The 66,519-nt window shown below is 40.1% G+C and overlaps 2 protein-coding genes across 3 annotated transcripts; one reads left to right on the top strand and one right to left on the bottom strand.

The window, feature by feature from the left end:
* Nucleotides 1-18,850: 18,850 nt before the first annotated feature.
* On the bottom strand, nt 18,851-26,011 carry tmem81 (transmembrane protein 81). Of its 2 annotated transcripts, none has more exons than XM_077514067.1 (6): nt 25,839-26,011; nt 25,085-25,334; nt 24,866-25,014; nt 23,396-23,511; nt 22,087-22,200; nt 18,851-20,131 (listed from the first exon to the last, which is right to left on the bottom strand). In XM_077514067.1, exons 2-6 carry the CDS (start codon nt 25,316-25,318, stop codon nt 20,052-20,054), a joined length of 693 nt encoding a protein of 230 aa, XP_077370193.1. In that variant the 5' UTR covers nt 25,319-25,334; nt 25,839-26,011; the 3' UTR covers nt 18,851-20,051. The 2 variants fall into 2 exon arrangements, with proteins under 2 accessions (XP_077370193.1, XP_077370192.1); XM_077514066.1 differs by having other exon boundaries at nt 22,007-22,200; nt 25,839-26,006.
* Nucleotides 26,012-32,831: 6,820 nt separating this feature from the next.
* Nucleotides 32,832-59,038, top strand: LOC144014319 (cryptochrome-1-like). Its single transcript, XM_077514068.1, has 14 exons — nt 32,832-33,009; nt 34,695-34,858; nt 42,367-42,475; nt 42,569-42,711; nt 44,065-44,249; nt 46,911-46,999; nt 48,000-48,140; nt 48,811-49,122; nt 50,264-50,415; nt 51,536-51,738; nt 52,474-52,590; nt 54,333-54,413; nt 54,662-54,783; nt 56,240-59,038. Exons 2-14 carry the CDS (start codon nt 34,701-34,703, stop codon nt 56,246-56,248), a joined length of 1,821 nt encoding a protein of 606 aa, XP_077370194.1. The 5' UTR covers nt 32,832-33,009; nt 34,695-34,700; the 3' UTR covers nt 56,249-59,038.
* The last annotated feature ends 7,481 nt before the right edge of the window (nt 59,039-66,519 follow it).

Raw genomic sequence — 66,519 nt, forward strand, 5'->3', positions numbered from 1 at the left:
AGAGGGTGTGGGTGAGGAAATGTGGCTTATACCCGATGGGCTTTATATGACTTATTTATGTGATCTTTTCGATTCAGCCATGAGTAAAATTTGGAAATGGCCTGGCTTTGCTGACCTCGCGGGCTCATGTAAGTTGGAAGGTTTGGTTCAAAGTCCAATAAAAGATATACGTTACCATGTTAACAAGGAAAGTGTATTCATCGGGAGCACTGTCCCTTTGATGCGCATGGTATGGCGCCTGCCTGACGGTGCTCGACGCTTGACTTTCAATACCCCGTCTGGCTTTTGTGTAGCCGCCACTCCTAGGAAGACGGCCAGACCTGGTGAGAGTGCCAGGTATGGTGGTGTTCGAGTTGGAAAGGAGCGACCCTGCGCGCCTGAGACGGCCCCCTCGCCCCCCCTGGACCGGGTTGACGAGCCTGGGGAATCCAGTGCCGCCCGACAGGAGGCTCCAGTTGGTAAGATCATGCCACTGTTGAGACCAGTCTCCCCCGCGGTTTCATCACTAGTTGATGACCCGGTGGTTGAGCATAGCGAGGATGAGGGCTCGTTGGCTGCGTTGTCGCCCTCCCTACTGATAAATGGCTTCAGCCTGTGGTCTCCGCTCCCTGATCCTTCGCCCGTCTCCATGCCTTCTGACTCCCCGGCGTCTCCGTTGGGTGATGACGGTGGGGTAGATGAGGTGTGGATGATGGGGTTGGATGGTGAGTTGGATATGCGGCTGATTTGCTTGAGGGACACCTGTGATCTCTAGGAGGGGGTGTCGAATTGAGTGGAGTCGAGTGGGTCAGATGGAGCACCATATCATGTACTTTTAGATGACAAATTATGGACTGAACTCAATTCTAAAATTAGAGATCAAGTGGTGTCCATAAGATCAAGGAATTGGTGTCTATAGGGCAGATATGATCATGTTTTGGCCTCTGGGTGTAGTACCCCAAGGTAACCACCAGATGCCGCCAAACCTAAGCAACCGGAGCCGCCTGCTTAGCAAGTATAGGTCATCCCTAGCGAGGCCCAGGTTGGCCTTAAGCCCCACGTTAGCTTTAAGTAAGCCCCACGTTTTGATAAGATCCTCATCCTAGCCCCACATTTTGAACCTTATCAAGCCACAAGTTAAAGAGAGTAGGTGGCCCTACGTTGTAGTGATAAAGCCCCACGGTTAATAAATAAACAAAGGTATCCTGAATTGAGTAATAGCACACACAACATACAATCTTCATTCGACAATTGTTAACCTGAATTATGGATCAATGCTTACAGCACATTGAAGCCACTGTGAAACTTTGCTGTCTTTTATTTCCTTTTAATTACATGCGATACTGTTTATTATCGCTGATAAGATAGCTGTAACTGCATTGAGTGTCATGATTGCCTGTATGAAAAGATGTTTTCTCTCAGCATTGCCATACAAGATGTGTAACAAATGAAAAAGAATCAACCTGTTGAGATTCCCTGAGAGGTTTGGGATTTAACATGCTATGTATATACATATTATTCATGCTTGCATAGTTTGGTTAAGAATATTATCACATATTGTCATTGATTTGATGATTGTAAATATCGAATAAGAGCCAGGACCGTTAGAATTGTAATAGGGACTTTTTTGGCTCCATATTGAATTGCAGCCGAGACTTTGGCAGCGTAAGATGGCATATGGCCACGCAAGATGGCGTCTTGCCCCACGTATAGCATGTTGCCCCCAGTAAGATGGCATATGGCAACGTAAGATGGCGTAGTGCCCCGCGTAGGATGAGTGTATTGCCCCACGTGTAAATGAGTGCATATAGCCCCACGTAAGCTGAAATGTGTTTTTGTTTAAACAGGAACTGACTAAGCTCTGTGGTGTGTGTAGCTAAGTAACCAGTTTCCTGTGTGCGCTTGTGTAAAGAATGAGCTCCAATGTTATGTGCTTGTCTCTCACTCAACTGTATGTGACTGTGGATATGCCCTAACACGTCCCAACATGCCCTAACTCGTCTCAGCGCATTGATATGCAAAGGGACTACAAGTGACTGGAACGACTGGAGGAAGACCACCGTTACCAAGGAGATGCTGTGACGCAACCAAGGTTATAAAAGATTGCCCCTGGCAACGATCGGGGCTCCGAGCTTTCAGCTCTTTGTCGTGAAGCGATCAACCCGTGAGGAGTGTGTTGTCAGAGAACTGTTCAGCAGAGTGATAGGACTTAGGTTTTTCTCGGAGGACCTTTGGCTGTTAGCTGCGAGCGGGGACTTTTCTCACCAAATTGGGTAATGTACAACGCTTTATTAAATAAGATGTTTAAAAGGAAGTTATGAACGGTTAATCGCGTGTAGGGACGGAGCCATTTTAACACACTTCCATATCTTCAATTTATTTTTAGCCAAAAACGTCTTATCTTAAAATTAGGTCTTGAGCTCTTTGAAGAAGTGATCAATCTTAGAAGGCTTTATTTAAAGGTTTAAATAATTATGTTTGATTTCCCTTTTTCTATTTCATTTTATATTTTATTAATTTTAATTTTTATTGTATTCTTGATTTTTGAAATTTATAATTGCGCCTTGTGTTTGGCGAACGCGCATTAAAGAATTTAAAAATTGTTTTATATTCCTGTTATCATTGTAATAAAATATTGAAAGACAATTTTTGCTTTAATTATTTTATTTGTTTCTTTCGGTTTTGTTTTATTATTTTTGGGACTTTTTACTAAGTCCAGGTCATTTTATAAGACCTCATTATTTTCCTTCGAGACGGACAACAGCAACGGACGTTTGGAAAAGAGGTAATTGTATTTTAATAACATTTGATGAATGTTTTCCATTTGTATTAATAAAGTCAAATACTCCTGCTTTAAGTGAAACAAGTCCGTATGATCCTAACAAGGATTATTAAATGACTAGGTCAATAACAAATGCAAACAACTAAGAGAAGTGGAGCTGCCAAGTAAGTGAGGTGTTCAGATTATTATTCCTGGGTTCGTGTGGTTGCTCATTCAGGAGTAGTAGGTGGATGAAAACGGATTGGCCTCATGATAAGAAGACAGTGAACAAACCTAGGTGAATCCACCTCGATATATCGGCTTAACTAATTCTCGTCCCCTCACATTGACGCCTTAGAGCCGGTGAGGGAAAAGGGGGAATTACTGACCCATTGATTGGAGAGTCGATCAGGACATATTTCCCGATTTAAGTCCTGCGGGTAAGCGGAAGTTGACAATATATATATATATATATATATATATTTGTTTATAAGTATGCGGAAATATGTAGAGGAATCAAATAGCTAATGAGCAAGAGGTGCGTAACTATCACACTTTTCCTTGCGACAAACGTTTTCTTATATTCATAAATAACTATTGAGGCTATTTTCTTCTTCTCAGTCGTCTTCATTTTTTCTTTTTATTGAGCAACTACAAACGTGTATACTATTTATACAATTTGTCTTTGAGTTATCTTGAAACTATATGACCATAAACGAGTATTCTGTTTGTCTGTTTGTGCCAATTGTTTACTATTTTATTCTTAGATTGTATATTTGATGACTGTTTTCTTGTGCTATTTGGAAATAAGCACATTTTAATTTTCTCTCTCTATATATATATATATATATATATATATATATATATATATATATATATATATATATATATATATATATATATTGATATATATTGTTTCTGTTTGTCTGTAAATTGCCACAGTGATTAGACGAAGCGTTGTAACTGAACAGAGGGAGTATATTTTGATTTTTGGTTTTGTTTTTGTCCTCAGTTTGAGTTTCTGCCATATGAGAAATATGTATAACTAAATAGTGAAAAATAAGGAGTAGAATCATTATAGGTTCTCTGAATTTCCTCCTGCTCCTTTTCAGTACCAACTTTGTCCAACTTTTGTTGTAATTGTTTTGTTTCTTTTAATTTAATGTTACTCACATAAATGGAAAAAAAATATTGAATTGAGTGGGAAATGAAAAAAACGAAAAAGAAGCTGATTGTTTGAATGAAATTGATGTTTTTTTTTGTTCTTTTAATTTGTTGTCATCTAAGTGGAAAAAAAAAAAAGCTAGAATATTTCAAATTGCATTAGTTATTTTGAACATAAGATCTTTTGTTCAGTCCTTTTGTATGGGGGCAAGGGGGCAACATAAATGTAGATATTTTCAGTTGTTTTAATCCCGAATCTTGTTACACTGGTCAAAAACAATTCATAGCGGGGAAAAAAAGAACATGTTATCATGCTCGAAAGAGGTCAGTGTTTATTGGCTTTCCCGCCACATCAATTTCAGAGGCCCCTTGATGGTTTCCCTTTCTTGTCACCCTGCTATTTCACAACAAAGGAGGGACAGATTACAGCAGCAATAAGGGAAGGTGTGTGTGCCACCATTACTGACAACACTATCCGGTTGGTTTTCATGTCATGTTTGCAGCGAGTTTACTGGCAAGCTTTTCATCTCTCGGTATGCATATCTTTGCAGCTATTTGTGTAGCCCTCCGCGTTCAAGGAAACTGACTTTAAACACATTTTTATTGTGATTGCTTATAAATGATGGGAAACATATCAATTGTTTTTTTTTCCCCCGATGTATTTGGATCCCTGTTAGCGTCCACCATTGCAATGTCTGTTTCTGGGGTCCAAAATATCACATTTTCCAGTTTTATATTTGTACAAAACCTCAGTAACTTCTGTAATATTCTGCAACGTGTTACTGAAATTCAATAGTGTTCTGGCGTTTATATAGAACAATGGAGTTTAGAAGTTCCATGTCTCAATCACCAAAGTTCAAAGAAGTCCTGAATTTGAATCTTACTACTAACGATGAACAGATTTAACATTTTTTAGGCTTACTATTAATGTGTTACTAAAGAAACCATCATTAAAAAGAAGGGATCAGTAGTTTTATCATCACATCCGTGTCTATGAGCTCAAGGACTGACAGACGGACAATCTTTCCAAAGCAAATTAGCATCTAAAGATTTTATGTCAATCAAAACTTAGAACCATCTGTCCAAGGTGGAAGATCACATTAACACCTAAAGCGGACACGTTGTTATCCTTTGATCAATTTCGACGTTCCCCCCATGGGTGATCTGGCTCACCACCTCTGGAACGTGATAGCATGAATATTAAAAAGAATGCTCTCCATGCATCTCCACCCCCTCTCAGCTTTCAGTGCTGCTGTCTGACGTGTTTTAGGTAAGCTCTGTCTCCAATGTCACACTTGGGCCAAACAATCCAGTGCTGAGCGAAGGATTAATTAGAACTGTCATCAGTGATTCTGTTTCAATGGTAGTTAGCAATGCCCCAACTGGATGATAAGACTCACAGGAGGAGCTGTGCAGCTTTTATTAATTTGAGCCTGCGCTTCACTTGAACACAATAATGAGCGTAAAAAGTGCAAGAGTACATTAATCTGGGTTCGTTTTTGACAAATGAAATATTTTACGAATTTTACCAAATAATAATACTATCCCGATTTAAGTAGATGATTGTTGTTAATGAAATTTTAATGGATGGATGGTCAACAACAATCGCAGTGTTTACATGCCCTAGAATCTACTGCACTAAATCAACTGAAATCAAACTTTGAAAGTAAACAAACACTTTAATCTCACCATGTGTTGTGTTTCAGTTTCGTTTGGGTTGGGTTTTGTTTCATTTTGGTATGTTGTATTTGTCTGGTGTTCTTGTGTGTTTCCCCTGTCTCATTATGTCTGATTAGGTCCACCTGTGTGTCATTCCCCTTCCCAGTGTGTGTTGACCAATCAGGGTCCTCTGCCTATTGTGTTCCCCAGATGTTTCTCATTAGTGTTGGTGTATTTAGGCTGTTGGTTTTGTCTTGTCTGTGTGGGATCATTGTCTATGTCAGAGGACCATGCGGAAGTTGTTTGAGAGGCGTCTTGTGGTTTCATCTGTGCCAAGTTGTGTTATCCCTCAGCATAGTCTAGTTACCCCAGTCTCATTTAGTTGTTTTAGTTCCTTTCAAATCCCCCTAGTCACCGTCAAGTCTGCCTTGTCTCAGTCTGCTCACCCTCGTCTTTGTCACGTCTTTCTGGTAGCCAAGTCTGTCCTGATCAAGCCAAGTGTGTCCTCGTCCAGCCAAGTGTGTCCTCGTCTAGCCTAGTTTCCTGTCTTCGTCCTCTCATCCTATCCGGTCACGCCATGTCCTGTCTTTGTCCTCTCGCCCAATCCAGTCACACCATGTCCTGTCCTCGTCCTCTCATCCAGTCCAGTCACACCATGTCCTGTCCTCGTCCTCTCGTCTAGTCCAGTCACGCCAGGTCATGTCCTCGTCCCCTAATCTATCCCTACTCGTTTGGTTCTTAAATCCTGTTTCCCGTCTGTGTCCACTTACCCTTGAGTCCACCCTCATCCACTCACCCCGGCAAAACATGACACCATGTTCAAGTTGACAATTTGATTCACTTTGGTTGAGGTTAATCTTGGTCTCAAGAAATGTAAAAATGGCCAAGATATGGAGAAAGAAAGGATCTTCTTATGACCTAAAACACACAAGCCAATCTGGGAAGCTTGGCGGCGTTAGCGTCATGGCTTGCATGGCTGCTCCTGGAACGGGCTCAATAGTTTTTGTCAATGATGTAACTCGTGATGGTAGACGCCAAATGAATTCTGAAATCTGCAAAAAAACATCTTGTCTGGCAATGTACACAAAAACTCATTCAAACTAATCGGGAGAAGTGTCATCATGCAACGAGACAAAGACTCAAGAAACACTGCCAACATAACTCCATAAGGACTTCATCAGGGGGAAAAGTGGAAGATCTTGGATTGGCCAAGTCGATCATCATTTTACCTCCTGAAGAGAGATACCCCAGAAATAAAAAAAATAAAAATAAAAAAAGAACTGAAAGAGGCTACAGTAATGACCAGCCCAGTGACCTAGTGGTAATATCAGCCCTGAGACTGGCAGGCTGCATAATGCCACTCATAATCAAGAGTTTACACTTTTTGCTGTCATTGTGTGTTACAGCCACTGAGAGAAGCACTCAAGAGTGAGAAGCTCTACAGTGCAAACACTCATCAGAGATGAGGGGAGTCACTTAAGTGACCCCTACAGGCATTTCAAATACACACACTTGATCTTGAAGCGACACACAACAGCGGGGATGGGCAACTTCGGCCCTTAAGGGCCGCTAAATTGGAATTTTGCCTCAACATCAAAAATAGTTTTGATGATTTCAAAAACCCACACAGTACACTACATTTAATTTTTACTGAATTGTCATTTTGTATTTGGTAGGACTTTGCCTCAAAGAACAAGAAGTTGTCATGGGTTTCAGGGTGGCAGATGGTAGATAATATTAAATTTGCCATTACGAACGCCAACAGCATCCGGTATTTTTGTTAAACAAAATATCTGTGATGTATTATTTTGGTTTGTTAGGATTTGTGCTAACTAATTGAACAACTTAACATTACAACATGTTTATTAATAATTGACCTTACCGTGTCACGCCCCTCCCTGCCCACATTGTGCGACAAGCAGTTCCCTCCGACATTGTTCGGGCAAGATGCGCGAAATACCATGCGCTGTGTTAGGATTATTATGTATATATTATTCCATATTTTCTCTTTTATTGCATAGTTAATTTTAAAGCATATACTCAGTACTTCACTATCAGTTTGGGTTGCTGTATGTGTATTCAACCTAAGGACGTCTGGAATGCGGGAATGAAGAACTTCACACCAGGACAGGAGACAGCATTCAAGGATTAGTGATCAAAGGATGTCTTCTGTGTTAATGACTATTGTATTTGTGATGCCACAACGCTGCTATTTCTCCGCCTCTTTTTGTGACCATTTGTTAGCGAACTCCATGAAAAGACAAGAAATGTGAATGTGTGTCAGAGTGGGCCAGAGGATTGTGACCAGCACACATCTCTTGCTCATCTCTCCTTGTACAAGTAAAGGCCTTGTTTTTTTCTCATTTTAATGTCTGTCTCCTCATTTGTGCAGTTTAAAAATGTCATAGATGGTGTTTAAACCTGACACGCTGTAATTGCAAAGTTGTCAGGTCTTCCTTGTGATTTCGCTGTCAGGTATTTTCAGAACGCCGATATTTCTCTTCGAAGCAAGCAAAAGAGGCTTAACATTTTTTTTAGTGAAGGGTATCTTCACTCTCTCGCCATGCAATTTTGCCCAAAAACAAAAGGAAATACGCATCGCTGTTTGCTGCTACAGAAGTCAGGAAAAGGCAGTCGCCTCACTCACTTCGACCGATTGTCAGCAAAACCGAAGTTTTTGGACATTATTCTACGGAGCCCCTAAGGTGACATGGTAGAAAAAAACAAAAAAAGCTTTGGGGACGCAAAGCTTGCGTGTCCTCGCAAAGATTGCGAACGCAAAGTTGTTTTGTGAGGGAACGCAAAGTTGTTTTTTTCGCCTACCATGTCACCTTAGCTGCGCCGTAAACACTTCCGGGTCATCTTCCATGTGAACAAAAGCGACATGTAAACAAAGCAGTGGAAAAATACATGCTCCATCCTAGTCGCTTTGGGAAAGCTTTCCCACCGTTTTGTTTCATGTTTACAAACGTTCCAGCCTCGTCGCTATTGTTCACATGGAAGATGACCCGGAAGTGTTTACGGCGCAGCTAAGGTGACATGGTAGGCGAAAAAAACAACTTTGCGTTCCCTCGCAAAACAACTTTGCGTTTTCTATAGTGCTGTCAAAGTTAAAGCGTTAACTAATTAATTAATTAATCACAAAAAATTATCGCATTAATCATTGTATTACCACAGATTAATCGCACTATTAATTTTGACCACAGATTATTCTTTTTAGCCGACAGTGGATGGTTAAATTAAAGGTAGCTGTTAACTACATGCATTAAAGTAAATCATTTAATAAATGTTTACATATGCCGTAGGTCATTTTTTCCCCATTTTAAATTGTGTAAATAATTAATTGATTAGAAAAAGCAGGATGAGCTTGCGCAGCGGGCAAAAATGTTGGGGGAATAAAAGCTTTTTAAGTCAGTGATTAATCATGATTAATCAAAATTCTACAATGTGATTAATCTGATTAAAAAATGTAATCGTTTGACAGCTCTAGTTCTCTCGCAAAGATTGCAAACGCAAAGTTGTTTTGCGAGGGAAGGCAATCTTTGCGAGGGAACCGAGAGAACGCAGTTTTATGCGAGGGCACGCAATCTTTGCGTTCCCTCACAATTTTTGCAAGGGAACGCAAAGATGTTTGCAAGGGAACGCAAAGTTTTTTTTTCTATCATGTCACCTTAGGGGCTTCGTATTATTCCTATCAAGCAGGGTAAGAATAAATTTATAGTACCTCGTAGTTTCAATATTTTGTTAGCATTTATTGTAAATAGTAAACAAACGTGTGGACGGTTAGCTACCCGGAGCTATTGTTAGTCTTTGGCTTAAAACATTGGAGACCATTACCATACTGCAGACAGTACTGTAGTTTCTAGTCATTTTGGAGGGATTCGACTGGTCATGTGTGCTCTTCCACAGTTTGATCAAGCGCAGACATTTTTCGTTGTTGTTTGAGTGTTTAGGGAATGGAATAAATCGGACAGTGTCTCTCTTGTGTCTCTCTTACACAAGCCGTGACCACAGCAGGATGCCACTTACTCGATCGGAATAATGCCTATCACTCTTACACAAGCCGTGACTACAGTGTAAACCATTATATATGATTATTTTCTTGGCTTTGCCGCAGCAAAACGCACGTGCCATCGCAGACATGACGTCTTGCGTCTTGATTGGTTTACTAGGTCATGTGGGCGAGGTTTACGGTAAGGTAAATTGGTACTTAATTTTACAAACTTACTAATGTGGTCTCAGTCCACAGAGGTTTCTTGTTAAGTTATAATACAAGTTTTGATTACATTGTTTACGTTTACATGCAGTCAATATTTGGGTTAAGGTCAGAATTCCGGTTTCTGAAACAATCGAGGTAACACGTTTACATGTGTGGCGGAATTAGCTACTCCCGTTTACATGCTCATTTGTGCTCGATTGGAATATCCTGTTCAGACCGCTATGCAGGGACTACGTAAATAACGTCATTTCCACTTTTAACTCCGTTCAATAAAATACATATTTATGTCACTCGAACCACTCGTATCCTCCTTGCTCCATAAGTGTGGTTCTTTGCTGCGAGCGTCATGTTTGTTTACACCGGCATGATTATTTCCGGTGGGTTACACGCCAGAAACACAGACTTATAAATAGGCACACACTGTGGCGTGTTTGCACATAATGTGAAAACGCCGCGGAGAAATCAATGTATTCTAGCGAGTGGTACGGAGCTGCGCATACAAGTCATTACTACAAAGACCAAGATTCTTTGCAAATTAAAATAAGTGAAGAAGAAGAAAAGAAGACGAAGAAGAAAATAGATAGCATCCGCACAGCGAAAGACAATGCGCCGTTCAATCGAGGTATTCTTCCAAATGCGTTTATATGCACGTGGGGTTTTGATAAGGGTAACCCAGGGGTCTTTCTTCTTCTTATTATTATTTATTTATTTATTTTAAACCCAAATAAGAGCATATTCGGTTTATTGCACGGGTTTACATGGCCTTACAAAACCCGAATATTGCCAATATTTGACTTTGGGCATGTAAACGTAGACATAGTTGTGTTACAAGTCACGTCTGAATTTCGCCCGTTGTTTTCGTTAATGGCTATTATTATGCAGATGTGCCTCATTCCGGGAAAACAAGACCCTCTTCTGATGGACCACTCCACTCTGTCATCTCACATTGTGTAGAGGAGGTTAAAATCATACTCCAAAAATCTCCACTCTGTTCAAGCAACAATGCAGATTTGCCTCAAAAGAACATCTTCCGAATCACGTGGATGCTGCTTTAGCTTGTTTTCAAGAGAATCCCATCGATATTGCCATGGTGATGCATCAACAAACGGAGCAGTCTGTAATATAGCTGGAGCAGCCAGGACACATGTTGCCCAGATGCAAATATGGGTGCCGAAGCTCCTGTTCAGCATTGTGTCCAGTGCTCATATGAACATTGATTACAAGGCAAGACGAGGTTTTATAACTTAACCGTATTCTAAAATTCTTACTTTTTTTGCAGTTTTCCCACTTTAAATGATCCAAGGAATGACACAAACATTAGCTCTTATTTTATAGTATTGTACCTGTACTTAAAAGTAAAAATAACCCTGCAAAATGACATCGTAGGGATTTTAGACTTATTTTGTGACACTTTTCAGCAGTATTAAAAAATAGCCACTTTTGAAGGAAAGAAGGTGTGAAAATGGTGTTGACGCAGGGACGAGAGCCTAATGCTATTATTTACTTTGCTGCGTCATTTTCTTTTGAAATGTGAAGAATCCGCGTAAAACAAAACAAATGAGATGGACCAAGCTTAGAAGCAAAATTTGCCACAATCATTTAAATGATTCTGACTTTGAAGATTATTATTATTTTTTTTTTTTTTTGGTCAGACTGTGAAAGGAAAGGAAATATATTACAAGAACAAGAGATCGATTTGCTGTGGCAACCTGCTTGTAAATTTCTTTCCAACCAGGGCCAAAAACACACTGGAGCATTTTCAGGCATGAATGGCCTTTTGAAAGTCATATACAGCATTTCAATCAGATTCAAGTCTGTACTTTGACTAGGCCACTCCAAAACCATCTTGAACTCAGTATTATTCATTCAGCAGCCTTTCCGAGTCAACATGTCATCATTATTGTTTTCTCTCTCTCTCTCGGAAGCTTATTGCATTCACTTGAAAAAAAATCAGTTTTTCTGACTAATTTTTGGGAGCTTTGTTTTTTTTGTTTTTCTGAATATATATATATATTTTTTTACTGTTTTACTGAATATTTTTTTCTGTCATAAAAAAAAATATTCAGAAAAACAGAAAAAAAAAAAATTCCTTAAAACAGGGGGGAAAAAATTACCCCGAAAAACAGGGTGAAAAACATTATTCTGAAAACAGAGCACCGGCTTCTGTTTTTCGGAGTAATTTTTTGGGGAACCTCTGAACTCCAAGTGACTTGTTTCAGACCACTGATCTGTATATATGACTGGATAGCCGATAGCCCATACACCAGGGGTGTCAAACTCATATTAGCTCAGGGGCCACATGGAGAAAAATATATTCGCAAGTGGGCCGGATCGGTAAAATTGTACATAATTTTTAAAACATTGCCGTCAATTACATGCAGAGTTTTGCTATTTGTGGGCCAGCCCTAAATTGCGGGGCGCATCTGTACAAATATTGTCCCAAATTTTTTTTTGCATAAACCTGTATATTGTTCACTGATTGTGTGCCAGGTGCCGTTAATGAAGTTATAAGGACGTTAATCCTTATCTAATGTGTAGTTGAATGTGTGTCTTATTCAGCAAGTTAGTGTTTGATTCTTGTTTTTATTTTTTAAACAAACTAACTTTAAATTGTGCTTAAAATAACGACATTCAGAGCAATTCCATGTTTAAGTTGCATTGCTCAACTGAGACTTACTTGTGTAATTATGACTTTATAAGCTTTGATTGTGGCCGGCTGATTAATTGGGCTGACATTACTTATTTTTTTATTTTTTTTATATTTTTTTTAACTTTACAAAACCATCTCGCGGGCCGGATTAAACCCCATTGCGGGCCTGATCCGGCCCCCGGGCCTTATGTTTGACACCCCTGCCATACACGCTAGTGCAAGCCTTTGAAGTCACAGGGCGGCCATCTTGTTACTCCCACCTCGCAAGCAGACTACTGTGTAAACTATACGGTATACGTGCAGATGAGACATATGCAGCTCGTAGGCAGTTAGTATAAGGCCCACTATTTTCTTGGAATATTTTTTTTTTTCTGTTGTTTGGAATAATTTTTCCCCCATGACAGAAAAAAAAATATTCAGTAAAACAGAAAAATACATATTCAGAAAAACAGAAAAAAAAATTACTCAAAAAAACACAGTTCCCCCCCCCAAAAAAAATAGTCAGAAAATCAGGTTTTTGGTTGTTGTTGTTTTTTTATGAATGCAATACGCTTCCTTTTTTTTTTTTTTTTTTGCGCGCGTGCGAGTTTCTGCTCACTAATTCACCTGAAACCTGTTAAAAATACCCTTCACCATCACCGAACACTTCAGATTCCCGCAAGTCGTGAAGTTGTTAGGAGACCAGAGGAAGGATCAAAGAAATGAAAGATGAAACAAAGTGAAATCTAACACCAACCAGACAACACCTCCCACCCACAATTACAAAACCAAAATCTTCCACCAACCTCAGAAACATCTAAATTCCAACAGATTAGCGAGACCTCAGGAAACCAGAGGAAAGCCTAAAGAGGGGAAGGAAGGAAAGATGAAGCAGAGTGAGATCAACAAACACCAGCCACTTTTTTGTTTTTTAAGCAAAACATATATTGATTTACTTGGTGTGTTTTGTATCGTTGTCCTCCTGCAGAACCCAAGTGCACTTCATCTTGTGGTCACAAGCTGATTGCCAATAATTCTTCCTCACGATTTTCTGATAAAGAGCAAAATTCATGGTTCTATCATGGATGTCAGTTTTGCCCAGCCCCTTCCTTATTGTTGAGTCATGAACACTGACCTTAACTAAGGCAAGTGTGGTCTGCATTTCTTTACATTTTGTCCTGGCTTCCTTACTGATGCCTTGTATGAGTCGTCACTGTGCTCTTGGGGGTAATTTTTGTAGGATGGCTGTTCACCACTGTTCCATATTGTGGATTATGGTTGTTTTACTGGAGTCCTTTAAGAATGGCGTTATATTCCTTTCTTGACAGATAGATGTAAATTGCTTTACTTGTCATCGATTGAATCTGGTATCAGGCTAGGATGTGGTCAGTGAAAATGAACTTCGGTTTTCAAATATGTTTTGGTGGTGTTGTTGTTGTTGTTGTTGTTTTTCATTGCTGCTGCTTTAAAATCTTTCTGCATATTTGATGAAGTTCTTAAATACATAACCAAAGTATGAAAACGTTTGACCTCGCTTGGACCTCATCACTCCCTTGATGGCCCAAATTGGAGTATTGAAGGTAATGTATTTTGTTCATGTGGCAAGTACATGCGTCTGAAGCGCACATCCAGATATGATTAGAAGGACAAAGGACACAGGCTTTTTAAATAAATTATGCTAATATACCAAAGGGGCTCTTTGCCCTTGCCTTGCACACAGGTCGTAATTAAAATGTGATGGATGAAAAAACGGGGTAAAAAACAATTGTGTTCTGTGAATAAAAGAAGTGTGATGAAAGGACACAATGATGTTTAAAAGCTGAAGGTGAGTTTTTGTTTTTTAACTGATATGCTACTTACGTGGGGACTAAATAAGATTGTCCGTAGGATTACGCAAAAAAAAAAAAAAAAATGCATCGTCAATTTTGCTAAAAGAAAAAAAAAACTGCTACGGGGTGCCACTGATGGGGACCAAAGAAATACGAAATATAAAATAATTTATAGTCACGTTTGGTTGTTATCTACTTCAATTGAGGCCAAATGCGTCAAGTGACCTCTAAGAACCAGTAAATGAAATAAGAGCTTGTTGAGTGCGGTAGTTTGCAGCCACTTTGTAATGAGCATGATTGATTGCTGTTGGAAAATTTGATTTGAAATTTCAAGGGAGACATATTGTGCATTTTGTGGGGTGCTACGGGAAAGTTTTCTTCTCTCACCTTATTTTGAATTTGTACTTCACATATTCAGTTGAAAAGAAGATGCCTTTTGATATAAACTGATTTGGAAGGGAGACTCAGCTATAATTTAACAGATAACTTGATTCAAAAATACATTTTGAAAATACCATTTTGATGTAGATGTTCCTAGTGCTCTAATAAAGAATAAAAGATGAGAAGGGTAGGAGGACCACATGGTGTGGTATGTGGAGAAAGATGATGTTGATCAAAACCTTAAAAAAAAAAAAAAGTGTTGGATCACAGTGAAAAACAATAGTAAACTGTCGGAAGTGGTCACGTCACACAACGCGTGTTCGACCTGTCACTGACACCCGAAAATGTCACACTTCCAATCCAACTCATATAATGTGCTCTGTCATCACTGCAGGACCCTTGCACGCATGTATACCGACTCCCCCCTGTGAACGTGTCCAATTATAGAGCAGCACTTTCGGGAAAAGGTCATCCATCGTGCAGTGTGTTTGTGCATACAGTACACCAGCATCTTCTCCGCTGGCTTCTATCATGTTTTTGTTTCTTTTTTTCTTTTTTTTTCTTAAACATAATTGCTGCACAATCAGGAGCAAGAGCTGCAGCTCAGTTTGTAGAGCGTCTTTGAGTGTCATGAAAAGAGCTACACAAGTATTTATGATGTGTGTGAAAGTAATGGGACTTTCTAGTACACAGTGGGAGTGCTTAACACAAACACAGCAGCAGCATTGTGGTGACATTGTGCTATTGTAGCCTACATTGAACATTTTAACAAAACACAGTTCAACATTGTATATAGACTAGATGAATAAAAATGTATCTAAATATTTAGAATTAGTGTTGTTCCGATACAGTTTTTTTGGCCCCCGATACCGATTCCGATACCCAGCTTTGCAGTATCGGCCGATACCAATACCATACCGATACCTAGTTTTGTTTTGTTTTCCCCCTCAACATGAAAAAACTGTCCTGCCATTGGTTCAGAGCATTCAAGGGCCAATAGGATATCTTAGATCGGCATTCAGTGAACATGTCACATATCAGTGAATGTCGTGCACCAGCAAGACACAAGAAGCTGCATCCAAAGTCCTATATTAGCCTTGGAATTAATGGTATCGGCATGTTACTTGTGAGTACTCACCGATATCGATACCACTGTTTTAATGCAGTATCGGGCCCTCTGCCGATACCAGTATCGGTATAGGAAGAACACTATTTAGAACGATTGTAATTCATTTAAATTGAATATATTCAACAATATTTAAATTTGAGGAGCCATACAGTACAGTATATGATCAGTCAGGTTTTATTTTCCATCATACTACTACATACTATACATAAAGGGATCAGAATTTTTAATGAAGCGTAATATGATTTCTAGCTTCATCTTGAGCCAACGATATTCACAAGGCTTTAACTCATATACAGAAATTGGCTACATTCAAGCTATCAAGACTTTTTCTAAAATCAAGCCCTTTGTTCAGATGTTAGGCTCCAGATTGTAGTCAGGATCACAGAGGAACGGTGCTAGTATTGAGCTCGATCTTGGTCACGAGAGCGATCTCAAGACCACTTTTTCAGGGTCTCATCTCGTCTTGGAATTGAAGGCACTTTTACTTGGTCTTGTCTCGCTCTCAGTTAAGGCGGACTCGTGATTTTTAATCAAGACCAGTTGAGACAAGGCCAGTACTCTTGTAAACTACTGTAATACTGTGAAACGCAGAATGTAGGTGCTGCGCTGCCGTCCCTCTGTTGCCTGGAGTGCCACGCCCCCTAGATTTGAGATTTATTTCATTGTAGTATTTCAGTAACCTGGTAATATATTGCTATATATTGGCTGGCTATAGCCAGATGGATATGTAATATCCATCTGGCCTCTCCACAGTAATTTCGGCGGGAAAAGGCGGGACATTGTGTACATTAGTTCAAGCTGATTGGTTGATGCGACATTCTACACATTTGCTTTAACCAATCAGAGCCACGGGTGAAAATTTTGTTATTGTTCTTGCCGAAAGGCGGAAAATCATGAACATCTTACCAACTAGAAATGCACGAAGCGCCTCTTGCTGTTCAACATTCAACAAGGAAGCGGTGAGTAATTCTGCGAGAACAGAATTAATTGTTGCGTCCATTCGTCCATGTTGGTTTGTTTGTTAGCCCCTGCGTCGGCGCTGGCTTCCTTGTTTCGTTAGTTGCATATCCCGCCCCAAAACGCAATGTCGCTCTATGATTGGTCCGAACCACCAGCGGTTCAGAACGGCAGTTATCTGCAGGAGCGGTACAAGATGTATTCTCCGGAGTTTGTGAACTCACAAATTCCCTGAGAATTCATCTTGCGAGAGCAAGGTTAGTATTACAGAAACAACATAGCAGAATTTGCTTTGTTGCAGACGTATTAAAAATAAAAAGATACTGGTCATTTTGTTCTGTTTTTTGAGGATTTTTCTTTGATATATGTAGTCCAGGTCTCGGCCTGGACCACAGAAAGTCTTGATCTAGTCTCGGTCTTGATAATCTCTAGTCTCGGTAATGTCTTGTTCTCGGTTGGTGTGGTCTTGACTACAACACTAGTTGTCTGCTACTCAAGGCTACACAAATGGGGATTCAATAATTAATTATTGATTAAATCAGCAATTGATTACTAACTGAAAATGTAGCGGAATGGCACACATTCTGTCCAAGATAATACAGCTAGCCATGGTGAGGTGTGAAGGTGGTGGTGATTTATTAAAGGCTGCAAAGGAGATGATGTGGGGCAAGGTTAAAACAGTTTTGGATGTTTCATTATAGTTTTTACAATGCCTATAGAAAATGATCATACCCTGTGAAAACTTGACCTTTTGTCACCTTGCACCCTGGAAATTACAGTTTAAGTTGAATAATAAATTAATTTAAATAAGCTTGATTTAACTCATTCACTGCCTTTGACAAGTATACTTGTCAATTGTATTTTTTAGAACGGTGCTAAATGGGGGCGAATCTGATTATGCTCCACTGTAAATATCAAACTTGGAAACAACTTTACTGATGCCCAACCACCGGTAGATGACATCATTGCCCCATTTTATACAAAATAAACACAGTTTCAGAGTCCATGGGAGAAATGGCTGTATTTTGGCAAACCTACATTTTTCTACTGTCAATTATAAAAGATCGGGACGGGGCAAAAAGTAGGGAGTCTATTCTGTCATTTGGTAGATTCGATTTATATATAATTATTGAATGTAATATCACGCGAGTATTGAAAATTTTAAAGTTTTCTAAAATGGCTGGCAGTGAATGTTAATACTATACTGTATGTTGTACTGTCCTGTACTGTACTGTACTGTATTTTTTTTTATTCAAATTTGTATTTAGTTTTTATTTTTTCCAAAATGCTTTAATTGACTTTATATATATATATATATATATATATATATATATATATATATATATATATATATATATATATATATATATATATATATATATATATATATATATATATATATATATATATGGCATAATTGCATATTTGTGAAGTGCAGAATATAAAAAAAGTTACTAGTGGTGTAAAAGTATTATGTAATAAAATAGACCATCTTTCTTCTATACAGCCGTTAATAGCAATATTTACAATAAACAGATTTTGTCAGTTATAGTTTTAGCATACATTGTAGGTTCATCCATCCATCCATTTTCTTGACCGCTTACTCCTCACAAGGGTCGTGGGGGTGCTGGAGCCTATCCCAGCTGGCTTCGGGCATAGGTGGGGTCCACCCTGAACTGGTTGCCAGCCAATCACATACATTGTCGGTTCAGTTATTTTTTTTTAATTTCACTAGCAAAAATGTGTTTTTATGTTTTAATTTTCAGTTATTTTAATTCTCATTAACTATAATAACCATGTGTGGAGAAGGCTTCTGCATATTGTGTGATGTAACAGTGTGCATGAAACAGATGTGACTACTTGATGTGATTTGCTCCTTTCTTTACTCATGCAATAGTGTTCTGGCCTCAAGTGTTGATTTGGGTAAGACAATGAGAAGGACTTCGGCCAGTGATTTGTGTCACCTCATCAGAGCATCAAGAGCCAGCAGTGCTGTACCCAAGCAGCTGATGCCCACACTGTTGTGAGGACTTTTTTGTTCTGCCATTTGTCGTGGACATTTTTGTTGTAATGCAGATGAATTAAAACTACCTGCTGATGGTACGTCTCATTACACGTTAACATGTGATATTACAACAACAAAACATTTGTAGAGTATTTATTGGTCCTTTTAAACAAACACAAAACTTTTGTTTGAAAATCAACTTTCACATATGACTTTTGTGTCATTTGATACATCCGACCACAATGCTTTAAATTTGTACATTTATAACTTTCAAAAATATAATAATAAACAGCCATATCAAACATATAAATATTTCAAATATCAGAATGAACATTTCAGAGTAATAACTATATGTGTCTCTCCTTTTTCAATTGGGGCAATCTTGCAATGTTGCTGGAAAAGCCATCAGCTGGGTGATACTGCCCTCTAATGGATTATCTTTGCAATGCATTTGTTAGATCATATGCGTCAGGGTTTCAATGGGGAAAAAATATACTCATGAAATAGAGGGCTCAAAATGGTCAAGAAAAAAAAGAAAAGAAAAAACCCAGACATGACAGCCATATCACTTGCTCCTCTCTCACTTGCACAAGGAACACGTATTGTCTTTCAACCGTACTTGATCATGTCATTCAAGACTCAACTACCCAAACTAGAGAATATGCAGATATTTTGAGTGTGATGTGGGTGTGCATCTAAAGGCGACCACCCAAACATTTCAGTGATGCCCCATCACAGAGCTAGTGCTGTCAACATGAATGTGGACTGACACCTTTTTACAATTCTGTCACCGATAATTTGAATTTGGTCCCGCTATCCTTGTACTTATGTTTGCTGTTTATTGTTTATTTTTACAGCTTATCACTGTGTTGAGGTGGCCGTTTTACAGGTGACAAAGCCATCGCTGAGGTTGCATTTCACGGGTGTAACGGTTCCCCCGGAAGCAACCCTCATCTCACAAAGAAACCCAATTTGACTAATTTCTGCTTTATATATATATATATATATATATATATATATATATATATATATATAGTAGTGAGAGTGAGGGACTCGACAATGTGAAAGCACTGCCATCTATTGGCTTTTTGGCGAACAAACTGTGCTTGTTTAATAACAGATGTGAAAAGACAGGAGACATATTGCACTCTGTTAGGTTAACAACTACGAAATATAATACAATTTATTTGACCTTTGAACTGACCTAATTGCAATCAAAATAAATATTGTTTGACTTCACATTGGTGTGTACACTAAATATTACCTCCTCAAATATGTTGCAATGCGTATGTTTCAAAGCTGTGTCGTGGTTTCAGGGCTGTTTGCATCATCAGGGACCTTATATGTGCCTCTGTTCTTCCACATCCTCACCACCATGAAGAGCACCGCCACGTTGACAAGGCTGAGCAAGATGAGCATCTGTGTAGTAAGCAGCAACATGAGTGAATCTGACAAAGCACTGAAAGCCTCACTAATATATATGTGCAGTCTTTGTAAATTGTCCACACTATTTACTTATATACTTACCTACTTATATTAATTATTTATTTTTGTATATTTTTTTTATTTTTTATTTTTTTACCTGTCTACTGCATCACTGATTTATATTCCATGTACAGCTCTCTGCATGCAGCAATGGTTGTTTTAAATAAAGTTGAGTTTAGTGGAGAATTGTTCATACATCCATTTTCTATATTGCTTAGCTTCACGAGGAAGTGAGGTAATACGCCTCTTGAAAATTCAGTCTTCAATTAACCATAGAAGCCGGAGTATCCAGAGAAAGGTTAAACAAGCAAACATGCACACTCAGAATCGAGAATCAAAGCCAGAACCTCAGAACTGTGATGTAGAACAGCTTGCTTCTCACAAGGGTCGCGGGGGGTGCTGGAGCCTATCCCAGCTGGCTTCGGGCAGTAGGCGGGGTACACCCTGAACTGGTTGCCAGCCAATCACAGGGCACACAGAGACAAACAACCATCCATGCTCACAAACACACCTAGGGACAATTCGGAGCGCCCAATTAACCTGCCATGCATGTCTTTGGAATATGGGAGGAGACCGGAGTACCCGGAGAAGACCCACGCAGGCACGGGGAGACTCCACCCAGGAATGCCGGACCCTGGACTCAAACCCGAGTCCTCAGTAATGGCAGGTGGACGTGCTAACCACTCACCCACCAGGCCACCCGTTCTCTCAATATGGTTAATATATTTGTTTGTATTGTGTTTTTTTTTTTTTTTTAAATAAATACATTTAAATCCTGTAAATGCTAAAAACATGCTTAATAAATTGTCCTATATCGCAGATTACACTTTTTGCGGTGGGGTCCGGAATGTAGCCTTGGAGTGGGGACTACTGTACTCTGAAACATCTACATTTGGAAATCTAGATTAAACTTTGGAGTTTTCCACAATGATTTGTAAAGGAACAACTCAAGTAAGCAGACTGCAAATCAGAGTACGGTGTCACCATACCAGAAAATGTTGATCCAAGTCAAGCAGGGCTGTTTTGGTTTCACATTTTAATATATGCGATACATAAAGTGGACAGATGGATGGAATATACAGTAGTTAACTTCCTTATATAGCAGTTGCCGCCATCCATTCTCTGAACCACTTATCGTCACATCTTGAAGTGTTTTCATACATTTTCTGTAATTCGGATTTTACTGCGACATTAGCTAAGGCCTATATGTTCCATCTCACTGGAATGGAACTCCTTCATAAATAGAGGACATCCTGTAATGATCAACGACTCTGCACACTTGCTTGACAGTTGAGAATGTTACCATTTGCAGTCAACTCCTACTGGCCAACATGGTATGAAATTATCAATGCCTCAATGAGATGCTCATTGCACCCACAGAGGGTCCTAAGGCTGTGTTCATACTTCCAATGGGGTAAATGCCACGGAAGAGGCGGGACTGTTTTTGCGCATGAGCTTTGGTTCCGGTCCGGTTTGCGATGTGTGTGCCCCTCAGTTGCGCGTTCGCAACCCGGACCGGAATCAAAGCTCATGTGCAAAATCACGGAAGTCGGAAGTCCCGTCCGTCTCTTCCGTGGCATATACCCTATTCAGTACGCAGCATGATTGGACCTTATCCACCATTTAACTCATTCACTGCCATTGATGTGTATATCCGTCAATGGCAGTGAATGAGTTAAGTCAATTCCGTTCCCATTGACGTGTATATCCGTCAATGGCAGTGAATGAGTTAAAAAAATAAACAAATCATAAAACTTCACTGCCACTCGCCATAACCCAAAACCATATTGTTGCTGAATTTGACCTTACTATGTAAAGCCAGATGGTAAAGGAATCCTGAAATGTTGACTCAATGTCCTGATGCCTGTCCGGTGGTGACTCCCACATACCCAGAGCGTGGTTGTAGTCCAAATTCAGGACCCCTCTTGGCAGCACTCGGACACCCCAGTAAACTTTTTTTAACTTTTTGAAGTTGCTATCAAGCACGTCACAGCAGTACGTTCCTGGTGGGTACAAAACCAACGTGTAGGCACATTATGATGTAATCACAACAGGTTTGAGGGTATAGACCGTTCTAGTGTGATGTCATTTGGGTGCAGCCCCATGCTGGAGGACAAGCCGTCAAAGCGGGTGAATGAGAAAACAATGAGTGTGACCGAGAAAATGGGTCAAACAGTTGATAAATCAGCGACCAATGCTATGGTGAGCTTGTGAGTGGCCTACGGATATTCTAATTGCTCAAAGAGAGATGCGATCATTCTTTCGGCTGCCAACAGCGATTCTAAACCAAGCAGAAGACAGTTGAGTCGAAGACAGCAGGGTGGCTAGCGAAGCTACGACGCGACTGCTTTGCACCCACAAAAACTACAAGGAGATGCTCAGATCATTTTATATTAGGTACAAACACAGTAGTGGGTCATAACATTAACCTCTGATTGTATATTCCATCAGACGTGATGAATGTGCCATATTATCTTTAGTGAAACAATCATTCATACTTTTTTTTTTTTTTTGCATAAAGTATTTTGAACAAAATGTTAACTATTTAAACCCAATCGCAACACTTCAAAGGGATTACACCACACGGTATTTTAAGCCCTTTCAACAGTTAACTATAGGCATATAATGATTAACTCTTACCTTTGACACCATGGAGATATATTTTTTTTTCAATTGAAATATTAGGTGTTTTGCTGGTTAGTTTTCTAACATTGACGTAAAACGTGCGGTTCAGTAAAATCCCGCCTCTCCCCGTGAGATTGCCGCGCCCCCGGTGGCGAGCCGACTGAAGTCTGCTGTTGGAGATCTGTGTTTGAGCACTCCTCTGAATGTAAGCCATTAGTTAATTCTTCAATAAAACAAAACAGCTCCTTGCCGCAAGAAATCGTGGAGTAAGTGAGGAGAGGTAACAAGAGAGAGGAAAGAAGGAGGGGGGAAAAAAAGGGAGTTGGTCTCGAACTGGGGACTTGCTGCGCCAAGCAACTCCATTTATTTGTAGCTAGCGGCTCCAAACAGCTTGTTTCAATGAGTCGCAGTAATGTAGTGTTCTACTCGGGATGTTTTTTGTGGCACAACATATTTCCCTCCTTTTAACGAAAACGCTCGCCAAAGATCATGTTCATTTATGGGGGGCTTGTCCTCCAGGAGGCGGAGTAAGCAGTGACGTCAGCTAGAACGGTCTATTGACACCACATTCACCTGCATGCTCCTCTTTGATCGGGTCCAGAATGACCTGGTCCACCTGTGGACTCGCCCAGCGGGTGAATAACGAGTCGTCGGAGCTGATCAACCCTGGGGCATGGTGCCATTCCACCCTCAAGTGAGAAGAACACAAGTGATGTGGCATTATTGAAAATATCACAAATTATTTTACAACATGGAATGGATGTCTAACACCCTCAAACAATGAAGGCGTATTAGGGCCACATGTGTATTTATTTTTTTCGGGGGGAATATTCTGAGAAAAAAAAAATGTTTTTTATATATATATAATTTTTTGTTTTTCCCTGCAAATTTGCCACTTGGCAAATGTGCGAGTTTTTTTCCTCGGAATATTGCCCTCACCCTAAAAAAAAAAATAAAAATAATAATATATATATATATATATATATATATATATATATATATATATATTAGGGGTGTGAATTGCCTAGTACCTGACAATTCGATTCGTATCACGATTCACAGGTCACGATACAATTCGATACTGATTAATCCCGATACGAATTTATATGTCGATTGTTGCGATTTTTTTCCATTCAAATTGAGAAAATACTAATCAGTAAACTTGTAGAGTGTAAGATTTATATGAAAATGTATTATTTATTTATCTGAAACGTCAGTCTTATACAGGTTGTAATCTGTTTCATGTTTGAACAACATTAAAATGAAATATTAAGGCTTAATGTTCCGTTCATATAACATTCTTCCATGCTTAAGGTGTGAACCCTAACACAAAGTAAGACGTTTTGTGGAATATTTTTCCATTAAAAATGGAAGTTTAAAAATCGATTCAGCCGCCGATTGAATCGATTCGAGAATTGTGCGATGCAGTATCGCGATATATTGCCGAATCGATTTTTTTACACCCCTAATATATATATATATATATATATATATATATATATATATATATATATATATATATATATATATATATATGTAGCCCTAATACGCAATCGTATTCAACACTATAGCACCTTTCAGAATAAAAATGTGTAAGAAATTTGGTTCAGAAAAGAGTCCGAGCACGTAGTGTGCAACGAAAGTTGGTGTGGACCATCAAGAACGTGGTGAGAGATTGTTGAAATAAAAACAAGCTCTTGTCATTCTTTCATAATGATATTTTTTTTATTCAAATTATCCTATTATCAGTAGCAATGATAATCCAACACCATCCTAATTCCAACAGCTCCGATATTGACATTTTCATCTGTGGCCGTGATTGGTTAAAACAAACGTGTACAATGCTGCATCATCCAATCACCTCAAATTATTGTACAGAATGTCAGAATGCCTCAATAGTCAGGTATCACTTGAAGATACATACATAGTTTGCAGGAAATACATTTTGGAACAGTAATGTGAAACTGGATCATTTCCCTGGCACATCTGCTGAGATCTCATGACAAACTTACTTACTGTATGTGACTGTGTATCACTGCTCACCTCAACGGAAGCTTCTTCATCTGCTTCATCAACTCCACCAGACAGTCCATCTCCAGCCTCTCTCCTGTTGTCTTGGTTACAGTCCTTATTCCACAATTCCACGACTCCCGACACCTGACTGTCACATTGTGACACTTTTCCATGTCATCCTGGGACACAAGCACAACATCATGCTCGGCGGCGGAGCGTTATTACTCGTTTGGCTGTGGGGTACAGTACCTTGTCCTTGTCCTCTTGGGTACTCGTGTCACTCGCGACTTTCTTTTTATCCTCCATGGCCTTCTCGCTATCTTTAAATGTGCAAATCGTTTGCACTTTGAAGCCCATGCCACACGTGACACTGCACGTCGTGCTGTTGACGGCCACAACCAACTTCTCCGTATTTATGTTTTCGTCAACAGAGCTAAACTGGATATGGAGCATGATAAAGAAGAGAACTAGCATTCGAGCCATTGTGTTGAGGTATCTCCTGGAAGTGAATGAATACAGAAATCAGTTGGATTTTATTTTATTTTTTTAAGTTTGGGAAGAACTTTATTTCATCCATAATATAGTGAAAAATTAGCTGAGTGGATATTTAATTCACAAGTGGCTCCTAATGTGTAGCGACGTGCAGGATAATATGAACTGCAGGTCTTGAATGAGCAAATCATCCATCCATCCATTTTCTTAACCGCTAAGTCCTCAAGAGGGTCGCGGGGGTGCTGGAGCCTATCCCAGCTGGCTTCGGGCACTAGGCGGGGGACACCCTGAACTTTTTGCCAGCCAATCGCAGGGCACACAAAGACAACCATCCATCCACAATCCTCTCTCTCTCTCTCTCTCTCTCTCTCTCTCTCTCTCTCTCTCTCTCTCTCTCTCTCTCTCTCTCTCTCTCGCTAAGAAAACAAAATCTAACAATTCAGTAACAAATCCTTTGTGACTATAACAAACAAAATGAGAACCAACAACATAAATGTTTTTTTTTTTTAACCTGTCGTCGTGACGTCATCTGCGGATGTTACCCATCACAGCTCACAGTGCCATACGGTGCATGCACTGAGGTAGAGGACTGTGACACACAAAGGTGTACACGACATCAACTGCATTCATGTACGTGACGCTCATCTTTACGTTTGCTTGAAAATAATCGCGTTACTGCCTTTGCTGCGACAACCGGTTAACCGTCGTAATTACCGTGATTGGGCTATCCATCCAGCCATTTCCCGAATAAAGTGTTGCTAAACGTCCTTTTACACACGCAAATATACTCGCGGGTCTGTTTTAAACATCCGAAATCTTGTTTATACTTTCTCACTGAAATGCTTTTTTTATTATATTTTCTTTCATTTTACTTATCTTTTTTTTTTTTTTAACTGACTATTTACATTCATTGACTTGCAGTTTTTTGTCTGTCCAGCTGGTGTCAGACAAAACACACGAGACATAGGCCTGAAATGCTGTATTATGTAGGCCTATATGGCACTTTTAGAAATACTGTACACAAAGACAAACGTTTTTTTTTTTTTGTTTTTGTTTTTTTTGTTTAGTTTAACGATGAAGAATTTACAGGTTTCTCATGTGTGTCTGTTTGTCCAGCTATGTATCCGAATTTTGTGGTAGTGATGTTAATAGGAGTTTCTTTGCTTGGAAGCTAGTAGTCACATGTCACCATAACATTTTTAGAGTAGAGCTGTCAAACGATTACTTTTTTAAAAGCAAATTAATCCCATGTTAGAATTTTGATTAATCATGATTGTTAATCACTTAATTAAAAATCCTTATCAACATTTTTTGCCCGCCAAATTTATTTTTACACTTTATGTGTTAAGTCTTTTTACATTTAATGTTATGTGGACATCATGTTTTGATCTACTGCGCTCTGTCAATCTCCTCTTTTTCCTAATCAGTTAATTACTTTCTATAATTTCAAATCCATCCATTTTCTTGACCGCTTATTCCTCACAAGGGTCGCGGGGGGTGCTGGAGCCTATCTCAGCTGGCTCTGGGGGGTGCTGGAGCCTATCTCAGCTGGCAGCAGACGGTGTACACCCTGGACTGGTTGCCAGCCACTTGCAGGGCACACGGAGACGGACAACCAGCCACAACCACAAGCACACCTAGGGACAATTCAGAGCGCCCAATTCACCTGCCATGCATGTCTTTGGAATGTGGGAGGAGACCCGGAGTACCCGGAGAAGACCCGCGCGGGCACGGGGAAAACATGCAAACTCCACCCAGGAAGGCTGGAGCCTGGACTCAAACCCGAGTCCTCAGAACTGGGAGGCAGACGTGCTAACCAGTCCTTCACCGTGCCGCCCATAATTTAAAATGAAAAATAAAAATAAAAAATGGCCCCAATATTTTGACATCAACAAATATTCTGAATTTCATACATGCTTTATTTTAATGCATGTAGTTATGTTTATGTTGCTCAAACACAACCTACCTTCTGCTGTCAAGCTAAAGGATCATCTGCGGTCAAAATTAATAGTGTGATTAATCTGCGTTTATACAAGATTAGTGCGATTTTTTTGTGAATAATCAATGAGTTAACGCTTTAACTTTGACAGCATTGGTTTAAAGTAATAATAGCCGATTTGACAAATTGGCTATTAATACAAATCGGATTTGTATTTTCAAAATACATCTGGGTTAGGTTTAAACTAAGTATACAAAATTAAAAACAATGGCTTGAAGCGTGACGCAAGATCGAGTCCAGGCTCCGGCCTTCCTGGGTGTAGTTTGCATTTTCTCCCCGTGCCCGCGTGGGTCTTCTCCGGGTACTCCAGTCTCCTCCCACATTCCTAAGACATGCATGGCAGGTTAATTGGGCGCTCCGAATTGTCCCAAGGTGTGCGTGTGTGAGTGGATGGTTGTTTGTCTCTGTGTGCCCTGCGATTGGCTGGCAACCAGTCCAGGGTGTCCCCCGCCTACTGCCCAGAGCCAGCTGAGATAGGCGCCAGCAGCCCCCGCGACCCTTGTGAGGAATAAGCGGTTAAGAAATTGGATGGGTGAATGGATGGATGTATGGATGGATTGAAGCATGCATTTTTTAAATTAAATTTTGCATAACCTAGTTCACAACCAAAGTTATCTCAAGACACGTTACATATGGTGTAGGTCTCTACACTAGGCAACAGAGAGGAAGGAAGAACCTTCAAACAGAGAGCAAGAGCAAGATCGAATCGCAGGGTTGTAACAAAGAAGCAGTGTGCACTATTGTGCATGGGTTTACTCCGAGTACTCCGGTTTCCTCCTACATTCCAAAAACATGCATTGGGGGCCGATTGATCACTCCAAATTATCCATAGGTGTGATTGTGGGTGCGAATGGTTGGTCTTCTATGTGTGCCCAGTGATTGGCTGGCAACCAGGGTATACCCCGCCTCCCGTCCATTGACAGCTAGGATAGACCTGAAGAAACAGGAGATATGTATCAGGAAGTGTTAGAACGTGGCATGGAGCATGCTCTTAGCAGCCACCATCTCACCTCCGCCAACAGTCTGTCAGACACGTTGTATCCCCGTGCTCACAATCCACAACCGATCAGGGCACGTGAATCTGCAGGTGGCTTTCAAGAAAAGCCTCAAATGGAAGCCTGTCATTTACCCACAAAATACCATGAGAGTAAATAATGGCTACATTCTCATGTTGCCACATGAAAATGCTTACAGACCATTCTAACATCATCATTATTTAGACGAACCTGCGATCACGTGAACGTCACTAAATGGGGATTCATCAGACCACTTGCCGTGTTCATGGATGGACGTATTGGCATCCAACCACAGAGAGGATACGACGGTCGTCAGGACAGGTACTTGTAGTAACCTCTGTAGTAACCTTCGGATCAAAGATAAAGGTGAGGTGACGTCCACCTGGCAGATGTTCAGAAAGAGGACCTTGGCGCTTGGCTGCAGGGTATCAAATAAGAGCAATCAAGCTCAACAACGTACAAATCAAATGATGGAGGGAGGAAGGAGTGATGGATGGAAGGAAGCAAGGAAGAGAGGAGTGGAGGGAAGTAGAGAGAGTGACGGAGTTTAAAAAAAAAAAAAAAAGTACAATCACTGCTGAGGACCGGATTTTATTTTTATTTTTTTAAGACGACATGAAATTTGACAGACTTGAATGTAAACATGCCCTCGGCACTACAGGACAACAAATACAGGTCATGGCATTAAAGCAATCTTTCTATTTTCCTCCATATGACGCCATACACATTTCGTTGTACAGTATTGACAATGCGGATAATGTTAAGATACCACTTATGTAACTCTACCCCCCACAAGCATTAGCCAACATTTTTGCACAACAGGGACAGCCGCGAACGGGTGCTCTATAGCCCTGACAGCAATCTCTCTTCAGCTATATAATTTTATTTTGTGTTTTATTTACAGCAGCAGAGAAAAAAATGGAATAGGTTGTTGTGAAAAGCAGACCAGCTCAGATATTGTAGCCCTTTTTTGTGAACACCCATCCTGCAATGGAAATTAATGACATCTGGTGAATTATGAGTTTTTTTTTAAATTGTATTTTATTGTAAACAGTGTTGCACAAAGGTGGTAAAATAATCACGTTAGAAGTTAATTTGTCAAAATAATCTTACAAATTAGCATGCCGACGTGCAGACAGAAAGTAGACAGTTGATTTGGTCAGCGATGACACCGGTAACATCGATGTCACATCAGCTCGATGGTAGTCAGTGACACTTTGCCCCACACCCCCAGGTGCTTGATGCATTACAAGTCGTGAACTCAATATTTGTAATCCAGCTGGTGGGTGTCGGCGAAGATCACATGAAAGGTGCCAGCGTCACTCTGAATGACAATCTGGAAAACCCCAAAGATGTACATTATTAAATGAACCTTACCGCTGTTGCTTTTGACCCCATGTTGGGGTTAACTGAACTACATGCCACATGCATTTCGGGAGCATTAACATGCAATCGATGATCGCAATGCGCAAAATTAGGCACAGTAATAAGTTATATGCAGCCCCCCAATCTTAACACGTATTCTGATAAATATTGTGTTTGTGGAATATGAAATAACATGCAAAATCCACAGTTGCTTAGGCCTCAGGTAAGGACCAATCACAGCTCATCTTGCAAACCCAACATGGCCAAACTCAGAAAACAGGTGAGCCATGCTTGGTCATAACCTATTTCCTCAGCATGCGTGATGTCATCTTCAGTCAACAGAAAGTGGAAAATGTGTTTTTAAAGGTATTAATTGTACATGAAAAACAATGAAGTTACCAAATTCATTCTGGACAAAATACTATCTTCTTACTGCTGAAAAAAGCTGAATGAGTCAAGTATCCCTTTAAAATGATGATTAACCTAACAAAACCCAAATCCGGCCAATAGTTTTTCAGACTGGATTCGAGTTCGAATTTTCTGCCCTCTGAAAGTGTGCGCATTGTGTACGTGAAGCGTGAGTGTAGTTTCATTTTTTTTTGGCCACAGGTGGCAGTAGCAATTGGAAATTGGATTTTCCGCCTTCAGTAGCTTTAATCAATTAACATTTGAAATACAGTTACTTTTACTTTGACTAAATAACCAACAAATCGACTAATCAACTACCCACACTTCTGGGTACACATTGAATTAGGCAACAAGGAAAGAGGGCTGGCCTTTCGCACTTGCTGATGTATGTGCAGTGTGGGCATCACTGAGGCTAAGCTCATCTCTTGTTCCTGATTGGTCAACGAAAACAATTAGGGTCTCTTAGCAGAAATGTTGTCTTATCAACCACCCAATTAACCAACCTACCAAAAATGACCACCAATCAAAGGACTGATCAATTACCAAAATAACCAATCAATCAATCAATCAATCAATCAATCAATCAATCAATCAATCAATCAATCAATCAATCAATCTATCTATCAATCAATCAACCACCACACCGACTAATTAACTACCCACAGAGCTCACACACTTCATGCATTCATCTCTGGATCCCGATTGGTCAGAGTGCTGAGTAGCGTCTGCAAAACCAAACACATTCATCATCTCTTTTCGTCATCTGTGCAACTCAATTAGCTAACTATTTTTCTCGTGGGTTCTCATTTCCAAGCTGAACTTTTCAACCCAGAATTTTTTGCTTGAAAAAAAAATCTGAAAAAAAAAATCAAAAAAAAAAAATCTCAATATTGGTTTTAAAACAAGTCACATGATGACTGGGTTCATCACGTTTTTGTTGTTGTTGTTGTTGTTGTTGTTGTTTTTAATTATGAAGGCCACTGCTAATGTCATCTGTAATGCTGAAAATGAAATACATAAGTAAACCAATTTAGAGCATTGCTTCGAGTAAATAAAATAATTGTATTGTCTTGCGTATTATTCATTTCCTTGTTTTTTGTTTTGTTTTGTTTTTTAAAGCAATCAATAACCTGTAAATATGATTTATTTCCGGATAAAAGAAAAAAAAAACTTTCTTTCGCAGTTCACACAATACATTACGGAAGTTTCATTTTGAGATGTAAACAGATATAAGAGTATTGAAACCACTCTTCAAGATACTGTATCAATAAACACGGAAAAGGAGGCGGGACCATATGCTTGTCTGACGCTGTTTGGTTCTCTACTGCAGGCCTACCAGACTGGCATGAAAAACAAAACTGATTTTACGTCAAGCCAGCACAAGGCCTTGAGACGATACGTCAGCATCCAAGGAGCCGCGTGGGGGTGACGCAAGCCATACATATCGCCTCAGAAGTCTTGTCTCTTGCATTGTTTGTGCATATAGAAGACGGACAAAGTCTCAAAAGTATTGTGCCTGGATTGTTTTCAAGTGTAGCAATCACAGAAAAAAAAAAAGTTTAAACCAAAGTTTATTATTATAATTGGTAATAATTATAATTATAATATTATAATTATATTATTATTATTATTATTATTATTATTATTATTATTATTATTTATAAAGTTTATTGAACCACCACACAATAGAACCATTACACATCGATCACAACTAGTTCCGGGTATAGTATTTGTTAAGAAAAAATAAACTGCCAAACCTTCAAAGTGAGATGCCTCAATAGTTGTCCAATTTTGAAATGAAAAACCTCCAGACAATATATGTCAATCGAAATTTGAGAGTCTAAAGTATCATGTCAGCAAATTATGTAAGACTTCAGCTCAGTGATCATTCATGTTTTTCTGCTTCACATGAGAAATACAATTTCTAATTAAAATTAATTAAAAAAGTACGTCCACAAAATAATTTTATTCAGCATTTGTCATTTGAACATAAAGCTCCACTAATTAAATTAAACATTAAATAATAATAATGATAATAATAATAATAATAATTAATAATAATAATAAGAAGAAGAAGAAGAAAGAGAACGATGGGGTCTAACCTGCCTGTACTGCAGCAAAGTATGCATTTTGTAGTGGTTTTATTGTTTATTGTATGTGTACTGTTTGAGCTCAGTTCACAACGATGGAAACATGGTAAAAGGCCGAACACGCATTTATTTATACAAATAAAAAGTGTCACAGTTCAATCGTCGTGTTGACTTCCGGATTCCCATGCTGCTCAAACGTGACCCTATAGGTGACGAAATCCGGCATGCTGACCAATAGAAAGGCAGAATTCGCAACGGCACTGCGGTCACGTTGGACATGCATTCAATTGCAGTCGAAAATGTAATAATCACATCCTGAAAGGTATTACCAGCAATTAATTGAGATATTCTAATTATAATATCACACGTTTATAGTATGCATGTTGTATTTAAATACGCATGGAATCGCATTTTTATTTTATGGACAAATTCCAACTTTTAAAGGATGTCACGTTTTCGGTAGGGTCCATGGTCATTGTTTAAAAAGGGTTTGCCAGTTTAGCTGTTGTTATCTTGTCGTACATTTGCCTACCGAGCGTTATCTGTCAGCTCGTCAAGAGGTCACAAGAACATTGAACGCCGCAAGAAAGGAGGCCATATGGAGTCCGCGCATGCGCATTGAGGCAAGCTGTTATGAAACCAAGCGATCCGTAAGTAGTTTTTGGACACTCGAGGTAGAGTTCAGCGATTCTGCTGTATGCCTTCACGCACCCCTGTGGCGGACGGCACTTTCACGCACAGGGGGGAAGAATGCTCCTTTCTTTGGGCTTGACTTAAATATCATCTCTGGGGTGCTACCGCGAGGTAAGACATGCGAAGTATTTCGTTTCAAACCTTCTACTTTTATGAACAGCGCCGCCGCTTATATAAGGCGTGCTCCCCTGACCCGGTTTCTTGTATTGTTGTCAGTCCGGACACGTCAACTTTAGTATGTAATTCTCATTTTTAAGTAGATGTATGTTGTTGTTTTTTTTGTATTTAAACGAAGGACCCACTCGTGTTGGCTGCATGGCCCCAGTTGAACGTTAAAATTGTGAATGAAGTTTGCTTACGGTTCCAGTGCACAACAGACGCATGACCTAGTTTCTATCTGATGGACGGTCACTGCATTTGCGTCTCAACAGCCCCCTTAGATTTGCATTACAGTATGCACACAGTACATCATCGTGGTCGGAAAGTGTATGTTCCACCGAATGCACAAACTGGAAGGGTACTGTTCAAGAAAAAGAATTCGAGAGTGAGGTCATTGTTCAAATCACAATATTTCCAAATTGTCTTTACAACTTCTGTCATTACTGTTAAGGTATTATTACTTAAAACTTCTCAAAGGTTTTATGAATATGAACCGTTCAGAGGTTGACCATGTGTCCTGTTAATTGTTGATTGTGTTAAACCTCATATTTCATTCATAAAAATGCTGCACGTTGCCATACATGTGAAACAGACTCGATTCAGATTCATCAGGTTATTGGCGTCAGAAGGCAGCCTATTTCCTACCAGACTGTTGCTGTCTCAGTTTTCATGTCATTGGATGATGGGTGACAACATGGCAAACACTCCCTTGAAAAATCTGTCGAGTGTTGGCATCCCTGTGATGGCAGGCTGTAAAAAAATCACCGGAGAGGAAGTGTTGACCAGTTTTTATATTTAATTTACCTCAGGAGATGAACAAAAGATCATGAGATGAATAAAACATCTCTATGTATCCACCCATCTTAGCATAGGTCTACCTATCTATCGATCTACTGTATAGTTTTGTATTTCTGGTAGATGATCCTTTATTGCTGCTAACATGCATTTAATACAGGGGTGAAACACGTCTGTCGCCATGACCGAATTTCGTCATTTTAAAAAAAATAATAATAAGAAAAAAAAAACTGGCTTGCATGCTGTGACAGTGAAGTTGTTCCATTCATTTTTGTCAAAAATGTCATATGCCCACAGTTACATGAACTGTTGTCACACCTCATAACCATTAAGCTCACCTGACAGGTGGAATACTCTATTTAGGGACTTTTATTTTGTAGTTGCTGCGGTACTTGTTACATGAATTTTCGTAAATAGTTCTTCAAACCACAACCACACGGTTTATTGGCAGTTGGGAGGGAGCAGGGACTGCAGGTTATACAAGAAAGCGATTTACTTTGTACTTTTATTATTATTATTATTTATTTATTTTTTTACTTGACTAGCAGCTCAGATGAAATTGACGTGGCAATTTTGGTGGGGAGGAAAGTACCACATTGGAAAACATTAACACTGGAGTCAAAAATTGAGATGGGCATGGCATGACGACACACAAGAAAATGACCTACCCTACCAATCGAGATGTAAAAAAAGAGAGAAACAGCTAGGTACTTCACGTGTGTGTAATTTTTCTTTGCTAATAAGGCTGTGAAAAAAAATGTATATATTTTTTAAATGGTATTCAATAGGTCTTTAAAAGTCATAATGCAATGCAGTCATAACTTTCTCAACTCTTCCTCCAGACAAAAATGGCCCCCAATTCCATCCATTGGTTCCGGAAGGGCCTCCGTCTTCATGACAACCCGGCACTTAGGGAGGCAGTTCACGGGGCGGGCACGGTGCGCTGCGTTTACTTCTTGGACCCTTGGTTTGCAGGCTCCTCCAACGTCGGGGTCAACAGGTGGAGGTAAGCCTCTTTTGTTTTTTCCGGTGGCGATTATGCATCCTTTACACATCATCTAGACTACATTAAAGCATGGATTTTTTTGGGCGGGCGGATGGGGGATCTTTCATATAAAACAGTAGCACAATTTAGCATATCGCTTCAGATGGGTATTAAATAACATGATTATTTTAGCGCAGTGGAATGGGTTGGCGTTAATATTTACTAGTACTCGTACTCTTACTCCCACTTTTTGGCATCACTGTCCATACTATAAACTTCAAACTATGGGCTTCTTATTTATGTAGAATGTGCGATTGTGAGAATTCCGATTGTTTCACAAAAACCAAGACCAAAGGCATAAGAGCTCGTCGCTCCCCAAATCTTCGTTCCCTCAAAGTGGGTGTGATCGGAAATGCACTCCGAGCGCACCGCTTCACTCAATCCATTCAGAAACTCAGAATGTTGCTCAAATGTGCCATTCCAGTTCCGAGCCAGTGCATGCAGTTAAAGTAAACAGCTAAGTCAAAGAAGAAGAGTCAACGCCCCAAAAAAAATTCTTGACAATAATATGTTCTATGCAGCCCCACTAGTCTAATTCGGTATTCTGGTTAATATTGCCTTAGTGAGATATGAGTTAAGTAGCAAAATCCAGCCATTTTTATCAAAATCAGAGACAGAAGGCGGCCATTTTGCCACTTGCTGTCAAGTGAGAATGACATCACAGTTGCTCAGGTCTCAACCAATCACAGCTCAGCTTAAAAAACAGGTGAGCTGTGAGTGGTCTTTGCCGAGCCCAGAGCAACTGTGATGTCATTCTCACTTGACAGCAGGTGGCAAAATGGTCGCCCCCTGAGATGGATAAAAACGGATGGATTTTTCTCCATAACTCATATTCCACAAATGTAATATGAATCCAAATTTCCTGTTTAGACCAGCGAGGTTAAATATAACATATTATTGTCAAGAAATGTTTAAAGTTGACTTCCGCTTTAAGATATGATCGAAGCATCGGGAGCCAGACAGCTAATCTGGTAGCCATGTGAAGAGTATCACTGGCGTTCCCTGGCTGTCAGACATGTAAACAAAGCAATTCCAGAAACACAGCAATTGTATTTTTTTTTCTACAAGGAGTTTAATGTATGCAAGAATGTGAGAGTTTGCAGCCACTTCTGTCTGTATTTGTGCTGGACACTGACATGCTGGATGCTGCCCCCTTAGACACATGGTTGGTGTGCTCTCTGCACTTTTTTTTTTTTTCCTCCTAATAACCGTACTGAAAAATGATCTTATAGAATCCATTTTGCCTGCTTTGATGTTAGTGAGGGTACTTGGTGCAACATTATTAACGAATGGCCACAAGATGCTGAGAATTGTGTGTGTTTGCAAACTCGATGCCCAACCATGCCCCTAACGTCGGCCCATGATATCATGTAAGCATTATAAAAAGTCCCAATCTTTTCAGGGACCAAATATATATGTTGTTACTCTGAGTAGCACAAATCCTGAGTTGGTGACCCGGTGATGTTACACTGATTGAAAGTGAATGCACATGGAAGAAATTGGCCTCCAAGCAGGAAATGCACATGCCGGTGCAGATGAATGTCGTGGATGGCATCATGTCCTTGTGCGTCACAGGGGGTGGAAAAAGTAGCATTAAAAATGCACTTTAGTGGAAAGATTAAAGTTCTTCTTGGGGGGTCCAGTCCCACTCACATTCACTATGTCATTATGCCAGGTGGTATCATCACATAACACATTACTACTGGTAATCTAAACTTTACCTTCTTCTAACAAATTCCCACAACAAATTTCAAATGAGATCAGAGATAGAAGTATTCAAACGTACATAAAACATGTATGTAATTCTTCCATATTAATTATTTTAATGGTAAATGGGCTGCTTTTTTATATGCTAAATAATGTGTCGTCTGTAGCAAATCTGAATTCATGTTAGACGTGAGATGTGTGAGCCTGCAAACACACAGAGACAATGAAACCTCTGAAGTAAACTGCTCCAAAAGTGCAAACAATTTGTAATGTAACTAAAAATTCCTGAAAAACTAATACTGGTATGCTTCAAAATAGGGTTGGACGACAAAGGGGGAAAAAAATAACAAACAGTAGCAAATTTCTTTTAAACTCAGTATTCCAGTATGAAGACAAATGCATGAAAATCAGCACACAGTTCTCTTTTTCCTTCTCTGATTTACTGTTTGGACAGAACAGAAGTATACTGAGCCTTTTATACTGTATGAGTCTTTTTTGTTATTTTTTTTTTTATGGAGTCTGCCTGTATTTAAATAACTGAAGCATTGAGCAGCTTAGTACGGATACTGCCAGGCTTCAAGCTAAAATTATTTATTTTCTAGGGCTGTCACAAACAAATCTTTTTGTAATGATTAACCTATCGATTATTATATCAAGTAATCGTTCAGATTGTTCTGCGTTAATTCACTTTAAAACACCAATTTTAAAGTTGAGCAACCGCTGATTCAGCGAATCAGCTCGCCGTCATGTGCGTCACATTTCCGTGTTTACGTTTATAAGCTCTGCTTTGCAGTAATACATACAAACTACCATTTTCTCCATTTTCTGTCTAAAGTGAACACAAACCCTAGGAAACATTCACTCAACACGTCAACACTATTGCTTTGTTTGTACTTTTGATTTTGTTTTGTTTTTTAGATTCAATGAATCCGGGGTTTTTTATACTTAGTTTTTAACATATTATGCATGGATAGTTCTATATTTGAGTGCACTAATTAAAGCAAAACAGGGTGTTGTAAGGATCTGGCCCCCAGGCCTTGAGGTAGGCACCTGTGCAGCGTAAACATTCATCATAATGACATATGTGGAAATTAGTACATTTTGTGAAATGTCATCTCTGTGACTATTGAAGTCATGTTGTTACTTTTCATTTCACCGTCACAGAAGAGTACTAATGATGGTAAATGTGATGATGAGTGACTATAGAACCAGAAATGGAACTTATTCCAACATACAAAAGAATGTTGCTGGTCTGACTCAATATCTGGAAGTTAAATAATTAACTAAATAACAATTACACACACAAACTAATTTAGGAAGCAGATGTCATGTCCGAGCATACAATTAACTTAACTTCAACATTCCCTACATCACTTTGCATACATCTTCCCATTCCCATTCACTTACACATCTTCAAGTCATCCTCAAATGATAAGCAGTTTTACAATTTTTGGGGGGTGGGATTGTTTTGCGAAATAAAACAACTTGTTTGTAAAATTGGTGGATGGATGGTAGTCAACCAAGTCACCAAACAGATTGTGTTAGACTTTGAAGGTTCCATTCTATGTAGTCCATGGCCTTTGTTTGTGTTTATATACAGGTATGCAGTTAGCTCCAAAATTATTCATACCTTGTCCAAATTTTGAGTTTCTTTTTATTTATTTATTTATTTATTTTCTTTTTTGTAAATAGCCTGGAAATGATTCCTCAGTTTAGGACAAGTGAGGAAACAGATGTAGGTTAGTGTGCCAGGAAGCAACGTTCAACTTGTGAGTGGTTATGTGATCGTGACCTACTTGTGGCGAGGGCCTCTCCATGCCGACAGACGCGCTCGCTGGAAAAGGCTGCAGGAAAACATGATGGCTGAGGGAAGTGCGCTTGCTCAACACACCGCCGTCACTCTGTCGTCTGCCAAAATGTGAAAAAGCGTAGATTAAATGTCACATGATCATTCCGGCAGTGAGACCCAGGAGTGTCTGCGCGTTATCTCATCTGCATTTAAAAAAAATGTTTGAAAGTGAAAGAGAATGGCACCAATGATTTTTAACAGATTGGAGAAACTTGTTTATTGTAAGAGGTACAATTTATCATTAAAATCAATTAATTGAACCGGTAGCATTGATTGTTACGCAATGAAAACGATGTTGCATCTGAATTTCTGTTGGCAAGGAATGAGATAAAGTCTTAAGTCAACTTTAACGTTTTATTTCCGGGGCTTCAAACACTTAAAAATAATTCTCAAGTGCTGTTATAGTCAAAAGTAAAGGATGATTTATTTTAAACTTACACATTATTGTGGAATTTAATTTACAAGGTTGGCTAAATTTCATTTTCACTAGATGCACTATATACCGCAAATCAGGGGTGAGCAAACTTTTTCATTTGAGGGCCACATTCAGGAAATCGGAAAGACGCAAGACTTGTGAAGAGAAATTGTGTTTAGTCCTAAAAAAAAATTGTACAAATAATTTATTTGTGCTTTCACATATCTAGAAAAATGCTACAGTATATAAACCAATTTATTTCTAATAGTGGTACCTATTTTTTTCGACAACCTCACTTCTTACTTTGACCATCTCCAAACATTTTTTTTTATTATTGTTTTTAACTGGGTTAAAGGCCATTTTTAATATATGTCCCGGGCCACTGAAAAATGGTCATCGGGCTGCAAATGAGCCCCCGGGCCGTAGTTTGGACACCTCTGCCGTAAATGCACGAGTACCTTGACTGCACCGATGTAGGACATTTTCTAGTTACAAGTCTTCACTTTGTAGATTATTTATTTATTAATTTATGCATCACATATGCTGCTGCACACTGACAGTCACAGAATCAATTAAACTCTTAATTCAAGATACCACTGTAACACAGTTTATTAAGGAAATATATTAAATGAAATGTAATTAAATTCAGCCATTCAGCTTCAACTGTCATATAAACGTGATACTGGTACTTGAAGACCCCCATAAGGAATGTGTTAGCAAACTCATCACCTCCCTTGTTAATATTATTTTAATACATACTGCCGAGTGGGGAGAGACTGTGCACTTGGAACGAGGTTACGAGGCTAAAGGATTGTCTTGTGGTCTGATGGAAATGGTGTATTTGCAACAGCAGATGTAGGACAGAACAGTAAGGTCTGAGGTTTGACGATGCAGTTAAAACACACGCACACACGCACTCATGCGCACGCACAGTGAAACATTATCAGGAAGTGGCTCTCGAGGCACACCACACAAGTGAAACTTTCGGAGAATCCCACACGCAAGAAGTGGTGACGTACCAAACTACATTCACATAAAGTCTTGTGGTTGTGCCCTCAGGCAGACAGCATGTGTTGTGAACCCTCTTCCAACGACCACCTTCTTAACCTGCTATGCAATCTCGCTGCCCTTTTGTTAGTTGATAACGGCAAACTGGTTATGTTTGTCTTGACAGCGTCTCCTCAGGGACAAGCTTATGGACATTGACAAAATAGCCTGCCAGGGCCCTGCTTGATCCTCATGCAGATCAGACACAGTCTAGACTGGTGGTGCTGAGTAGTTTTTGTTTGTAGGTCAAACATGCAGGTCGACGGTTGTGTACTGAAACGCATTCAGTAAACGGTCAGAAATGGTGCTCAAGTCATGTCATCTAACAACCTAGTCATAGTTTGGCGTGGTAAAACTTGAGATGTTGCGTGTGGAGGAGGATGGTGATAGCAACGTCACCAATGTAAATGGCATGGTGACACAGTGTAAGGTGCTGATGAATTTACCAAAGAAGAGAAAGGACCCGCTGTAAACAAAGAATAACATTGAAAGACTTATTGACAAATTATTTTTCTTTTTTTAATAATGAGAAGACAGGCTTCATATTTTCTGAAACCATGCCATGTTGCTACTAAACAAATGTGATTTATACTAGACCAGGGGTGTCAAACTCATATTAGCTCAGGGGCTGCATGGAGGAAAATATATTACTTAGTGGGCCGAATCGGCAAACTAATGGTATATAACGTAAAAAGAATTGCCGTCAATTATACACAGTTTTTTGTGATTTTTGGGCCAACCCTAAATTACGGAGCTCAACTGTAATTATTTATATATATATATATATATATATATATATATATATATATATATATATATATATATATATATATATATATATATATATATATATATAGTTCCCAGAATGCATTGTGTGGCACAGTTAATGAAGTTATAAGGATGTTAATCCCGGCATATGTATTTGTGTTACCAGTAATTGAATCTGTGTCGTATTTAATGTTTGTGCTGGTCTATGATTTTAAAAAATAAATAAAAAAACTAATTAAAAATAAACAAACGATAACTTTAAATTGTGTTTGAAATTACACATGTATATATTTGATTGTGGCTGGCTGATTAATTAGTCCGACATTACAATTTAAAAAAAAAAAATTTTTTTTACTTTACAAAGTCGTATCGCCGGCCGGATTAAACCCCTTTGCGGGCCTGATATGGCGGGCCTGGTATGTTTGACATCCCTTTACTAGAATGTGTTAAAAAGTACTTGCTCCTCCTGTTAAAATGAAATTACTGTGGATACTGACATTTTTCAGTTCATTTTCATTGACCACACCCAAGCCTGATTAACTGCAGACTTTTTCAAGAAATCACATACAGCAAATACACACAACTGAGCTGATCAAATTTATTCAACCAAAAGATGTGAAAAAACAAAAGCAGCAACAAAATGCCATGATCGAAAGAAATTCAAGAACAGATGAGAAGTTATTGACATTTAGTCTGAAAGGGTTACAAAGTCATTCCTAAAGCTTTAGGACTCCAGCGATTCACGGTGAGACCAAGAACGTCAATCTCCACAAAGTGGGAAAGTGGGAAACTGTGGTGAAACTTCCCAAGAGTGGCCAGCCTAGAGAAATTACCCCAAGAGCACAGCGACAACTCTTCCAGGGGTTACAAAGGAACCCATCATAATGGCCACATCACCAAATATGAAACATTATTCACATTCAGTTAGTGTCTATTGCAATACTTTTGCTCACTTGAAAAGAGGGTGGGTTCAAACAAAAGTTGATCTGTTCTGACTTGTTTAACACACAGTACCATGAAACTAAAGCTGGAATTGTGATGTACAACAAAAACAAAGGACGTTGACGTTTCCATTTCAATGCTTATGGAAGGAACTGTAAATTCAGCAAAAGAAAATCAAGTTATTTATATGGACATATTGCGCCATCTCGTCATCAGATTGGCGATCGATAGATTTAGACTCTGTTAAATCACTTATCGGCCACAGAAATCTGAATCATGTAAGCCTAATTTGTACCAATATTAATAAGAATTCTTAGATTGGATTTGCATATTGACCTTATTAGTTTGAGCTAATTGACAAGAATCAATTTTATGATGTAAAAGGACTGACAGTACAAAACAAAATGATTTGATAATCAACACCATACGGAACATGTCAATACAGATACTGACGTCAGAGATTCCTCTATGTGCAAAACACTCAAATTGACAGTACAAGTGACCTTCAGTCTGCTTACAAGTTTTGAGTTTGTGTTGGAGCCTGCGTCCTTGAAAAAGACGGTCAGGGGGAAGTATATGCATTAACAAGACACTTCATCATTGTCAAAATTGCCATTATCGCAGAAGAGCAAATCATGAATATGTGAAAATTAATCCTATTCCACCACCAAGGTGGCAAAATCTTGTGCCATAAAACCCACCCCCAAGTTCAACCTGTTTAATTTTCTCCTCGTCCACCAGGTTTCTCCTCCAGTGTTTGGAGGATCTGGATGCCAGCCTTCGGAAACTCAACTCCCGCCTTTTTGTCATAAGGGGCCAACCAGCCAATGTGTTTCCGCGGCTTTTTAAGGTCAGCTTCTGCTCCAAATAAATGTCCCTCTTGGAGTCTTTGATTTCATTCAAAGACCTGTAAGCATTGATGTGTGTGTTGTGTCTGCATCAGGAGTGGAAGATCTCTCGGTTGACCTTCGAGTACGACTCCGAGCCTTTTGGAAAGGAGAGAGATGCTGCCATCAAGAAGCTGGCTATGGAGGCAGGAGTGGAGGTCATCGTCAAGATCTCACACACTCTCTATGACCTGGACAAGTACGTTGTAAACCTGACACTACTACATTGGCATTCAAAATCTCTTTATTATTATTATTATTATTGTTGTTATTATTATTATTATTATTATTATTATTATTATTTATGGACTTTAAATTCATCAGCCTTTGTCTTTGAAAGCAGTGTGCGCCCTCTTCTTTTGTGAGAGGTACAGCTTAACACTTTCAGGGCTCTATTTTTATGACAAGCCCAAGTCAGGCGTAGCAAGCTGAATAAATTTGCGTGCAGGTGTGTTAGAACAAGTGTTAATTGGAGTGATGGTAGCAGGAACAGTTAAAAAAAGAAAAAGAAAAAAAAAAGGCCAGTTTGTGCCATTGTAGGCGTGAACACAGCCGTCTTGATTCATCACCAATCAAAGTGGCTCCTCTCATTCCCTTTAAAAGGGGCGCATTGATACTTCTTGGCATGGCGGAAGAAGAAATTAATTTTAAAGGAATACAAGACTTATGAAAAACTAACTCTTCTGTGAAATGGTTCATTTCAACTCTTCACTGAATAAATTGTCAATTTATGTTGAGCGATTATGATTTTATACCATTTTTTTTAATGAAGATTTTTTAATTTAAGTACAGTATCGGCCATTTTCAACAGTCATGTGATCATTGTGATGTATCGCGTGCATAAAATACACAATGAATGCTACCTGCCAGTGACAACAAAGCGACTCATGAAGAATTATTGCGTCCGACAGCGGACATCAAAGGTGGAATTACGCGGAGGACTCGCCAAAGATTTGTGTTCAGCCGAAAGCCGGGGATGAAACTGGCCGAGCCCTTCAGCCGGCCGGCTCATAGCATGTCGAAGTTGGGGACCGTCTACAAGTTGCGTGATACAGAGGCTCAAATTACCCGTCAAATCACCATTGACTTTGTTCACTCTGGAAATGTAAGTTGTGGACGGTTCCTAACTTGGACAGTAAACATCCGGGTGACTTTTACTCTGCCAGGCTAGCTAGGTGTTCTATGCTACGATACTTTAGCCCCCATTAGGAACCCCCCCCCCCCCCCCCCCACCCCCCCGCCAACGGTATGTTAAAAAAATTCAGATTAAACATTTTTTTTTAAAGGACCAAATTTAGTGTAAAATCCTTGTGCATCTCACCATTCTTGATCATAATATAGTATATGTCAAACTAGTTGGAAAAGATACAAACAACATAACAGTGACAATATTTATGGTGACGCTGGAGTATCCATTGGGCTAAGGAATAACAAAAAACCCTCATCTAATCCCCCAACGTCTACTTTTTGTCCCACGGCGGTCAGCAGCATCTTGTCAAGCCATGATGAACTGCACCGAATGATGGGCTCTAATTCTTCCCTTACCCACCAGGATTATAGAACTGAACAGTGGCCAACCACCTCTTACCTACAAGCGTTTCCAGACACTGATCAGCCGCCTGGATCCTCCTGAGATGCCTGTTGAGACACTGTCAGAAAGTTTGATGGCCAACTGCATCACCCCCATCATGGAGGACCATGGAGACAAGTATGGGGTTCCGTCCCTGGAGGAGCTTGGTGAGAAACACCACATGAAACACCTGTTGTCACTTGTTTCTGCTGTATAGTTTTATTTTCTTATTGGAAAAAAATAATTGTGGTTCAAAATAATTAAAAAAAGAAGAGACATCCTTGTTTATATGTTAGGGCTAGACAACTAATTGAAATTTAATCACGATTTTGATTTTGGCTTCTCATGCATGATCTTAAAAATTCTAATTGAAGAAAATAATTCAATAATTTTGTATTGATTTAGCAATACCCTATTTTAATACACACCTAGGTATGTTTTTTTGTTGTGTTTTTTTAGCATTAACTTTTTTTTAGTCTGTAAACACACTTTTAAAACGGTGCAAACACATTTTTAAAAAAAATTATTGAGTGAGTAAAATCAATGAATAACAACAATATTGTACAAACAGTAAAACAAAAAAGCAAAACAAAACAAAAAAAACACGACAAAGACCATGAAATGTGACACGTGATGTAGCGGGTGGACATTGAGATGAAATACAGTGGAGCTTCAGAAGCTGTACACATTAAATTATAGGATTTTTTTTCAGATTTGGAATCCATTTTCCGCCTTACAAATGATTTGAAATGGAATGGCCCTTTCACCATTTTAAAAACGTTCATATTGAATGTGTACCTAAATGTTTTAAGTAACATTTTAGCATAGTTGATTGCCATGCAAGTGGAAAAGAAGTTATACAAGCGCCACTCACATAGAGAAATCACAAACCATTGAAAGTCAGCTGGGATGGGCTCCATCTCATCTCACCTGTGACCCTGAACAGGATCAGCAGTAGAACATGGCTGGATGTTCTTTTGTGGTAGCTAAACACCGTTGTGGAATTAAGTCCATCTGTCAGGACACATTTTTGTATTTAAAGAACCTGCTGGTCTAAATCTGACTATTGGATTAATTGTGTGGTAGCTCATCTTCCTCTGAGCTTGCTTGCATCCAGATGTCTGCTTTCCATTCACAGATGGTTTGGCTCAATTGAGAGCAAAGACTTGCCTGCAGCCGTCTGCTGCCTCCACCTGGACCAGTCTGTCACTCTTGATGTGAGGTGTCAGTAAAGTATATTTAAGGTTGCTTCTGCTTGGTGAGCAGAGGTCAGACTGCTTGTCTCCTAAAATAGCCGGAACATAGTCATGCTGTTAGCCTCTGTAAGACCACGTTCACACTTGGCAGCCATCTGCTGCTTCCACCTGGACAAGGTGCGAACTGTGTGCCCATGTGCCGATAGATAGCAGTATCATCATGTGGGATTGGGTTTATTTATATGCACGCCACGTGCATGCTGTTGAATAAGAAACTGTGTCCAATCTTTTGAGTGCTAGTGGATTACTTATATTGGCGAGGTGTAGTATACATCCATTTTGTACATTTATGCTGCAGTCCAGTTGACAGATGTCCAATATGTATCTGATTTTTATCCACATTTTGAAGAGGTCTCATTCTGATGCATTTTCTTTGCTCTCGCTTTGGAATTGTACGTCTTGAGAGCAAAAATTCGGATATAAATCGTGCTAATGGCTGAATTTTTTATTTTATTTTTTTGCAACATCACTCTAGATGCTAGCTGCTATGCAAACTTTTTTTTTTGTTTTTTTTTGCATTTTTTTATCACAAACTTGAGATATTAGCACTGTCTGTAACCCTACCCCTACAGTTTATTATACAGTTAATTGGGAAACTCCTTCGTTGTTGTGAATGCACATTCTGAGGGCTGAGTGCCAAAACAAGTGGTTAAGGGGCGGTATTGGGATTGAGCCTTAAACTGACAATCACGTGCAGGCTCTGTGAAGTGAATGACAAGACGCTCAGCCTTCGTTTCTGTTTTATTTGCAACTGACAGACACAACAGTACTTTTGTCTCGAGGTAGTCGCAGTTTTGCTCATCATTGTTTACTAATGAAGAGCAAATGACCAATTTTGACACAAACTGAGATGCAAACCCGCTTGTTCCGAGTTTTGCCCTGGAACCCTGTGTTTTTTAGATTTCCATTATTTCGAATGGGGAAAATGTGTTTCTAAAGCAAAATAAATCTCACTGTAGTTCCACCCAGTATTCTGGAATGGAGTGTGCTGTGTTCCACTTTTAACCCCCCCAGCCAATCGCAGAGCGGGAGGTGGCGGGGGCGTGTCACTCATTGTCACCAGACGGGCCGGGCGAATTTGTCAGCTGCATGACGTCACTCCCGCAGCAACTTGACAGCACGCACGGATTTTTTTTTCTTCACTCACCCACTCACACAAGCTTGTGTGAGTGGAGAGAAAAAATAAAACGTGCGTGCTGTCAAGTTGCCGCGGGAGTGACGTCATGCAGCCGACAAATTCGCCCGGCCCCGTCTGCCGACAGTGAGTGACACACCCCCTGCTCTGCAATTGGCTGGAGGAGTAAACAACTGTCTGTCGACAGAAACGTCCCACTGTTGACAAAACAAACACAAAATGGCAAAATACAGGCTGGGTGGGGGGGAATCCCCACCACACACTAACAGAAGCCCAGAGGTGTCGATTGAGAAGGAATTCATGGCTATACATCCTGTATTTATAAAGTGCATTTTCCTGAGTGAAAACGGAAGACCCTGCCTTTAAATTTTTTTTTATAAAATGTGCCTTTTTACTAGGTATTACATTGCTGGAGTAATTGTTATTCTTTTATTCAGGCTTTGACACCGAGGGCTTACCAACAGCTGTGTGGCCAGGAGGAGAGACGGAGGCTCTGACCAGAATAGAGCGCCATTTAGAAAGAAAGGTGAGTGTTGTCTTTATTTTTAGTACTATTATTGTTGTATTTGTGATGAAACAGACTTCCCTGAGTATCCACAAAGACAACAGTGCATTCCAGAAAACTGGGAAGTAGGACGTAACCCTTTTGGCGCTTCTCTGGTACGATGTCTGTATTCCAGGAAAATGTACAAAAACTTGGCTGATAAATAAAAATATATAATATAATTTTGTGGCTTAAAAAAAAATAAAAAATCCCAATGCATTTCTATGTGTGTCAAAATTACATGGATTTTCTCTATTCACAGTCTGGCCCAGTCTATGTACGCCACTAATAGTGCGAGTTCACTCTAGATCGTTTTCTCCCAATTTGACAAATAACAACTTTTACCTCAATTGATGTTTCCTTGCACTTCTTCAATTTAGAAGTTCTCAGTTTGGTACAACCCTTTTTCTGGAATGACGTGTCATGCCATGTCCACAAACACACACGGGTATTTATTTAAAAAAAATAAAATAAAAAAATCCATGCTTTTTGTCTCAAGTGAAATTTGAGACTGTTGAATAACATCCCTTTGGAAAATTTGGCTATTTTATTTTATTTTTTGCTCATATTTTTTGGGAAACAGTACTGGATGAGTGATTCTTTGTGTGAATTTGACATTGATTGGAACATTTGTGACATGAACCAATTTTTTTTGTAGCTGTTGTGGTTTTAACTCAAACACAACTCAACTCATTGTACTGTCAGTCCCCTTCTATTGCTGGTAATGTGCAGTTTCCTAAAATATATAATAAATTATTATTATTATTTTTTTAAAACAGCTTCCTCCAGGCTTGACTAAAGTGGCATTGAGCTATTGTATTACAATGCCATCTGGCTTTGCGTTTTGTTGTGGAGATTTATTTCTCAAACCGCAAGGTGGGGAAACAAAGAATACCCGTGCATGTGTGGACATAGCCTTACCGTTGGTTGCTGTGGGATGCTCTGCACCTCCCCTCCCCTGGTTTCCTTGTGCACCTTCCAGGCATGGGTGGCAAACTTTGAGCGTCCGAGGATGAACGCCAACTCGCTGCTGGCCAGCCCAACAGGCCTCAGCCCCTACCTGCGCTTCGGCTGCCTCTCCTGTCGCCTTTTCTACTTCAAGCTCACGGACCTGTACCGCAAGGTGGGCCGTCCTCACAGAGATCAGGATTGTTTTTTCAATTACTGAGCATGAACCATCGAGATAGTAAAATAATAATGTTGCATGGGTGGAGGTGGAATTATGGTGCAAATTAGGGGATTTATTTCCTTATTTTGTATTTTATTCGTTTTATAGGGTGTCCTTGAGGGCACATAAAATTGTAAATTAGTTGTTTTTGCAATGAGTGACAAATGGAAAAAAGAATCAAAATTGCTTTGTCTAGTGCCTATAATGTTGTGTAGCATTTTGCAATGTGCTCCTGTTGTTCAATTTAATAACATTCACATGCCACACCACAAGGGGGCAGTGTTACTACTTTTATGTTTAGGAGGCTCTGGGGGAGAGCAAGTGTTTGGCTGTTGTAATGGTGGTGGAAGCTGAGCGTAATGAAATAAAGTAGACTTAACTTGAAACAAAAGCGGAGTTCTTAGTCCATCTAACACTCCATGAAGCACACTGACTCACAATTAAATGGATGACTTAATTGTTTTTATATTTTAAAACAAGCAGTGGTTAACTATTTGACACTTGGATGACAGTTATGTATGTTGACATTTAGTGTACAATTTTGCTGTGGGAGTTCTCTTTATTTGATCCTTTAGTCTGTTATGAATGCTCAACTTAAACTTTGCTTTCAATATTTTCTTCTCAGATGAAAAAGAACAGTTCCCCTCCTCTCTCGCTTTACGGACAGTTACTGTGGCGAGAGTTCTTCTACACCGCGGCGACCAGCAACCCGCGCTTCGACAAGATGGAGGGGAACCCCATCTGTGTCCGCATCCCCTGGGACAAAAATCCGGAGGCACTGGCCAAGTGGGCTGAGGCCAAGACAGGGTTCCCCTGGATAGACGCCATCATGACTCAGCTGAGGCAGGAGGGCTGGATCCATCACCTGGCTCGCCATGCCGTGGCATGCTTCCTCACCAGAGGGGACTTGTGGATCAGCTGGGAGGAAGGGATGAAGGTAAGCTATAATTGGATGTTAGCCACCTCAACTAACAATTGGATCTGTAGGCTCCTTACGAGGAATTTCTGCAATGTTGTCAGCCAAGTGGAATTGGACCAGTCTAGATTTTCATGCAAGCCTCATCTTATTTACCAAAAGCGTTTGCTTGCATGTAAACCATTTTTAGATGGTGCGAAGCTCAATCTCCTGGTCTCTGCGTTGTGTTGTAGGATTGATAACAGGAGACGGGACTTTTGCTCTTGGTTTACTGCACAACTGCACAACCATGGCACATTAGTTTGGGTGCACACAGACACGGCCGGCCAGAGTGGAAGATGGTCTTACATGATTTGCCTGTGGAGATTAGCTTGCAGTTCTTGATAAACAGCGACCTCCTGCTCTATGTCAAGAACTGTGCACCTCTTGCGCGCCAATTTTAAGATGAATAAGAGGAGCCACTTTAATTACCGGTAAATTAAGTCAGCCATGTTCACAGCCATTTTTAACTGCACCTAGGTGTGTGCGTCTGCGAAAATACCAAAACCCAGTCTAGCCTGCCCCTGCGCACATCTAAACCATGCCTTATGTTTGACTTGCACTGGACATAGCAAATAGAGCCCTTTAAGCTGATGCCAGCTATATTATTTTGCTTTGTTTCTCAATCTTTAACAAAGCATATAGGGTGAAGTCAATTTAGTCCCAACCAGCTTGCTGCATGTATCAAATACTGTACAAAAACCAGAGTTAAATTCAAGATGACAGAGTGCGTACTCATTTTGCATAATTAAACAACATTGCGTATATAAATTCAACACAGAGTACAGTAATATTAAGTGAATGAAGTAAGTATTCTTAATTGACAGACATGGAAAGATATTATTTTTAGAGCTGTCAAAATTGATTAATCAACAAGTAATCAATTGTCAAATTAATTGCCAACTATTTTAATAATTGAGCAATTGTTTGGTGCCGTTTTTTAAATTTATTTATATTATATTATATTTATATTTATTTCAGCATATCAACAGTAATTATTCACCGAATAGGGGAATACATGCTTTTGTAATACACTTTAATGCAAAATTAAAATGCTAAGCTAACTTGTCAGTATTGAATGCAGTTGAGTCAGTCCTGCTCACGTAGATTTGTGGCGCTACAGATCTTCGAGGAGCTGCTTCTTGACGCCGACTGGAGCGTGAACGCGGGCAGTTGGATGTGGCTGTCCTGCAGTTCCTTTTTCCAGCAGTTTTTCCACTGCTACTGCCCCGTGGGCTTTGGCCGGCGCACAGACCCCAATGGTGACTTCATCAGGTGGGTTCCTCTCCTGGCACAGGCCGTTGATGGGAGCAAGTATTCAAGAATAGAGTTCCACTTCTTAATTTCTCCTCAAGACCGATTCTTTCATGTGAACTTGCTGCACAGCTTCAAGTGTGTTTCTTGGTTACAAGTGATGTTTTTTTTTTTCGAGTAGGTTCTTTGTCTCTCCATTTGTCATGAAGTTATTTATGACTTTAAACTGAAATTAACATGCATCACGGCATTGGATTGTTTACTGAATCACAGTAACGAGAATGATTGTTAGGCGATCACTGGATTTAAAAAAAAAAAAGCCCTTTAAATGAAACACATTTGCGTAGCATTTTGTCTGACTTTCTTGAAAAAATGGTTAATAAATCAGCTGGAGCTGCACTCCTGCATGTTTTAATGTCTCCCTCCTCCAACACAGGTGAGAATAATTATCAGGCTTCTTCAGAACTTGCTGATTAGCTGATCATTTGAATCACCCGTGTTGGAGGAGGGAGACATCGAAAACACGTAGGACTGCGGCTCTCGATGACCAGGGTTGCCTGTCCCTGTTCGACAAAATCACTGTAATTGATGTTTGAAATCCATTTCAATTACAAATGGATAAAAACTCAAAGTACAGTATCACATTGAAAAGTTAGGGAGGATCAGGGTGGGGGGTTGCTGAAAAGGTCAATGAGGAAGGGCTTTTGACCTGGGGCCTGTAACATATTACTGTGTATATGCTGCTTTACATCAGTGGTCTCCAACCACTGGACAGCGGAAAGGGAAGAAAGAAGGCATTTTTTTGTTTGTTTTTTTTCTTATAATGTCAGCCGCCAATGGCATCTATTATTTTCCAAAGGGCAATGGAAATATTTGATTATATGATTGTGAATGGTGATATCACGGTGTCCAGTTGTGACCATATTTACTCGATCGGACACCGCGGTAATGTGCATGACGGCCGCCAATCAGTCAAACTTTTTGGCTGAAACAACTTACCATTAAATTAAGATAAATATCTGTGAGTACCATTTTATTTTCTGGTATCATCCCCATATATTGTATACACACGTGCATGTGTGTAAGCATCTGCATCCTGTTGACACATGCCGGCGTATCTAATGTCTCCCTGTGCTTTCAGACGTTACTTACCTGTCCTCCGAGCGTTCCCTGCTAAGTTCATATATGACCCGTGGAATGCACCCGAGTCAGTGCAAGTGGCCGCCAAGTGCGTCATCGGCGTCCACTATCCGAAACCAATGGTGCACCACGCCGAGGCAAGCCGGCTCAACATCGAGAGGATGAAGCAGATCTACCAGCAGCTGAGCCGATACAGAGGACTGGGTGAGGATGTGTAATGTTATTATTAATAATATTCATAATGATAAGATGGAGGGCGGCACGTTGGACGAGTGGTTAGCACGTCCGCCTCCAAGTTCTGAGGACTCCGGTTCGAGTCCAGGCTCCGGCCTTCCTGGGTGGAGTTTGCATGTTGTCCCTGTGCCCGCGTGGGTCTTCTGCGGGTACTCTGGTCTCCTCCCACATTCCTAAGACATGCATGGCAGGTTAATTGGGCGCTCCGAATTGTCCCTTGTTGTGCTTGTGAGTGTGGATGGTTGTTCGTCTCTGTGTGCCCTGCGACTGGCTGGCAGCCAGTTCAGGGTGTACCCCGCCTACTGCCCAGCTGAGATAGGTGCCAGCACCCCCCGCGACCCTTGTGGGGAATAAGCGGTCAAGAAAATGGATGGATGGATAATAATAATGATAATAATACCTTCAATACAAAGCATTAATATTTGTGATGTTGAATATTGAGAGTAACTCTTTCACATTTTTTGTATAATCCTCCTAATTTACAGTGAAAAGAAATTGGATTGTAAATATGAGTTTGTTTGTTTTTTACTTCACATTGATCCGTTCTCTAATGATCAGCAGTAGAACATTGGTAAGTTTTAAGAAATTCATACGTACGCCCAAAATCTAGAGTCAGATATGATAACAGTCTTCACCTCAGCTCTGTGCTAATCGTTGATAACCACTTTGAGACTTCAATTCTAAATATTTGTACGTGTCTTTCAGGCCTGCTGGCATCGGTTCCATCCACCAACGGCAATGGAAACGGAGGAATGATGGCCTACTCACCTGGAGAACAACGGCCGGGGACCAACAACAGCAGCAACAACAACGCTCACCACAGTAAGTGCACGGACACTGTGTTGACGCGGCTTCCTGGAGGACCACCCGCTTCAATCTTCCTCTGCGCTGCCGTTTTAGTTCCTGGAGTGTCGGGCGGTTCTGTCGCTACGGGCAATGGCAGCGGGAGCATCCTCCTCAACTTTGACAGCGAGGAACAGTCGGGGCAACGATTACAGCCAATAGTGCAGCAGCACGGTGGGTCGACTTGACACAACCGAGTTGGTCGACTTTGCTTCCCAGCCGATATTTCCCAGTAATTGTCGAGACATAAACATCACTGGGTTAATTTCATCAACAAAAACTAAACAAAAATAATTTCGTCAACACAAATTTTTCATCGGACTAAAAGTAGACTAGACTAAAACCCTCATTAATAAACAATAAGTGGGACTAAATCACTATACATTTTCGTCGAATAATGAAAACAAGAGGAAAATGTACTTCACTTAATAAAACTGGACTAAAATCTTTGGACGTTTTAGTTCATCAACAAAAACGAGACAAAAATGATAGGATTTTGTAAAATCTTGTCTCTGCTAATCTGTCATAGACGTGGCACTGTCACGTGACACACAGCACAAACACGTGGGACAGACAGGAGGTGAAATCACGGTGAAAGGTTTTATTAAAAAAAAAAAAAAAAGTAAATTATAGTTATAACTTAACATTAATTCAATGTTCCAACAATAATGTTAATGCGACTGCTCACTAATGCTGGCTAACTCACTAGCTCATACGATGGAGCCATAGTCGCCACTGTAATTGTGTGTCAAGTTGTTTTTCATCAAAAAGATGAGAAAATTTAATGTGAAATAGTTTTAGATCGGAATAGGTTCAATATAATCTGCTGACATAAAAATATACAGTGGCTGACAAAAACTACACTAATACGTTGACAGTTTTTGTTGACTAAAACTAGACAAAATTATGTTTTCTTGGACTAAAATGCTTGATTTATAGTGGTATGAGGTTGACTAACTGTGATTAAAAAATAAATATAAAAAAATAACAAGTGTGACTGAAATAGTACTAAAACTGAGACTAAATTAAAAAATGGCAGACAAAATTAACACTACTCGTAGCATAAAAATTATAATGAAAGTATTTCTGAATGGGTTATGTAATTCCTTAGCAAACTTAAATTAGTAATTAACAAAAATTCCTTAACAAAAATAAAATAAAATACAGGTTTCCAAACTTATTAAATTTTACCTCAGCACTCTAAGGTGCACAATAGTGAAAAGAAACACAAAAACATGACTAATATACATTTTTAATATACTAACTGTACATTTTCCTGGCTGACGTATGTGTGTGCTGTCTGCTTAGCTATTGTATTGTTTTCCGTGTAGTTACGGTGTTTGGATGTTCTACATTTCAGGTTAGCTTAGCAGTTAGCATTGATTGGCCATCTCCTCCTGTTCTGTTCTCTTGGCTGGTGTGTCATAATGAGCTACTCCTTGTCCTGCTTTCGTGATAACGATTTTTGTCAGACGTGTAGCTTATTTTTGCCATCATAGAGGTGAGGATTCGTGATTCGTTAGCTGTGCTAGCTAGCCGGCCGCAGCTGTACCTATTTGTCAGTAAAGGTGGGCCTTGAAATTTTATTTATGAGACAAGTTAATTTCCAAATCAATGAGGTTGTGCTTAGCGCCAAGTAAAACATTGAGCAATGAGTCGTGAGAGTGAGACTTGTTTTTCGTTTTGACATGGTATGTGTAAACTTTGATGTTGTCTTTTAGGTTACCATGCAGTGCCAGAAAACAACACAGTGGTCACCAATAACCGACTGTATCATGAGTTTGCTGTGCCTCAGCACCCAGGTAGGATGATGATGATACATATTGAAGGAAATCAACATTGACTAAAATGCTGACAAAAGTATTATGACAATATTTTATTTTAACATCACTTGTACTCTTATGTGGTGGTAAAATAAGTCTTGTACATTTTTATGGAACATTTGGTCACATTACGATTCGAGCTTCCACTGTAAAATAACTTAAAATAACCTTTATTAACTCCTTTTCATTTTCGATGACCCCTTTCCCTCCCCAATGTTTATCTTCAGGACTTTCTCACATCAGAGGCGGCATCACAGGAAAACGCGAACGGGAGATAGAACGTGAGGGTTCGGGGGAGGAAGAGCCGTCGTCCTGCTCAGGCCACAAGATGCAGAGGCAGAGTGCACAGGTCAGTTGGGAGAGTGCAGGCTATTTGTCACACGTGACATCAGTGAGACGACTGATTGCCATGTGGAATCAGAATATCAAAATGGAGGTTTCATCCTTAACTTTCCAGCTGATCCACAAATTCTTCTCCTGGAACCAATGCAACAAAGACCTAATATTTTACACAAACAAGTGGCAACCTGATCAGATGACAGTTGAGATCCAGTATATGTGTCTGAACAATGGTTTTAGCTAGAGCTGTCAAACGATTACATTTTATAATCTGATTAATCACATCTTAGAATTTTGATTAATCACAATTAATCCTTTAACTAAAAGGGCTTTATAGCAACATTTTTTTCCAAATTTAATGAGCACCTGTTAAGTGTTAAATCTTTCACCGTAATGTTATGAGGACGTCTTTGTGGCCAAAATTAATACCGCGATTAATCTGCGTTAATACATGATTAATGCAATATTTTGTGTGGTTAATTAATTAGTTAACGCTTTACTTTGACAGCACTTGTTTTAAACATGTTGCTTTGTACAGTTAAATTAGAGCTGGGTGATTAATATATATATATTTTTATTTTTTTATTTTTTTATTTTTATTTGCGAGTGTATTTTTCACTGATTTTTCCAACAAGATGATGATTTAAACAAGCAAGTTTAACCCATTACAAAAAACAAAACAAAAACTTGATAGCTGTCTCTAGTACTTGTAATGGGCAACGGAGGTTGTTGCTGTGCCAACAATTATTAATAGCCAGGCCGCCATGCGTGGGGGTGGGGACTTGTATGCAAATGTGCCGTTGCTGTGCTCACATTGAGAGATCCAAAACACTAATAACTATGGAAAATGATGGTGGTGAGCATTTGTGGTTTTCATGAGAAGAAGGAAAAGGGACTCGCCAATTTCCAGTTCTAAAATGTTTACATTTCACATACGATGCTTAATGTATGTACGGGTTGTTGGTGCGAGATAAACCTAATTCCAAAAAAATTGTAGAAGGGTTGTGCACGGACGGTACGAGGAAGAAACTGTTACATGTTGGTGCAATTCTGGATTAAGGTGCACATTTGTATTTCACTTTGTATTACCTTTTTATTATCAGTACCTTGTTCCCATCGCACCTAATAAGGTGCAATTATAACAGATAGCTAACATTCATGATTACACAAATCTTGACACACATTTGTCTTCAGGATACATTTGTACTCGTTATATTTTGTAAAACTGGAACAAAACATGAAATAGACAGAATAATATGCAACTTGTAATAAGATGTTACGCTTACATTGGCATTACTTGGCTAACACTGCACCGTAGTATGTTAGTATAAATTGGGAAGTAGAATAGGGTGGAATAAATAAATAGAAATAATTATGAAGTTAACCAAATTCAATTTAATGCATGCATGCATATATGCCTATGTTTAATCTTATAATTTTTCCTTGTCCTGCTTTGTGTTCTGCAGACCACCTAAAGGACGGCAGGATGCGTCGCACGAGATCCTCTGTACCACACACGTTCTCAGTTAGAAACTCCCAGGGTGAACACAGAGGTGAAAATGTGATTCAAGGCTCAGATTTACCAAGGGAGGCTGGTGACCTCTGACCTCAGTAGCTTACAGACCTGAAAAAAAAAAAAAAAAAACATCAACAAACAAATCACACCTATTTATTTATTAATAGAACTAAAGCCAAAAAAAAATCAAAATATTTAAAAAAAAAAAACAACAACTAGGAAATGTGCCCCTTAAAATCTTCACATGTGAGCACAATCATTTTGCGGCCACGTCCATAATTATTGTATAGAAAACAGTTTTTCATGCATATTTCACGCTGTGAACATTATTCCTCCTTGTTGCAGCACTGGTGTCAAACGTGAGGCCAAATTGTCTCCACTTCTAATAACTTTTAAGATTTTGCTTTTTTTTTTTTTTTTTTTTTTTTGTAACTAATGCCCCTTTTAAAATAGATTGAAAAAGAGCCAAATGTTGTTTTAGTTGGTTCTGATTCCAAAATTATCCATCAAATTGTTGTGTATATGTGACTGTATGAGGTGATCATACATTTATATGAGTTCACAGTCACAATAGCCCTCCGAGGGAAACTATAACAACAATGTGGCCCTTGACAAAAATTAGTTTGACACCCCTGGTGTAAGGTGATGAAATGTTTATAGAGACAATTATATTTGGAATCATTTCAGTTGAATTATGTTGATGTGTATTATGTTTGCTTAATATAATAATGTATTGTGTTATTGGCAGCTAAAAGCAACCTTGGGTTCCGAATGGCAACACACAGTTTCCATTGGTGACCTTGAAAAGGTGTTTACAACGTGTTGTCGTTTAGCTAGTCGGATCAGATTAAAAAAATGAGACATGCCAGGTATTGATAGACAACACTGTATATTAGGCCTTTGTATCTGACTGGCCTTCAATGAAGTCCAAATACAATGTAAAATGTGTGATGCTTTTATTTTGAAAGTTGTGCTTTTATTTTATGTATCGATGTGGACGTCACAAACGAGGTAGCGAGCCAAGCAAGAGCTACAACTTGTCTGCAGTGTTGCCACCTTAGCGACAGTTTCACTATATTTAGTGACTTTCAACAATTTTTCCCTAAAAAAGAGAATATCTAAAATGATAATGAAAATCTAAAGTTTCACATACTGTATTGGGTGTTTTATAAGTCATCACTGTATTATTATTCATCACTGTCCATCAGATTATACTTCCTATGGGAGTCCTGATAAAACATCAATGCGAGTTTTCTAAATGCATTAAAAATAATCTAGACAAAGTTGAGGTTAGCATGTTGGCTTGGCCCTCAGCAAGCACTCCAGTTTGCCATGTGGCCCCTACCACAAACCAAATTTTCCAAATAATAATAATAATAAAAAAGAAATCATTAACTTTTGCCAACTCCCGGTGATGTAATTTTCAAGTGAGCATGAGCATTTTGTAGATCTTTGCCGCGTCACATTTCCACCTCAGTGGTTCCCCTGACGTTGTTGCTAAAACGTTCTGAGCCTGTGCGACATTTTCAACGACACGAAATGGTTCACAGTCCCCCACTTGCTAACTTTTCAAGGACGAGGGTCATCTCCAAGGTCCTATTTTTTTTATACTGTTTCATATAAAACAACCAAAAAAAGAGAAAAATAAAGACAATTTGTGTTTGAAGCAAACATTCCTCACAACCAAGTCCAACCTCCCAATGAAGGACGTCAACAAGGCGACTTTGTGACAATTGATGTCCTGAGTGTGTTGCAAACTGCCATTGTTGGAATGGTGCCTGAATTGAACTAATAACCATCACAAACATGGCTGACAATCGGGTACCTGGATGGTCTGTGAATACATCGGAAAGTCTGCTGTGGTTCGGAATCAAACCCGAGAATGTACACATTTCCCCTTATAGGCTGCAAGCTGATGTTTATACTGCACAAAACATGTTTCATGCTAATTCAGCAGGATGTTTCAACATGGCTGCTTGGTGCCCCAATCTGCCGTCACGTATGGGGACGAGATACATTGGATTCATAGGCCAGTGCCTACAATCAAATTTACAGTTTGGTTCACAGTTAAGATTGAGTGTGTCTGTAACCAGAGGCCAACATGGGCCAAAAGCATTATTGTTTTTTTTCCGTCAGGTTTATTATCATTGGAGCTGTCCTTAGTTTGGTTGAATAACTTATATGCTAATGCTACATACTAGTCTAATTATCATCCATATATTCAACACTGAATATTCCAAGTTAGCCACAAACCCTTTTTGACTGGTGGTTTGTTTAAATTTTATCCAAAGATGCAGATTGGGGCGGCAGATTATGTGGCGACTCGCAGACTATTTGGGGTTTTTTATTGAGTTGGAGACACAATCTCTTTTTTTTTTTTTTTCAGGGTGGGTGTAAAACTATTGTGTATCTGTATAATAATTCTGTGTTCTCTTGAGAATTTAAACAGTTTTTGTAGCTTTGATCACACTGAAAGCAAAAGTAAATGTTTTTCTTTTAGTTATGTCATCTTGCTGCCCAGTATTGCACAACGGTGGAGGAATGACGCTTACATCCATTTCATTTCACCGGTGGCTTTATTACTGTCTCGCCTGAAATGAGCTGGAATGTGGCGTGAAATTCCTCCACCGATGCCGTCGACTGTCTGTAAACTGGCGCTTGTTGTCTGTCCTGCCTCGTGATGATATGTAAGGCCTTGTTTGTGATTAATCGCTATCATGACAGCAAATAAAAATGGTTTCAATTTCAACTTTTTAAGTTTTGGCAGCTTAACGATGCATTCGGATGAATGGATGACAGAAAGATGAAGTTTCTTTAGCCAAGTATGCACTCATCAGCATCCAGGCTTAAAGTAAAAAATTAGATAAAAGCACAAAGGAAGATAAAAGAGCTAATTGTTGAAGCGCCTCACAGTGGCACAAGCGCAACATTACACATTACTGAGTACATACCTCTCAACACCCCCCACTTGTATTCAGGTTGTTGTAATTTAAAGAAAAACAAAAATACAGAATGAATGTGGACCTCTGTCTTACACATTTCAAACTCCAAAAATAATACCTTCAAATTTTCTAAGTTTCAACTTGGTGACCAGCTTTGTCACTATATCAGCAATCATGTTATCAGTAGGACAATACTTCAAAGTTTCTCTCCCATCATTCATAGTAGACCTGATAAAATGGCATTTTATGTCCACGTGTTTACATCTCTGACTGTAGACTGGATTCTTGGCAAGAGCGATTGTCCCCTGATTATCATCATGCATAATCAAAACATTGTAGTTACCTTGTTTGTTATTTTCATCAATCTTAATAGAGTAGACCCATTTATATACTTTGTTTGAGATAGGATAATATACTAAATATGCTGGGCTGTTTTTATCATATCCTACAAAAAGTCACATTTTGTATCTAGTTTTCATTTGTCCTGTTTGAATGTGTAACATCCATCCATCCATCCTTCCATTTTCTTGACCGCTTATTCCTCACAAGGGTCGTGGGGGGTGTAACATACAGACCCACATTTTTGCATTTTGGCCAAGTTTGGCTTCTTGTCTGTTGACAGTTGCTAAGGAGTCTTTGTTGTATGTCTGTTAAAACATCTGTTGCGTACCATTGCTGCAGTTTGTACTGCAAAGTGCCACAAGTATTTAGGTAGCCCCCTTTCTGCTATCATGCATCTACGCATCTCGAAAAGTGTGCGCCAACCTCTCTCCGCAGTCCCGTTCTGGTGTGGGGAATATGGGGCTGACGTTTCATGTCTTATTCTATTTTTCCTTAACTCATTCACTGCCAGTCATTATAGAAAATTTTTACATTTCCAATACTCACGTGATATTACATTCAATAATTATATATAAACCGAATCTACCAAATAACAGAATAGACTCCCTACTTTTTGGGAAAAATGTAGGTTTGCCAAAATACAGCCATTTCTCCCATGGACTCTGAAACTGTGTTTATTTCCTATAAAATGGGGCAATGATGTCATCTACCGGTGGTTGGGCATCAGTAAAGTTGTTTCCAAGTTTGATATTTACAGTGGAGCATGCTCAGATTCGCCCCCATTTAGCACCGCTCTAAAAAATACAATTGACAAGTATACTTGTCAAAGGCAGTGAATGAGTTTTAAGAGTGTTTGAAACTCATTGCACATGTATTCAGTCCCGTTGTCGGACCTGATACACCCCACTTTCCCGTAAGGGGATATGTCAGCGAGAAACTTTTCTGTGTCTAATACAGTGTCGCTTTTCTGTTTTCAGAAAGTATACAAATATATCAGCTGAATATCGTCAGTGAACGACTGTACGTATTTTTGTGTCCATCTTTTGAGTTTGGAGATATTGGACCTGCAAGGTCTGTATGGACCAACTGTAATGAAGCCTTTGCTCTCATCGGGATTACTATTTCTTGTTTGAGCAAATGTTCCCTCAATACACACCTCACAACTCTTTTTCCGGCTTAGTAGTTTTGCCTTTGATCTGCATACCATTTACTACATTCTGCAGTTTAAGAACATCATCATAATTGCAGTGGCCTAATATCTGATGCCATGTTGAAGCATGTAATCTCTGTGTTCTCTTTCTTCCGGTCTCGTGCATTTCCTTTGATGTGACAATGTCCAGCTCTCCCTTGAGTCTTCATTAGTCTGTCACTTGACTCGCCTGAATTTATCTTTTCCGTCTCAAAACTTCGTAGCTTAGTTTTGAAATCAGCAAACTTGATGTCATCCTCTGCATGTGAAACATGTATTGCGAATGGCTTAAAACTTTCAGGTAGTCCCTTCAAGACCATGGCTACTAATAAACCATCTCCCAACGTTTCACCTGCATTTCTCAATGCTGTGATGGTGGCCTCAGCTCTGATGATGTAGTCCATTATGCTCTCGTCGTCTCCCTTCTGCAGAGAAGTAAGCATAATATACAGACTAATTATGCGAGGTTTACCTTTCCCGGCATAATACTCCCATAATATCCTCGAAGCTTTTCTTCCGTCATTTCGTGAATCCCTCATAATTAACAAGAGGCTTTTAATTGTCATTGAGGAGTTGAATAATTTCTGCGTATGCGTCAGCATTTTCCTTTTCGTCTGTTGCTCTTGCAGTGTCGGTCGTTGGTTCTTCCAGCACAGTTTCTTTCGGCCCTGTTAGATGGAAATGTCCCAACATTTTGGTCTCCCAAAGCTCATACTTGCTCTCATCTCTGTCGAACGTCAGTCGAGGCAACCTGCTTGTCCCTCGTGGATCCATGATGCTAGTTAGCTCTTCTTGCTTTTTTTTTTTTTTTTTTCATTCGGCAGTCTTACCGATTCAACGTCTTATCATCATTGCTCTTTTTTTTTTTTTTTTTTTTGTGTATGTGTGCGTGCGTGTGCGTGCAAATACGTATAAATTTATACTCATTAATTGACCGAAAACCTTATAAATATCCCATTACCCTTAACCTTAACCAGGTACTTCAGAGTCTTGCCAGAGTCGTGAGGTTCAAATGGTCAGGAGACCAGAGAAAAGGTCAGAAAAAATAAAGCGAAAAGAAAGATAAATCAAAGTGAAATCCAGCACCGACCAAACACTTCCTGCCTTCCCCATGGTTACAAAGTCAAAGTCTTACGCCAACCCCGGAAGCCTCTAAATTCCAGCAAATTAACGAGATCTCAAGAGACCAGAGGAAAAACTAAAGAGAGGAAGGAGGGAAGGATCGATGAGGCAGAGTGAGATCCATAGAAGCCAGTACATCCAATCCATCAAAGTGAAATCCAGCACCAACCAATCCCCAGGCCGCGGCAGCACCAAGGCCACCCCCACGCCACCCGAGCGGACACCGGTCGGCGAGCCGACCCAGACGCCCGGAACACCCCCCCCCCGCACCCCACCAAACCCGCCACGACCCAGGCCCGCCACCACCGGCCCCCAAACCCCCGAACACACCCCGACCCCCAACACCCATACCCCACTCCCCCCCCAAACAAGCCGCCACCCACCCCGACCACAAGCCAACCCCCCCGCGAGACCCCCCACCCCCGGAAACCGGCACCGGGCAGCAGCGCAGAGAGGGAAGACGTGCCCACCCCACCTCCAGCCGTGCGAAAGGAACACAGCGGCGGGAGGTGGGAAGCAGAGGAGGAAGCACCGGGGGAGAGGCGGAACACCAGAACACCAGAACACCGAGCCCGGTGGGAAGAGGCCCCGGTCGTCACGCCAGCGTACTAGTGACACCTAACCCTGTTACTGAGTCCGCCAACTCGCCGACTGGCGAGCTCTACCCTTACACCGTGAATGTGGCCCCACCCAGTGTATATACAAGTGTGTGCGTGTGGTGCATTAAAATTGGGAGCAGGTGAGTCGGAGCAGAGGGAAAAAATTTCCCCTACTCCGATACACCCGCATCCCCCCAAAAAAATTAATATGTATATGTGTGGTGCATTAAAAAAGGAAATGGAGGGACAAAGTGGTGGGGCAGGGACACAGATGGACACAGCGCTGCCAGGCACTGCAGTCCATCCCCCCTGATGGCTCCCCGCCCCAACTCACCCCTCCCCTTGGACATGAAGTGCATTAAAATTGGAGGGGAGTTGAAGGGTGAAGACGGTGTTTCCACCCTTCCCCACCCCACCAAGAAATGTGTTGTGTGCCCTATGTGTATATTTACAAAGTGTATGGTGCAAAACTAGTGAAGTGAGTAAGAGGAGCGACCAGCGGGGCCTCACCCAACCTGGCGGGTGTAGGTGGCACGTCCGCCCCCCCAGCAAACCCCCCACCCGCCCCCACCCCACCCATCTGGCACCACGATAGGCGGACAGGGCCAGCGCAGCAGGGCTACTGGACAGCCCACCGGCCACCGGAGCCCGCCCGGGGCGCCAGGAGTTCTACCGGAGTGGGGCAGGCCTCAAACCCCCGCCCGGCCCCCGGAGCCCGACGCCAGGGAGGGAGCCCCAGGCCCAGGGAGGGGGCGGGGGGCAGACAGGGAAGCGGGGAGGGGGAAGCGGGGAGGAGACGACAAGAAGGCGAAAGGGCGGCTGCAGGGCAGGAGGGGGGCGACAAGGGAAAAGGGACCGGGAGGCAGAGGAGGATGGGCGGGGGGAGGCGAGGAGGGAGAGGCGACGGGGGGGAGGAAGGGGGAGGGGAGAGGGAACCACGGGGCACACCAGAGGCCCACCTGCCCCGAACCGCGCCGCCGTGTTAGCTCTTCTTGCTAATTAGCCGTCCGTTAGCACGCTATTCGTTGCGACTTTCTACACGGTGGATACTGACCAACTTTCCTTCCGAATTTCTCCTGGGCCCATAACCTGTTAAGTTTTGGCTGCTTAACGGTGCATTCGGATGAATGGATGATGGAAAGATGAAGTTTCTTTAGCTAAGTATGGCGTATTTATTGTGGAGCACAACAAAGCACGTCTGCACTCATCAGCCTCCAGGCTCAAAGTAAAAAGGAAGATAAAAGAACAAAGGAAGATAAAAGAGCAAATTGTTCGACCGCCTCACAGTGGCACAAGCGCAACATTACACATCACTGAGTACATATCTCTCAACACAACTTGACAGACTTTCCTTTGAATTTGTTTGGAACTTTTGTACCATATCATGACGAACTACTCCATTGGTTTGTTACAGAGGTGCATACTTTATGAATTCAGCAATTAGCCATATTCCCTGCACAACTGTGTACAACATGAAGACGAGCGTAAATAAAATGGAGACCTTTTCACCTAATGACCCAGAATAGTTGACAGCTTTGCTTACTTTAGCTAAAACAGCAGACTTTACTTTGCCTAACATCAGCATTAAGGCTACATAGCAGTTAGCATGGTGGAAGCAGCTGCCATTCTGGTAAGTTAATCAAAGAATTCTACATTACTGTCATGCGTTTATATCAAAGCAGGCAACAATTGACCGATAGCCAACATTAAGAATACAGTATAAAATCTCAAAACGAAAATGATACAGTAAGCTTCCGCGAAGACCAAGAGAGGTGAATCTGAAGCTGATTAATTAAAAGAAAACAATAGCCATTGCTAGTAATAAATCATCATCTTCATTTCAAGTTGCTCAAAGGTGGTGAGGTCACATCTTTGCTCATTGCACCTCAGCGGGTCACAGCTGCAACTTCCCGTTTTTCACGTTGTAAATTCCTGAGGGAAGACCAGTGACTCCCTCTTTATTACCTGGAATAACCTGACACACACTATCACGCACACACACTAGCACATACACATGGAAATCAGGCCTCTGCGCTGTTTGCCTCCAAACAAGAGTGTTGCTAGGTCTGACTCACAGCAGACGCCTGAATCATGAAAGAGATGAAGCAGATAAACTCAACAGACACGTTATACTATATGTATATGTTGCATGGCTAATGAGCTGTCATTAAAATGTAACAAATTCAATAACACAGAAATAGAACATTTGGTCTTGTGGACCACTATCATATATTGGTTCTTTTTGAGTTATGGAGGTACATTAATACTAAAATAAATACATTTAAAATGAACCCAGAAAGATCATGGATGATATTGACAAAAAAAATGAAAACAAATGACATTTTCACTATAATTATCATTAGTATTATAAACATAAGATGCAGTATGTTAGTCTTTGCTTTTTCCAAAGCATTTTCATTTTATTTTATTTCCTTTATGAAAATGTTTTTTTTTATTTTATTTTAGTTTTAGTCTCCAATAAACGTAGGTACCTTAATGTTTTAGGGGAGTTCCAATACTGATATTGGTATCGTGAGAGGCCCCGAGACTGCATTAAAACAGTTGTATATCAGCATGGGAAAGTACTAACAAGTAACATGCCGATACCATTATTTCCGACACTAATATAGGACATTGGATGCAGCATCTTGTGTCTTGCTTGTGCATGACATTCACTGATGTGCGACATGTTCACTGCATGCCAAGCCAAGATATTCTATTGGCCCTTAAATACTCTGAACCTATGGCAGGTCAGCTTTTTCATGTTGGGAAAACAAAAAACAAACTTTGGTATCGGTACGGTATCGGCTTCGGTCGATAATGCAAAACTAGGTATCGGAATCGGTATCAGGAGCCCAAAACAAAACAAAAAAAGCCTGTATCGTAACCACACTAATATATGTATGTATGTATATATGTGTGTGTGTGTGTGTGTATATATATATATATATATATATATATATATATATATATATATATATATATATATATATATATATATTAGAGAGAGAGAGAGAGCTAAATAGATAGATAATATTCACATTCTTACTGATGAGATCTGCATTAAGAGCTTCTCCCACACTTATTTTATACTTATTGATACAACTGTACACCACACAGTGGAATTTTCGCTGTAGAGGAAGAAAATAACGTACGCAAAAGAAAAGTCAATTTTTTCAACGTTTTGTTGGTGTGGCAACGCAAGATGGCCGCCGCAGGCTTCACTTCTTCTTATTTATTAAGTCTGTGCTGTCTGTATCAGCCTGCGAATTTAACTTTCATTTAATTTTCTGAATTCAAGAGCTATGGTTGTACACAAGCGTTTGGGTGGGCTAGCATAGCATCGGGCTAGGAACACGTTTATAGCGGGTGACTTGACTTGGTGACTATGTGTGCTTCTCTCGAAAGGCACAGATATATATCACTACCGGACCAAACGTGCACATGGTGATGTGATGAGCGCATGACTTCCATACGATATGTAAGTCCGTGGAAGAGCGCCGCTTGCCTGAACAGCTTTTTGTGATCAAAACATGCATTGTAAAGCGTACAGGAACGCTGATGGTACGTTCTTTATACGTTGAGTACTACCTGAACGCTCAAGGGCGATTTTTAGAAGGTGCCGGGGCTCCGTACCGGTGCGTTCCGGCCCACTTACCCTGGGTTTACACCGGTTGCGGTGCGGGGCGTCTTGACTGCGTGCTCCGGACGCGTCAATTTTTTGGCCAATCCACACCGGCTCCGCACAGCTGCGGTCCGGCAGCTCCGTCGCCGACCACTTCCCGCCGTGTCTCGCGTGACCGTGCGCGATCATGTGGCATTAAAAACAACGACAAACACACAGAAAGCCTGTGCTCAACAGAGAAGCAGAAAGAGAGGTGGACTTTTATTATTTTGTGGCTTTCGACCTCCAATATAAACCTCTCCTCGTCCATGTTCGCTGGTGTCTAAACCGTGAATGAGCCCCTCGCACGTTAACTCCAGGCCCGTCTACGCCCACATCACGTTTTGCTAGCATGCTTGCGAAATAGGAGCT

This window comes from Festucalex cinctus, chromosome 2 (genome assembly GCF_051991245.1).
Source record: "Festucalex cinctus isolate MCC-2025b chromosome 2, RoL_Fcin_1.0, whole genome shotgun sequence".
NCBI classification, from domain to species: domain Eukaryota; kingdom Metazoa; phylum Chordata; class Actinopteri; order Syngnathiformes; family Syngnathidae; genus Festucalex; species Festucalex cinctus.

Bases quoted from the DNA above. Each gene is read 5' to 3' on its own strand.
- tmem81 (XM_077514066.1), bottom strand. From the start codon at position 25,318: ATGGCTCGAATGCTAGTTCTCTTCTTTATCATGCTCCATATCCAGTTT. The intron at 23,512-24,865 runs GTGAGCAGTGAT...TTCTCACTTGAG, and splicing joins ATGAAGAAGCTTCCGTTGAG to GGTGGAATGGCACCATGCCC. The intron at 22,201-23,395 runs GTGAATGTGGTG...TGTACCCACCAG, and splicing joins GATCAAAGAGGAGCATGCAG to GAACGTACTGCTGTGACGTG.
- LOC144014319 (XM_077514068.1), top strand. From the start codon at position 34,701: ATGGCCCCCAATTCCATCCATTGGTTCCGGAAGGGCCTCCGTCTTCAT. The intron at 49,123-50,263 runs GTAAGCTATAAT...GTGGCGCTACAG, and splicing joins GCTGGGAGGAAGGGATGAAG to ATCTTCGAGGAGCTGCTTCT. The intron at 54,414-54,661 runs GTAGGATGATGA...GTTTATCTTCAG, and splicing joins TGCTGTGCCTCAGCACCCAG to GACTTTCTCACATCAGAGGC.